The 51,905-nt window shown below is 37.4% G+C and overlaps 3 protein-coding genes and 1 long non-coding RNA gene across 5 annotated transcripts; 2 read left to right on the forward strand and 2 right to left on the reverse strand.

Annotated features, from left to right (window-relative positions):
• Window positions 1–6,581: 6,581 nt before the first annotated feature.
• Window positions 6,582–10,796, forward strand: LOC113665382 (proproteinase E). The gene is made up of 5 exons (XM_027181053.2): window positions 6,582–6,683; window positions 7,621–7,707; window positions 8,314–8,415; window positions 8,785–9,207; window positions 9,718–10,796. Exons 2-5 carry the CDS (start codon window positions 7,662–7,664, stop codon window positions 10,110–10,112), a joined length of 966 nt encoding a protein of 321 aa, XP_027036854.2. The 5' UTR covers window positions 6,582–6,683; window positions 7,621–7,661; the 3' UTR covers window positions 10,113–10,796.
• Window positions 10,797–11,161: 365 nt separating this feature from the next.
• Window positions 11,162–15,081, reverse strand: LOC113665388 (diphosphoinositol polyphosphate phosphohydrolase 1). Its single transcript, XM_027181059.2, has 5 exons — window positions 14,655–15,081; window positions 12,934–13,044; window positions 12,684–12,728; window positions 12,179–12,260; window positions 11,162–11,728 (listed from the first exon to the last, which is right to left on the reverse strand). Exons 1-5 carry the CDS (start codon window positions 14,778–14,780, stop codon window positions 11,529–11,531), a joined length of 564 nt encoding a protein of 187 aa, XP_027036860.2. The 5' UTR covers window positions 14,781–15,081; the 3' UTR covers window positions 11,162–11,528.
• LOC113665390 (uncharacterized) lies at window positions 14,950–17,747 on the forward strand. The gene is made up of 2 exons (XR_003445712.2): window positions 14,950–15,380; window positions 16,279–17,747. It is a non-coding gene; the product is annotated as an uncharacterized LOC113665390 (long non-coding RNA).
• LOC113665389 (ubiquitin carboxyl-terminal hydrolase 9X) lies at window positions 16,197–50,456 on the reverse strand. Of its 2 annotated transcripts, none has more exons than XM_089208643.1 (68): window positions 50,264–50,456; window positions 48,653–49,102; window positions 48,176–48,288; window positions 45,765–45,877; window positions 45,272–45,326; window positions 44,560–44,610; window positions 43,793–43,908; window positions 43,049–43,115; window positions 42,630–42,728; window positions 41,917–42,002; window positions 41,773–41,821; window positions 41,199–41,288; window positions 40,898–40,960; window positions 40,299–40,388; window positions 39,926–40,030; window positions 39,571–39,669; window positions 39,133–39,240; window positions 38,873–38,989; window positions 38,542–38,692; window positions 37,830–37,917; window positions 37,068–37,119; window positions 36,882–36,953; window positions 36,433–36,536; window positions 35,820–35,934; window positions 35,350–35,445; window positions 34,668–34,903; window positions 34,471–34,599; window positions 34,265–34,376; window positions 33,524–33,661; window positions 33,083–33,203; window positions 32,832–32,962; window positions 32,437–32,502; window positions 32,150–32,241; window positions 31,538–31,784; window positions 31,160–31,288; window positions 30,831–30,887; window positions 30,350–30,456; window positions 30,097–30,205; window positions 29,044–29,099; window positions 28,043–28,133; window positions 27,502–27,654; window positions 27,140–27,203; window positions 26,874–27,020; window positions 26,455–26,576; window positions 25,734–26,029; window positions 25,202–25,375; window positions 24,635–24,776; window positions 24,278–24,363; window positions 24,067–24,158; window positions 23,671–23,818; window positions 22,936–23,014; window positions 22,721–22,785; window positions 22,538–22,626; window positions 22,091–22,230; window positions 21,657–21,745; window positions 21,254–21,395; window positions 21,042–21,141; window positions 20,511–20,653; window positions 19,992–20,165; window positions 19,673–19,764; window positions 19,517–19,577; window positions 19,094–19,153; window positions 18,683–18,791; window positions 18,250–18,358; window positions 17,787–17,880; window positions 17,276–17,352; window positions 17,004–17,073; window positions 16,197–16,922 (listed from the first exon to the last, which is right to left on the reverse strand). In XM_089208643.1, exons 2-68 carry the CDS (start codon window positions 48,948–48,950, stop codon window positions 16,719–16,721), a joined length of 7,539 nt encoding a protein of 2,512 aa, XP_089064769.1. In that variant the 5' UTR covers window positions 48,951–49,102; window positions 50,264–50,456; the 3' UTR covers window positions 16,197–16,718. The 2 variants fall into 2 exon arrangements, with proteins under 2 accessions (XP_089064769.1, XP_027036861.2); XM_027181060.2 differs by having other exon boundaries at window positions 22,538–22,638.
• Window positions 50,457–51,905: the final 1,449 nt, after the last annotated feature.

Consider the following 51,905-nt stretch of genomic DNA (forward strand, 5'->3'; position numbering starts at 1 on the left):
AAAGGGGTCCTTGCTACCTAATAAGTCAACTTCAGGGTAAAAATGATCGGCAAAGAGCCATTATGACTAAAACAAAAACAAATATAAGTTTTTTTTTTGTTATTGGAAATGCTGAAAAGTCGCTCCTCCTCTGCTTCTGCTTCAGGAATTCGAGTCAGGATCTTAATATTTGATTGCTTAATGGTAGTGGCATTTCGCATTCACTTCCTCATTCTATACAAAAGGGTAAAATTAAAGTTCAAAATGATTTTTCCTTAAAAACCGAAAGCCATATCACGTAAAGGATGCGGATAACCAACAGAGTATTTGTCTGAAAAAGTTTCCAGGGAAACAAAATAATGTAGAATGTCTTATTCATCAAAGAATTGACATGTTGAGTAGCCTGTGCACAGTCTCAAAAAGGGTAGTACTCCTCGGTTCCGATATTACAGAAGCCAGATCACCAACTATTTTGCCCATATGTACCCTATCTCATAGCCATGATTAAGGAAATTTTGAGTGTAATGGAATTTCATGCTTTGTTAATGGTGATTTTTATCTTCTCTACCCTATTTTAAAGCTATTTCCTTATTTCTATTCACAACTAAGAAACGACAAATATGGGTGTGCAGCTTGAACTGTGAGCTGCTGTGAACTTATCTGTGTTTAATAGTGATCGAGAGTATTCCCTGTCCATCACAAATGCTCGTTCGGCTGGCTGGCTGAAAGATGTACAAAGATGGCTAAACAGATCGGGCCACTGACTCCGAAAATATCCAACCTTCCCATAGGCGAAGCAAAATCGTCCAAGAACAGAACGAGACCAGTTGCTGGGACATTTGGAATTCCATACAATTTGGGGGGCGAAGTTAGTGGCGCCAAAAGAACAGCATGCAGAACTAGCACTTGGTGAATAGTAAGGCATGGTAGGGGAGATCTCGCGTCAGCCGACTGCGAGGGAAAATCTGGCTAATCAATGAATCATAAAAATGGCTAATCACATCGGGGCACCGACCACGCGAATATCCAAACTTCCCACAGGCGAAGAAAGATCCCCCACGAACTCAGATACGTTCTTGAGCAGCTGTCGGGATACTGGGGATTCCAAGCAGTTGGGCGCGAAAGGAACAGCTACAGTAAAACTGGTTCTTTATGAATAGTATGGGACAGAAGGTGAGATCTGGCGTCGGCCGACTGCGAAGGAAACCCTAAGCTTCTCTTGAGATTGTAAGCGGCGACGTTTCGGAGAACCTCTAACTTCTGCCCGCCTCAAACGTTTATCGTTGTCATCTGCGACACTTTTACTTTCGTATTCTCTTACCACTTCCCAACAACTCCCTGCCGAGTCAGCGATAAGCTCCTCGAGGGCTTTCTCGACTTGTGTTGGTGTGGATTTCAGTAGAGAGGAAGCGGTCTCAATGTGGTCAAGGACTTGAGTGTCAACTTCAAACTGTTTCTTGTTGCCCTTTTTCTTGAATTTCTGGCACCGATGAGGCCGAGGCCTTCAATCTCTTAATGGCTGCGTTTTGGTCATCATTTCTCTCTTCAAAGTTGAAAGTCTGACTCTTGGCTACTCTTTGATATCTATTAAACTTTTTGCAAGGTTTACTTACTGACTCGGACGGACTTGCGAGCAGTTGAAAGTTTGAGAGCTGAGATGCATAAATTACAACTGTCAGACCTTAGATATACTACAACAAAAGAGTCAATTAGCGCCATACCAGCGCGCGCGTGTTCATGCAAACAGGACATTATTTCCATTCTCTGCCACTGCCCCCTAAAGCCTCGATCCACTGAATGTAAAAACATGTACATTTTGGGGATAGTTTTCATTTCTGAATGTTACACTTATTAACACGGTTATAGAGCTATTTTAAACCTACTTTTGTTATAGCGGGGTATCATTTCGGACGTGTCAGATCACCTAACTATTTTTCTTTCTGATAAAATAAGTTATGATAGTATAATTTCCTGGACCACTTATCGTGGGGAAACCACCTTAAATATATGGAGAGATTTAGAAGTAACATATCATAAATGAGGAAAAGTGTTCCATCAGGGTTTCTCAACGCAAGGAAACTGATGATGATTGGTTTTTAAGTGTTAGGAGACCCTGAGGAAACACGAAGCCCGAATTTTATGAAATAGCTTCTCAAAAGGGTCTAATTTATTAAAAATTTACCCCAAAAACAAAAACAAAAGTCACGCATATATTTAGTTTTTTTCTTTCTTTTGTTTCATCAATACAAGTACGTATTTGCTAGTCATTGTGATGAATGGTGTCTTTGTGTTTTTTTTTTAACAACTTTGTGTTTTTGATTAGAGGCAATCACACTTTGCATTGGTCTCCACAGTTGCAATTCTGATGAATGAAGAAAGAAGCTAAGGACAAGTCTTCCAGTTTCGACCGCCAAACAGTTTCCAAGAGGATGATTCTTTGTTCGAACATTCGAAGCCTTGAAGTACACAATACAAAGTTAAGTGGGCTGTTGATATTTTCCGAAATTGGCGAGCTGCGCGCCAGAAAATATTCCTTTACTTGAACTGAGGAATGTGTTTAAGGATGATTATGTTCACCTTGTGCAACGTCTTGAAGATAAAGTGTATGGTAAGTTTATGTAAATGTTTACAGCAGCTTATGGCAATTTTTTCAGATAAACTGAAAAAGCAGGAAGAAAGAAAGTTGTCTTGAGGAGACTTAAGAAGTCCTGGTTAAAAATAGGCCTCTTAAAATCTTTTTAGATAAATAATGGGTTAGAAAAACGATCCTATCCTTACCTTTTGCTTCTTACAAATGTCAATAGAAATCATTCTGAAACAAACTGAATCATTTACTTAGAATAGAAAAACGTGATTACTACGTCCATAAACTTACTGCTTGCAAATCTAACGCTTTAGACACGTGGAGAATCCTCAATGAGGTAATAAACCGACGTCTTAAATAGAATAGTTTACCTCTACATTTAAGGTTACTAATTATGAAATTAGCGATCTTGTTGAAATAACAAATGGTTTTGATGGTTTTTTCCTTGCCTTGCACTTACTTCAGCAGAAAAAAATCCAAATTCCATCAGGTCTAAATAGCAGTTAATGCAGTGTTTTACCCACTTACCGCCAAGAAATTATTAAGATCTGTGCTAGTCTACGCCTAGGCACAGCTACTGGGTTAAACGATTTTATCATGGATGTCGTAAGACAATACATAGATATAATTTCTAATCCTTCAGCTCATATTGTCAATTTATCCATAGCCTCAGGAGTTGTGCCCAAAGAGCTTAAGATAGCTCGTGTTATATATTTACTCACTACAGACCCATGTCAGTCTTAACAGTCTTTTCGACATTTCCCTGTAAAATCGTCAAATTTCCAACTCGTGGAAACAATTTCCTGGATCAAATTCTCACAAATACGAGGGTTTTACTTGGTGCAGAAAGACTCTTATGGGATAGAATTAATTATAAACAAATTATTCCGAAAAAAAGTGATACTTTTCTTTCCAAAAGAGCCGAGTGAAGTCTGTTATTTATTTTTTTCAGACTTTCTAAAAGTTTTTGGTAGGACACAATGAATTGCCAAATCAGTCTCTCTTAGCTGGGTTTTCGAATCATACATTTGCTTCAGAACAGCATATTCCTAACCCTCCTCAGAGTAAAGAGAATGTTCCTATAAAGGTCACTTTATGTCACTGTTTTAAGTTATAATTTTAATTTCAGTATGATCAGCTCACAGACATCTCAAGTAAGACTTTATGCAGAAAAAAAAAAAAAGAAGATTAGGAGAGGAGCAAGGGATTTGAATAAAAAAAGAGGAAAGCCAAAAGAATACACAAAGTCAATTGGCAAATGGCTGAAATCAAGACAGTCTCTCTAAGAAAATGAGGATATTTACGCCCGAAGTTATGTCGCCTGAACCTAGAGTTTGAGCTTAGACGATATATAAGGCTTGTTTGGTCTCGTTATGGCCTTTCTGGATCGACTGTGTCCCGCCGAAATACGTGAGCCATGGCACCGAAGCAAACCGCCGGTGGTCCATGATAAGTGCGGTTTGATTCATACCTATTGAGGAACTAAAAGCATTTTGGACTATTGCAAGAAAAAATTAAACCGTTTTTTTTTTTATTTCTACATGTTATTCCTCCGATCCTTAAGTCGTCGACTTTGGGTGGAGAAACTCTTTCTATAATTTGTGATTTTCGTTAAGTTGAAGTGATCTGTGACAAGTATGGCAGGTAGACATAAGAGAAAATGAAATGGTCCTGGCTTCACACTATTCCCGTCCCCCTACTCTCGTACTTCCAAAACCTGTTGATAATCCTTGAGGAAATACTCAACGGGAATGTTTCCCACCCTGTTCACCTTGCTAATTTGTGGTAAGTTTTTAATATTGTTTAATCCTTTACTAGTCCTCTCCAAAGATTATAAGGGAGGATTGTATGGGGTTTTATAACAACTTATTTCTTTAAGTAATCCAGATATAACTCGTGTTAATCATCCGAGTGACATTAAATGTCCAACGGCACAATTTACCTGAAAAGAGCAAGAGAAAAGGAAATCTCCAATTCTGTATGCTAGACGTGGCTTCACTTGTGTCCCGTGCTTGTTTGCTTCAGCTTGTGAATCAGTAGGACATATTACTGACCAGGGGAGTTGGATGTGATAAACTCTACAGTCGTAAAATATCATCCGGAGCCTTTTGTTTTTCAAACTCAAAACTTCTGATGAAGAGATCTTAAATTTAAAGTACCACTGACAGATAAAAGGAAGAAAAACTCGGCATCTTTCATAACCATCATCCTTCCCTATTTTTACTAATTTACATAATTTTGACCTTAGTTCATTAGTTCTTACACGTCCGCAGCGTTTCCGTATTTCGTAAAAACCGATAAAAGGGGGTCTGTTGTTTATTTCCGAGTTAAGGACTCAATAGTGCATGCCAAATTTGTCTAACTTTGAATTTAGTGTAATATTAAAGTTTTAAAAAGGCTCAGTTGTTTACCTCTTTTAAGGCACTAAGAGACTTAGCTGACTGGAAAGATCGATACTTACAATCGATATTCACGTTAATTTTTCTATTTATCCCAAGCCCGCTCAATAAATAATCGCTGCACGTATTTTACCGAGAATCTTCAAATACGGACCATGTCGTCTGCATTTTCCTGTTTTCATGTTTACGGCGTCAGTCGTCAATGCGGCAGCACTTAGGTTAAAAGATTTTCAGTCTGATATCGACCAGCTATTTCCTCTGTATTTGATGTAAGCTCGCTAAACTTCTCTTTATGCGAAGACCTATATTAGGAAAATGAAACCCGAACTCACTTTAACCGTCATTTGTTGATCATTGAACGAATTTTGCATATTAAAGCAGTTTTTTGTGAAACACCTGCCGTAGAAACTGAAACAGGATTTAATTTTTCCCTTGTTATTTCACTTCTCAGTTACTTCGATACGATTTTTCTATGTCCATTTTCATATTATTCACATTAACTATTGATGGAAATATAAAGCGTGATCTGAAATTTAGCCACAACGTTTTCGCAACTGAAATGAAAAAGCCCCTGAGGAAGTGGTAGTTTTCCGCCACCTGTTTTCATTTTTGCAGAAAAGCGACTCTCTTATAACGAATTGATTGGCTGACCATTAATTCATAAGCTTGATTCTGCTGGGGGCCAAGAGCAGTTCATGGGAAAGCCATCAAAGCCAAGAGAGTTTATGTTTCGTCCTTGTGTTTTTTCATAGAATACCCAGAATGATAAACATTTATAATATCGCTGTGGTTATTGTGGTTTTACTGCCTTCAAACCAAGGTATGGTAGCTACTGTTTATCATTAACATCGAGTTACTTCACGCTCGACTTGACATTTACTAAACTTGTGTCTGTGCTCTTCACGAGAAGGCAGCTCAAAACATGATTTGAGTCCACTGTTTTCATTTTAGAAAAAAGCGAAACTCTAGTGTTAAAGTTATCCTTTAATCTGTTGTATTTCGTCCACGTTTTGATTATTTTCTCGCGATATTTAAATATTGTATATACAAAAACAGTGTTTCACTTGTTCGACTCTATGAATGTAATTTATTTCCAATTCTAACCATCGCGCATTCATAACAAGTTTATAATGAAGATGCGTCATCTAAAATATAACCCGCAGGCCTATATTTCGATATCTAGACCATTTTATTAACTTCGTGTCGTTTTGAGAAAAGAAGTCGACTTTCATGATTCTGTTGATCACCTGCAATGGTAATTTCTGATCTATCAGCAATCACATCAAAACAGTAGTCGTGCAGCTTTATGTTGTGAACTTCTACGTCACATTTTGTTTTACTAAAAGAATATATATATTTTGTATGAATCTGGAAGCAGAGTTATTCTTTTTATTCAGATACCACTTTCTTAAACGGAGAATCACGATCAAAGTCTTGTTTGTGTGCTTTTTATTTATTTTAAAAACGTGAAGGGCTGTAATGATTTTTCACTTTCTACTATTGTATGTGAATTAAGTGAGTTGGAAGCGAACTGTTACAATCAAGCGAAGAGGAGATAAGATTCATCAGCAGCTAATATAGCGTTATTTTGTTTTTTCTCTTGTTGTTTTTGTGACCAGGTCGGCATCACATAATTAGCCGTGGACATCTGAAGCCTCCTCTGGAGGAACCGGCCTTCTTTACAACGGATATAGAACCAGATGAACTTGATTTGAAGCAGTGTAAGTCGTGTTGGAGAGAAGTGCACGAGATGTCTGATCGTTACTTCTGTCGTCTTTATACCAAGGATGTTTTGTTTCCATTGAGTCGGATCTGTTAAATATGGCTACAATGGATATGAAATGCACTCGCAGCAAGATTCACCTTTGCTTATTGAAAATCGACTATTTTTAATTACTGATTTTAACAACCAGAAATCCTGAATACCAGTGTTAATCGGTACGGAAAATTTTGTGCTTTTTTATAGAACCCCTGTTCCCTAGAGTAACATCTGACCACACTGTCTCATATTGACCAAGATAACGTGTTCTCATTATTTGGGAACAAATTGAACTACGTTAAAAACCATGCTTAGAGCAAGACCAGTTTTGTGTAATAACTTAAATTAATTCAAGGCATAAGCCTTAGAAGCCTAAACTGAGAGATTTTTAAGGTTTTTCGAGACATTCAAACCCGGAAGCCGTGGCGTCAACAAGAACTCAGCGTTGTTTACCAACTGACCCATGAGGCAACACAGAGCTAATGACACCTTACACCTTTGATTCATTCTTAACGGTGGCCACTTTACGTTATCAACTCATGTGATAATACCATATTTCTTTGTTATACTCTCCCACCGACGCAGCACCACAGTTTCTTAGAAACTTTTAATGACACCTTAGCTGTAGTCATAAAGGCGAACTTCCAATCTCCACAAACATTGTCGTAGCGCGCTAACGTCAATCATGTGTATGTTAAAACATGATACATTTGCGCAGTAGAAAGAACATGGATTTGGGAAAACGTTCGTATGTTATTGAAACTTAACACGAAGGAGCCATCAAGCCCTGCATGAAACCTATCACTGACCTTATTCCGTTCAGTAGACAAGCTCAAAGGTATTGCGAGGTCAAAAGTTCACATCGGCTCTTTCATTAATTTATTTACTCTCTCTTTCAGAGCAACAACGAAGACTCAAGGGAGGAACAAATAGTCATAAGATGCCACCTCCTGTTGGTCCTATCAGGGACCTTCACCTAGAGCAAGGTGGATGGAAACCGACGGTCATGCATACCTTCCAGTTATTAACGTTGAAATTAGTAAATCGGGTTTGAGCTCTCCCTTTGTCCTTGTAACAATTGGAAAAGGCAAACTAAATGCTCCAGAAAAATTGGATTAACCCTCTTTACCCTAACATCAGCATGCTTATTCTCCATGCTGTTCTCTATATATTTCATAAGGGGCTGACAAGGAGAATTTGTTTAACAATCAATAGCTTCTTCAGTCGGTGATCATTTCTTCCTTCTCGTGACTTTACTGTGTGATTCAAGAGTGATATTGTAGGGGAAAATAAGATGTTAGACAACCTTATTGGTCAAAGGGTTAGAATCGAAACTTAGCATTTTCAACGACTTCTCGCCACGAGCTTTACCCAGTTCTACACCGAAACGTTCACGGCCTTTAAGTAAGTAATTCCATTCAATCAAAGAAAGAATCGCCTCTTCGTCTCTACGTTCTTACATTATATGTTGACATCATAGGCATCACAAGGTGGCTGATTAGCATAGAGAATCTTTGTTTGTAAACCGGCCTCTCTAAAGCTCAACACAACTCTGAAAAAATAACCTGAGCAGATGTATTTCTTTCTTACAGAGCAAAAACGAGGAGACAGTGGAGGACAAAAGACCTTTAAGATGCCACCTCCTCATGGTCCTATCCGAGAAATCAATCCACACGCACCATACTTCGACGAAGGTGAAACGTCACGCTATTTTCTCTCAAACTGTGCATAAGTAACGACTCGAATCCGAAGGAAGTTTTGGGATGAATAACTTCTTACCCTAAAACGAATGTCCTTTCAGTACAATATAAATTGTTGTGTCTTAAAACGACTACGTCGTGCTTTCTGTATGAAGCATGATTTTTTTCAAGTGTGTTTTACCTTAATCCTTGACTAACCTCTTCATTTATTTCGTACTTTTCTGAAGTGTAAGTTTTATTTCAAAATACCATCAAAAATTAGACATTTTTTACATTGGACAAAAAAAAACTTCCTCGTAAAATATCATGATGTACTTGATTATTCTTAAGTACAAACCTTCCATTGTTGTTATTCACATGTAGGTCGTGACAGTTGTGGCCGCAATTCAGGTTCTTCTTCACGAGTCATCACTGGCGATGACGCTACTCTTGGAGAATGGCCATGGCAGGCCCGCTTGGAATTCAACCATCACCATATATGTGGAGGGTCACTGATTATGGCAGAGTGGGTTATGACCGCTGCTCATTGCGTACTTAATGATGATCCCAGCAAGTTTAAGGTGATCCTTGGGGATATCGATCGTAAGAAGAATGAAGGCTCAGAACAAGAATTTGAGGTGAAACGTATCATCAAACATCGTCTATTCTCACACCCAGTTCCATACGAGAACGATATCGCCCTCTTTCAGCTTTCGCACCAAGCTTCTCGCGGCGACTTAGTGAATACAGCTTGTTTACCAGAATTTCTTGAAGAAGTGCCGCTTGGGAAGGAATGTTACATAACAGGTATAATCTAATAGTTACCTTTGATTTTCTAACACAGGTTTAATCTTCGTCTCAACAAAGCTATAATATATATTCAAACCTTTTTCCGTGTTCGAAAAATTATAACAAGGAGAAGCTTCCTTCTCGTCGGCACGTTTGAAATAAGGGGGGAAAAGTTTCTGAAGAAACTGTGGTGCTGCGTCGGCCCGAGTGGGGAAGTATAGCAAGATGATTTTGGTATCAACATCTGAGTTGATAATGTGGATTAGCCACCGTGAAGAGTTTCAAAGCTTAGCTTTGAAACTCTTCACGGTGGCTAATTTGCCTTATCAACTCAGTTAATAAAACCAAAATTACATTTGAAATAAGTTCACTAATGTTATCAACTTAAAGGAATGAGGTCCTATTCCAATTTCCAAACTTTCGAAAGTTGCTCGATTGCTTTCTCTCATGGACTCTGCTGGGGGATTAATTATATTGTGGCTCTTATCTTGTCTAATTAGTTAAACGCTTGAACTGTTATGTCTGTAGGTTGGGGACAGATGTTTGGTAAAGGCGATTCAGCTACGATCCTACAACAGGCGCGAATGCCTGTTGTCTCTAACGGAGCATGTGCAGCAAAACTGGATACCTCACCGAATGGTGGGCTTCATACTGATAACCGAACCTGGATAGTGACAAGCAAAATGATCTGCGCTGGAGATGCAGGGCACACTAAGACAAGCGGCTGCTTTGGGGACAGCGGTGGGCCATTGCAATGCAAGAATACCGCTGGCCAGTGGGTAGTGCAGGGTATTGTGAGCTGGGGTGACCCGGATTGTTCATCGAGTAACCATTACACGGTGTTCACTCGGGTCAGCGTGTTTCGCAAGTGGATCGAGGATATGTTGAAAGACACAGTTAACAAATCTGATAAAGACAGTTAGGCACATCTAAGCAACCACGTATGAGCAGGAAAATTTCGTGTTTTTATAAATAACAGTTAAGTTTTGAAAAGTCAGTTAAGTTACCTTTTTAGTATTTAACTATCAGAGGAAATGCCGCTTAAGAGAAAAAAGATTGTAAATTAACTTAAACAAATTATTACGGGAAAGCTATAAAGATTGTAAATTAACCTAAACAGGTTTAAAGTAACGGAAAAGTAAAGGTTACTTAGGATAGATCTCACCTATTACATTTCTGAGCTTGAAATGACAGACTACTGTACGTTTCTACACAGTAACTTTTACAGTACACTATTTCCCATCAGTTTATGCTCACTTTCCACTGTCGCTGTGGACTGTTCTGTGAGAAAACGGGCTAAAGCGACTCCGACATATCACGAACTTTCCTCGCCCTGAGCAAAAGCCAAGCTTAGTCAAGTTGGTCATTCTAAATCATACGTTGTGCTGTGCAATTGAACACCACCCTAGAATATTTTTACAGTTAGCAGTGATTAACGATCTTTAGAATAACATCGAAGGCATTTTCTTCTCCCAGATCCTACTCATCAGCACCGGCTATGGGCCGTGAGAAGTCTAGTTACAACAATTAAAAAAGTTGATAGAGGAAACTGCATGCACAATCAAAATACATGTTTGAGTTTCTAAAGAAATGCCGTTTTCAGCTTCCTTGTATTCAGTATGTTTGATGCGTTTGCGCGACCAAGCTTACGAGCCTCGGAACCCGACTATTCTCTACCACTAGTTGTCATTTGCAGCCTAAATCTGCTTCTTCCTCCCTGAAGGTGATCAGTTGTTTGTCATTTAGTTATCCCCACAATCCGTATCCAACGGAGTTTGAAAAGGATATCTGCTTGACTTAGCGCCTAAAATTAATCGATTCAGTGCGCATGTACGTTGCTAAATTAGTTCCTAAATCTGAGGTATGTTTAATATTTCCATCTTTGAAGAAAACACTAGTGATCTTGGACTATTCGGATGTTTTCGGAAGGAACCTTTTATTTTTAAAACGAGTGAATAACAAGCAAACAAAGTGAAGATTCCTGAAGTTCATTAAGGAATGTAACGGCTTATGCACAAAATTCTTCCGCCTTTGCCTTCAATCGTTATACCCGACAATAATTTATGATTGATTCAGAGTAATTTAGGATGTGTTCAGAGTATTGATGAAACAAACTATATACAATAATTTCTCGACCACTTGTGAGTAAAATCACACCCAAATTAGTGTAAGACCTCCCAGCGATCCTCACTAAATGATGAAAGTATTCACAATTCTTTCGCAACCGTTCGCGACTAAATTACATCCAGTCCAGTGATTGATTCCAAATAACTCTTGTCACGCCTAGGACAGTGATGATCATTACCAAAAGAATATTTTTAAAGGTTTTACTTTACATGCTACGGCGAAACTTCAGCGTTTGATTGGTTGTTTCGTGATTCGTTAATGACGAGTGGCGTAGAGAACCGGATCGGTGAGTCATAGAGCCACTGATTTTGTTCATCGATCTTCATAACATCACGCAGGTACAACTGTTGACAAGGTCTGTGAGAGAGTAGTTCCCATGCCTTGCGTATTGAGAACCAACCTCTCCTTCGCCCTGAAATACGCGAAAAACAAAGCATAATTAATTTCAGACAACAGGTTGAACAATACAGCTAAGCACCACGCATATAGAGGACGCATACTAACAGTATTCAGTCGAAACGTCGCGTCCACATCCAAAGCATCTCGCATCGTGAGACAATCGATTACATTTCTCTTTTGAAAGGGTTATCTACCACGATGACTAACCAAAGCCTATTTTCTGATATAGGTTGCTTTTTAATGCCTCGACGTAACTCACTTATTGACAAGTACTTTTCATTCTGATTAAGAAGAAACTTTACCAGATTGAAAATCAAACTAGATAAGATATTCTTCTCAGAAAGATCTCAAATTTTTTGGGCATTTGAGGTTTCGTGATGTGTCATTGGTAAATGGCTCTTCCCCATAGTTTTCCTATACGGCACGTTTCCAGCAGATCACGTCAGAACGTAACAAGAGATACCTTTTGCGGCGTCATCCCAGTAATCACACTCTTCTGTTACATGCAGAACATACATCTTTGTTCTTGTCTTGCTTGTTTCATTCTAGTGTCAGGATATAGAAATTTGCACTAAATCAGACAGTTTAGAACAACAATTTTTGGTGGACGATGAGCACAAAATAGCAATGCTTAAAAGTGGTATGTTTTCGTGACAAAATCTGATTTCCCATTTCCGCGACGAAGTGAAAACGTGCGCATCCCATCGGATGATTGAGGGAATTAGCACGTCATGCTTGATTCTATCATGTCAAACTGACATCTGGCAAAGATTTGTCTCGTTACCTTTTGCAGCAAAGAACAGCCATTTAACCTTTGCACTGTTTAGTGACAGATTTCATAAAACAAGAGTGACATACTAAGTGCCACTTTTCTTTTCTAACCTAATTTGGAAAGAGGGTATCACGGAAACTAACTTAAAGAGAATATAACCTGTAAAGAGTCTACAGAAGTCGCACATTTCAAATACCTGAAACATTCCAAGACACTGCATAATATTTCCACGCACTCCAGCCTGAAATTAAAAGTAAGTTACACTGCCCGTTTAGGGAATAAAGAAAGAGTACTATTTATGCTACATGTAATAATAAATGATAATTTATCTGATCCCTATGGAGAAGGTCTCTTCGAACCAAACGCCAGGCGAACGATAAGTGCGCACAGCAGCAAAAAAAATTCCTGGATCGGTTAATAGTGGACCATTAACACAATCGACTCACTTCCTCAAAAACCTCTCGAACAGCTGCATCTTGGAATCTTTCTCCAGCTTCTACTCCTCCCGCTGGCACTATCCACTTATCTGGATACCTGTTGCTTGTTACCAACAGAATCTGTTCAAAACAAAACGTGCACGTCAGGTCAATGGTTAATGACAAAGATGAAGGCGTGTGCACAGAACGATGCCTAAGAGCGAACATTCAAACCCCATTGAGGAGGAACTGATCAAACGCAGTAATTCTTAGTACTACATAAAGTCTATGGTTTATGTATCTTGTGAAATTATTTTTTTTTTCAGCAACTTTTTATAGGCCTAATTAAGCCAGAACTATTCTAGTTCCAATCAAAAGCAATCTCCTAAATCTCTAACGACCTTCCTTCCTTCTTTACGGTTGGATTTGTTTTTCAATTATTTTTACTAAACTACGATTTTGTGGTGAAGATAATTTTTACAGGCCATATGGGGAGTCTGGGGACCGTGCTGATTTCCATAAATAACACTGGGAAAAAACTGAGATCCGTAATTTCATCAGTAAGGACAGAGACGGTAGAGTAACCAAGAAACCCATTTAACTTCTACTGTACGTCTTTAGGTTTCGGAGAACGAGCTTTTTAGCCACGTGGAAGGCTTCAAATGACTGACACAACGAAAAATTCGACGTTGAGAATCGCACTGTCGTCTGCACGCTCAGCACAGAAGTTAGGATAGACAAAAGATCTCAAAGTGCCTTCTATCAATGAAGAATAAGAACAATCTTGGCAACAAAAACAGCTTTACACTATCTATTCGTAAATTGACCAATCATTGTAGTGGGTACTGAGAGATAAGACAAAGCCTGCCCTCTTCCACAGGTCCATTGGAAACATTAAGAGTGGCAGGGAGAAAGTAGCAATACACGTGACTAAGACTGTCATGTAATCGCCAAAAGTTCAACTATTCAAGTCAAAAACTTTGACCCCCCCCCCCCCCAAAGAAAAAAACAAAAACCGAGAGAGCAAATTCGATTAGTAAAAATTAATCTTTAATGTTGTAGAGCCTGTATACAATGAAGCTGCCCTTTAACAAAACTGTGACTGTGCTCAGCAGAGCAAGATTAGGAAGCTACACGCTTCAGCATGGCATCTGTCAAACGAAGGATTGCTATTTCAACCCGATCATATTGAAGAACATTGTTATCATCATCAGAACATATTATTTCGATTCGTTTGCGCTGATTTTTGTGATGAAAGAACTTGTTTGCCTTAAGTTAAGCAGACCATCGAGCACCGCTTTGAGTTAGTTATCAAAGTTGATTAAAATAGTTGAAAACAAACATTTTGCTGGCTGCAAACAAATATATTGGGCATGATCGAATGTTCTAACAATGCCCTACGTACAGAGTTGAACGTAATACAAAGGAAGAGATTGCTTCCAACGCTCAATTCCGATCATCTTGCTCACAATCCATGAACAGCAAGAATGGTTTTACAGCATTTGCACTCTACAAGATGTCGCAATAACTCTAGGAAAATTAACATGTCAATGATGTGTTCTCCATCTCTAGCGGTTTTACCCTTTTGGGCCTTTCAACTCCATTTAAGGAGAGAATGACCTCTGTTCCGAAGAATGTAGAGCTGTTGTCAAGATCATGATGTTTTTAGATACATCCACTTTATTTCGCATCAGTAGGATGAGGTACCACTAATTGAGTTAGTGAAGAAGTTGTAATACAAAATCACTTACTTCCTTTGCATGGTTTGTTCTGAAGCATATGCAGCCGGCCCGCTTTATGTAGCCGTCCGTATCATAATTCCGAAGCTTGTTCGCTGATCCAACTCGCTCTTTCATTCTGATTGCATGCTCCAACATCCTTCAGCGAAGGTTGATAAATTATGATTTAAAGCTAAGACAATCGCTTTGTGTATGTCCTATCCAGCAACAGTACAAGTACGTGACTCGACTCAGGCTTCAAAACACGGCGTCACTTCCGTGTAAACATTCTGGCACGTTTTCTGAAGTGTCATACGGGCGGCTCGAGGCATGAAGTTTCTCATCGTGCGATGTTGCAATTAAAATAAAGAAGCACACAAACTATACAAGGGAAGGAAGTCAGCTGATCGACACGACCACAAATTTCGCTGTACTGAATTCCCAACTGACCTTTGTTCTCTAATATGGAAATTAAAGCTCTTTAACACTTAATCTCTTTAGGATTGGGACAGCTAATACATAAAAACATGGGGCTTATTCTTTGTATTGTTTACGTGGTGCTGATCAGTCCACCGAGATCGATGTTTTCTGGTTGTAAAGTAGACGTCGTACCCGATCCTGAGCTGCGTTACGGAGAGGGTGCAAATTTCCTCCGTAGAACACGTGCTGAGATCTCGAATAGCAAAGACATTTCAGGGTGCGTTGTAGATATTCGGCCGAAGCTGAGATTCCTCTGCACCCTCTTCTAGAGACTTTTGGGTAAGTTAACATTTCTGAAATCTGCGACATAGGGTTTAAAGCTTGCTGTTTTCGGAAAACCACACTCGAGAACTAATCAAGTTTGAGAACCAGATTGTATCATTTGCCAAAAAAATTCTTGATCAAAATTGAAAAAAAAAAGAACGAGAATGAAGCGAAAATCCCACGAAGTTTAATGTTACGAGCTCACCAGACCATCCATGCACCCATCTTGCGCAACATATCTTGCACAAGACACCATGCACAAACCTTATCATGCCTAACAATGAGAAGCGTAAATTTCAGTCTCATCAAAAGTGTGCATATGACATATGTGATGTCCACCAGGTGTAAAAAAATCATAATAGACTGCTTTCTATTAAACCTTTACCTCCCTATTGTCGTGGATCTAGCTAGTAAAGATCGCATTTTGCATGCAAGTACTTTTATGTACTCTGTAGGTTTAACAAACACGACTCTTAACGAGAATCTGGAGGACACGGACGGCGAGAAAAGTAATAGAACACGGAAACAAACAACCAAAAAAAACACATGCAAGGCATTTTCCATTAAAGTCCATTGGAGGAGCTATTCCCTGGGTGCTGAATGGAACCGAGACACCTGTTTAGTTACGTCACTGTTCGCTATCTGGTGAGGTTCGAGTGTTTAAAAAAGCTGAGAGCCTTCAAAATTAAAAGGGCATTAGTTTTGGTACCCAACCGCAAATCGCCACCACGGTGGGAACTGGAGCTCCTTCAGTCAAAATACAACCTACCAAAACCTTTCCCATCTACCTACTTCGCTATTCCTCTCACTCAAGAAATAGACCACAAGAAATGAACAGGTGACAATACTTCTATTTGGTACTTTTTATAGGCTCTAGAATTATTCCATTTTTTTTCTCTTAAAATTTTTACAGAACACAGAGAATTCTTGACAAATGGATGCTGATCGGGCTTGTGATTATTCTATCCCCGTCAGACTGAAAGAGAGAGGGCTACACAAAGACAACGGATTGAAACTACACCACAATCGAGCATCGCATATAAACACCATCTGAAAATACTACAAAACTGAGTCGTTATGTCAAAGTAAACGGCCCTCTACATTAAATAAAAAAATAAATTAGCATTTTCCACTTCGACTCCAAGGTATTGTAACAATCAAAGTAAATACGTCCAAGTACGGACGCGGTGTCTCTTGTCCGTGATAGGATTGGGTCAGAGTGTGACAAATGCCACTGTATCCACGCAATCGTGGCTTGCTAGTTGCCATGGAGATACCAACCGGTAGACAACAGTCCAGTGATGGCTACTGCAGTTCACAGAAATATCCATTAGGCTCTACCACACTTAGTGCTCAGTCGGACTCCTCATTTAGCAGCTTGGTCGTGGATTCATTATCAACAGTATCACTATTGTCTAAGGGTGGAATCTGTTCAGTGATCGGAGAAGACTGGTCTTCAGAATTCCGTCGGGGACTCGAGCGCTCAGCATTTGGGGAAGCCTCGTCTGCAGAGGTCCCATTTTCCCCTTCTACATCCCCCTCGGGCTCTTCTTGGTCCTGAGAAAGTACAGAGACAATAAGGGTGAATATTCTGATGTTGTGTTCAAAGATATAAAATAAACAAACAGAACACTTTACCTCTTCTGGACACAGTTCGCAGGCCTTGGCGAGTGTGAGTCGTGCACTGTGTGATCGTTCAAGGAAGTACCTGGATTAATTTTTTTTCAAAAATTAATAATATAAAAAAACAATTAATTTCAAACAAAAAGCACGTAATTTTGGAAAATTGTATAGAAACGCAAATTTCCTATATTTCTTGCAGTTTCATTCAAACTCTTGAACTGACTTATGCTCAACTTGGCAATGTCTTATAAAGTAAATAAAAACAAAGAAGGCAGGCGGCGACGTACCCATTGGAAGTCTCATTGGACTGCGCCGGTGGTGACCAGTTGTTGTACGTGTAAGACGTGCCTCCGGTGTACGGTCTCTGGAAAGTAATTAAAATACAACGACGGGTCAGAATTCAATGTTGTCTGCGCAGCAATCGCGAGCATTGACAGTTTTGTAGCAAGTTTTATTGTACAAACAACAGCTAGAAATGTCCGGATGAAACAAAGTAATAAAGAAATAGTAATTGTTATGATTAAAATCATAGCATGAACAATAATTCGAAAAATGCAGCCGATACACGGAGCAGTTTTCAATAAACAATTGGTAGCTAAAATGATAGAGAAGCTACGAGCGAAACGTTTTCCTAAGTAAAATTACGTTTTCTCGAAATATGAAAGAATGTCTCGTGAAAGACTCGTCTGGAATGTAGAAACTAAAATGTAGTCCTAAAATGGAATTAAATACTTCAGTAATAAATATTTCATTATGATACAACGTAAAAGAAGGAAACCAATGTGGGAGAGAACTAACCCTCTCCAGTTCGTCATTAAGCCACTCTACTGCCCATGTCCACTTCCGGCGGAGGTCCTGAGCCGTCATGAGAATCTGGTGCGCGAGGGGACAGCTGAGGAAACAAATACAAAGGAAGCGATTAAAAGCTTTGTATCTTATCAACCCTTTACACCCTAACATCAGTGTACATTTTCTCCATAATTTTTTCCATACATTTCCTATGGTACTAACAAGGAGTATTTGGTTTAAAACCAAGAACCCCTTAGTGGATGATCAATGTTTGTTTTACGGGTGATGCTGATGGGAGATATTAGTTACTAATCACTCTCAAGGGTTAATAACATACAAGGGTGTTTGCCCCACAATAGTGGACAGAATCAGAGCCCGAAGGAACTGTTGCAACGGCCGTGGCCAATTTTTTTGGGTTTCTTTCTTGGTAACCAGATGTTTGAATGTTATGTTCCAACAATTACTTACTGACCTGCAAAAGAGTGTGACCATGAACTTGATGCATTGATACGCTCTCTTCTGATAATGATTCTTCGAGCGCTGAATTGTGTCAAATAAACCTTCTTTGTCGTCTGGAATTCCTGGACAAACAAATATATCAGCATTCAAATCCAAAAGAAGAGGGAATCCGTTTCACTAAGAAAACTTGTTGTGTTTAAAATGTTTTGTTCGTCTGAGCCGTTACTACTTTCCTTTCTAAATCTGAAAAGCACTCATTTGACACTGAACTTCGAGATGACGTTCTCGGGAAAGACGGAATCGGCGATTTAAAAAAAGTTCACACGAACAAATGTTACTATGGGGGTTCTCGCATGAATGTAGAAGTTAATCTGGTAATGCACCGAAATTACGAAATGGCTTTGTTAAACAAAGAACAACATGTGTAAATCAACCACTGTTGTTACCTTTAAGAGTGTTATGAATTCTGTGACTCTGCCAGGAGTCTGTTATAAGCATCATTTGCAGAAGCAAGTCTAGGTATGGTCGCAGCTCATATGTGTACGAAAATGCCACCTTAGAACAAGGGATAAGTAAAAAGATAGTACAAAGATGAGTAAAAAGATGAAAAGATTGGGCGGATAGCGCTTCTTAATGGAATAGAAGCTACACTTTGTTAGCTGTTTTGTTCAGGTTCTGGCATCGTTCAGCGTCTTTTTTCCTATTTTTCTTTTAACCTCAATTGATGATAGAAATTTATCCGTAACACCAAGAAACTAATTAAAGAAAAAAATTCAAAAAGAGGACAAAAGCAAAAGGGTTAACTTACGACAAAAAATATAAGTATATCAACGAATACACAAGGATACCACACTTACCTGCCAGAGAAGTTCGCTCAGTACTATCCGTGAGAACTGTGGATTTTCCCAACAGCAAAACTGAAAATAATCACAGGTGCTGGATTAGATAACAAAGGTTTTGATGGTTAAGAATATATGAAAGTCATATATTTGATGCAGGTTTTGATGCAGGCCTGGATGCAATTCTCTCCGGTAACTACACTTAAGTAAAGCACTTATGTAAAGAGTTTCAAAGCTGATGTTACAAGCGTTAGCCCTTTATCTTTCGATCTAACGAAGGGCAAACGCTCGAAACGTCAACTTTAAAACTCTTTACAGTGGCCAATTTACATTAACAACTCAGTTGATAAAATCCAAATTATCTTGTTGACCAAATAGTTGAAGTCTGTTTAAAGAGCTATAAGTTATCAAAACAAGTAGGGAAGGCTGTCATGTACTTACTCTTAACAGTTTCAGAGTGTCTTCTGAAGTTGTGCTGTCTTCAATCACTTTCTTTAAGTATCTGTGGGTCAATTAAAAAAGTCGTGATAAAAAGAGAGAGAAAAATAAAAACAACAACAACAATAATAGCAGTAATAACATCAACAACACACTAACGTGGCCTTGGTGAACAGAATGTCTGCCACAACAGGCTGAATCTCCATTACTGGATGCCCTTCATCAAACGGATTCGCTCTTGGCTGCGTGTTCTGAAAATACCAACGACAACTTCAGTGTTAGCGATAAGATTCCAACGACAAAAATTCTTGGAAATCCTCATCTGCCGCTGCATAAAACACTTTTATTTTCGCTCGTTGTTGCCTTTTTTATTTCAAGGCTGAATTACAAACTTTTTTTACATTCGGTCATTCAGTAGCACATATGATGCGAGGAGAATCCTAATTATACAATTCTTGCAAGTTACAGGATTCCTCACCGGTACAGAAGAGCGCATTCTGGCCGAAACGTCACAGCAGCGAACTAACTGAGACACAACCGAGTAAAGTTTTCCCAGTTCAGCATACTGGTAACGAATGGGAGGGCCTGGACCCTCGTCCAATGCCACCAACATGAAAGTTGCCGGAACACCAAGTTGTAAGAGTTGAAGTCTCTGTCAAGAAGAAAGAAAATAAAAGTTACTTGTGAATACGAAGACAGGATAATTAAAATGCTAAAAATTAATGATTATAATAATAATGATAATGATAACAATGATAACAACAAAATTAAAACTTGGTCTGCTAAAATAGTCTGTTTAAGTCAGCATAAGAGTTATTTTAAGCTTTGCACATTCGTACTAGTATCGCTCACAGAAATAGCCCAAAATCATTATTACCACAAAGCAGACATTCTCTGGATTAGCAGAACAATGAAAACTTCTTGCTTGATGTATTTTGCTAGATGGGACCACTTTTGATCTAATTCATAGCACGACATCTATGATACTGTTTCATACCTCGGGTGGGCCAATAGTGGAGTACATGAGAAAGAAGTGAAAGTATTGTTGTAAGTGACGGCCGTGCTCCGGAACCTCTTTCTTCAGTAATCCAAGAACAGCACTTAGGATATGGTCACTCAAGGTCGCTTTGTTGTCAAGATCTACAGAACGGCACGACAACGAAAAAAAGCATTTTACATGTATCTTTACGCAAATCCATTGAATTTTTTTGAAGAGCTAACGCCTTTCAACGGAGCGACAGTTGGTAGCGAATACACTAAATAAACTCAAAACATCACTAAACGTTCGTTGTGGCGCAATATTGCATAAAACAGTTATCGCACGATATAAGCGAATTTGCAGCAAATCGCTTATGAGGATTACGGTGTGATGAGAATAGGCACTGCAGTAGTTATCACCATTTATCGAAAAACCCAACCTCAAGCAGCCTCAAGCATGCGTATTGTGTTGTAATATAAAAATAAAACATAACATCACATTTCCACTATTAACCATGTGACTCAAACACGGTTTTTGTAATTAACAAACCTGATTCCTGTTTATTGTCGTCCGGGTACGGATAGCACGGACCGTCCTGACGAGAGAAGTGAGCTAAAAACACCAAAATCTTTGCAAAGGCACTTCGTACCTACAAAACACAAAGAAATGGACACCGGAACAATGAAACACGAACATTCTGTCCCCGTGCACGAAATGAAATAAATCAAACCAAATTGTATAGAAGGAAAATAATATCTTACCTCTCCACTGGGGCACTCCAATAAATATTCTGAAAAGCGATCAGGGTGAGAGAACAACACAAACTTGGCGAACCACTCCCGGACAGCCTTACTCTGTCTGAGTAAGACACACACAGCATCGTACCATTCCCCCGCTGGACCCCTGCGACAGGTTCAAACGAACAACAATTAACTCCTCATTCCATTCAGTAAATCATATCATTAAAGATTGCGTTCATTCAGTCAGAGCAGGTTTCATACACAGTAAGCGTTATTGAGTTGCGCCACTCGTTGTGTCAAAGTGTTTAATATCTATGTTATCGTGATATCGAGTATTCACTACAGAGGTAAAGATACACAATGAAAACGACGCTAAAAGTGAAGGAAACCAGGTGGTATATAATGTTGACAATTCAGCAATGACCTGATGGTTTTCTTGGTTCGGAAGCCAGTGGTGAAAAGGAACTTGGAAACCAACTGAATGCTGGTCATTGCTAAAGGCTCCATTTCCGCCTATAGAACGAAAAAGTACATATATTACAAAGTTTTTCTTTCTTGTGACTATTTCCCAGCAGGGAACTTGTCGCGGCGGTAACCTGGGTTTTTCATTTATCTAATCTTTTTATTTTCATTTTTTTTCAGCCTTCAGCGTCCTAAAGTTCGGCTCTTGTTACTAAATTACACGCTTCATTTAATTTAACAACCGCTAGTTGAATCGTTGAGTTCTATTTTCACAAGTACGAGACTTGTACAGGTTTGAACGTGTAACAGTAGTATTGTGTAGAGTTATCGCCTAGTGTAACACTTTCGTTAGCTAGTGCTGAGGCAAGATACAATGCTGACGTTCAACGTACTCACCGAATTTTCCAGAGCAGCATTAGCGGTTACCAGCTTCTTCATGAACTGGAAATATTCACTGCTGTACTGGATTCGGTTGTGAAGGAAGTGCACGTTCTGTTTACGAACTGCTCTCTTTATTGCTGGTGGCATCCAACAATCTAAGACACAGAGCAATTAAGTGAAATAATCAAACAAACACGTCTCTTTTTAAAATATGAAAGTTCTTGGGTATGCTGTTTCATTTCAACATACCACGATAAAGGACAAGGACGCTTATAGCAACATATCAACAGATACGCACGGAATGAAAACAAAGGTAAAATTATGTCACGGGAGATTTCCTTGAAGTGTTGCGTACCTTGCACAAGAGAGGATTTCGGGTGACAATCATATTCTAACTGAAGAAGATCACGTCCCAAAGCTAATGTATATATCGTTTTCAGTTTTTATGAAATCAGTACTCACTTCTGTCAACATCGACAGTTCTGCTTATATCCATGACATCAAGGCGTTCATAAAACAAGATGTATGCATTCCACCATCTCTTTTGCCTTCTGTATGACATCCTAGCAAACAAAATGAGTAAGTGACTTTGACTGAACCGTAACAATAATAACACGAGTGTAAGAACCCAGCGATTTTGCGCACCTTTTTAACATGTGATCAAACACTTCACCCATGTAATCACCTCCAAAGCACTGAGTCTTCAGTTCCTATCAGTTAAAAAACATGTATCATTCAGTTTCATTATTTGAATTTGAAATGTTCGCGAAAGTCACATTGATGATTGCTCGCACATGTACGAGCCACACCTTTATCCTATTCACCAAAATATTATTTCACAAAGTAACGAGAGCCTGCACCTCCTCATCATCCATTTTGCATTCTGAGACCTCGCCATCGTCAAACTTGTACCATTTCGGAACGTTATCTGGAGAAACTCTGGAAACAAAAAAGCAACTACAGAATTAGCCGATGCTAGAAACAAACAGGATTTTTCTAGATCTAACCAAACACACACTTAACATTGAGATGTACCTGCCAAATAATCGCACAATATTTCAATATTGGTATTTTACCAAGAACGAAAAAAAAAACAGAGACCTCAAACATAATGGAGAAATTCTTTTCGCCAACTGCTGATTCTAGTACATAGCGCATGTCACATATGAAGCTAGTAATAGCTTGGCTCACCACAGAGTTCTCGAGAGCTTAGTGGTCGGAGTACTGATTCTAAAAGTCTGGTTTTCGATTTCGTGTAGGGGACTCAGATTCTTTTCCTTTGTCCTAGGCTCTTAACTATCAATGAAATCTTACTTTACGTTCAAGAAGTCTTCAGCATTTTCGGTAATTTCAACGCAAAAGCCATTGGAAAACTTCTCTATATACAGAAAGTACAATGACTATACACGCTTAAGGAGACCTTAATCACGCAGCAAAGCCTTCTAATTTCATCGTTCTGTATCACTTGCTGGTATTTCACTCTAGTCTGTTTTACAAATCCTGATTAAATCGTGTACCTAAAAACTTCTCTAGCAGCAAAAAAGACGAAAGCAACTGAAAGCTTAACAGCATACAGGTTGTAAAATGAGTTCTACCTCTGCAAGACATAAGAGTAATAATGTCCACCACTAGCTTGTCCACTGTGGACCAAGATTCCCACCAGCCGGTACTTCGTGCTGCGTGTTGTTTCACTCTTTATTTCTTCCTCTGCTTCACCTTCAGTTGAGTTTTCAGCGATCTCACCTGAAGCAAACATTCCGTTGAACTAAGTTTACCAATCACACAAGAGAACGAAAGTAAAGTATTCCCTTCACAAGGTATATCAAATAGTTATGGTAAGTGCGAGTCTTCCATCGTATCCGGCATTAGTGAGTGTGTTTGAAAACCAAATCAGAAGAAACGATTTTTCTCAAAAACACTCAAAAGGCTGGTGAAAGACTTCCAAGTAACAAGGATTTATAAGGGTTCTTTAACCTGATGTGTGAACATACCTTGAAGCTTTGCAAGACCAAGCTCTGTGAAAGGCTCCATGTCCATGTCACGTGGAAACTCGAAGTAATCATTGAATTTAACAGCACACTCTCTGGGGAGGGAGAAAGGGAGAGGGAGCGAGAGGAACAAATAAATCACTGCTTAAGATAAGAGTCAATAAAAGTCATGAAGAATAAAACAAGTGGAGCTGTGTAAAGGACTCTAAGTTACCTTTCCCAGTCATAGTCAAAGCGCTTCAGCTGAATTGCCAGTACTCGAGGAAGCTTTTTGATGCACATTCGTTTGACTGTGTCAACCTAAATTTAACAGGACAGTAAATAACATTCATTACTCACGCAAACTAGTCAACACATTAACCTTGCAAGTAAATCCGGACACTTTCTGCTCTTATTCCTCGAACCACACGCATCAATCGACTTCACCAGTACAACTGTTGATGTCACCCTGTTTGGTTAATATTTTTTCCACAACATATGCGTTAAAATCGTAATGTATCCGACCATAAAGGAACTGTGAAATACACGAGTATCAAACTAAGGTTAAAAGAACAGCAGAAATAATTATGACCTTTTTATCACACTTTTCACAGTGGTAAGCATTGGCACCCTCCAACAAATCTCCCTTAACAAACTGTTCCAAAGAATCCACTAAACTCTGATGATTACGAATGTCCACATTCAGAGCAATGAATGGTGCTTCACGGGAATACCTGAAGTAAAACGAATCACATGACTAAATTACAATTAAAAAACCATGACGTCTGAGAATACAGTTGGTGGCAGAGAGGATTGTAGAAAGGATAATATAACATGCAACAGAACCCAATGTACATCAAGGAAAGGTAGAGGACACAATGGAATTTATGGCGATACAAATAAACTATAATGCAACAGTGTTGTCACGTTTTGTCCAGAGTAACGTTAGTAAGATAATTCGCAGTGTTTTAGTTCTACAAAAATGGGCTGATATGTGTGTACTGCCTCATACTATTTACCTCTGCTGTACAAAGGCCGAAGTGAACTTAACGCTAAATTCATACAAAGTGGATGTAGAAATACAAGTCAAATGCCAATTGATCAGAGGATACTTAGCACGTTGAATTTTTTCGTTGGAAGGAATGATGTCCATACGCACCTATGAGGACATCCTTTACAAATCTTTTGATCAGCAAAGCTACCGCCCAGTATGTTGGAAAACAGCGGGTCGCCACTCAGCGCTTTTAGACCTTCATCCAAGTTATCGACCAAATTATTGAAAAACTCCAGAGCATCATGCTGTTCGCGTAAATTTACTGGTTCACCCCACAACCTGCAAAGTAGCGATATAAGAGTCAAACTCTACCAGCAGGAACATCATTTACTAAAGTAACATCATTTACGCCAAACAAAGTTGACTGACATTAAAGAAATCCACATTCATACAGAAAACCAGCTTTGAATGGAAAACGTTCATCACTGGTTCTGATGAAAACGTATCTGGATGAAATCTATTTCATAGTTCGTGGTTCATTCATTTCCTGCATTCACTGATCCTTGTAATATCAAAAGGCTTCACTGTGCAAAAAGTTTTTATGTAAGATAGACCAGTCACCAAACAATGGCAGCGTCTTGGACTGACAAGGCTTCAGTTAGTAAAAAAAATTTAAGAAAAAGCAAGATGGACTCACTTGAACGTTTTCCAGAATCCTTGAGGTACATGGAACTGCAGCTGACTCTGTGCCAGATGTCCAAAGATGAACTGAATCTGATTAAGCACACTGATTTGATATCTCTTTATCTCCAGTTCTTTATCGTTAGTGTCAGTATCCTTATCATTGTCTTTGTTGTCTTCAGACTGATATCCAGTGTCTGTGGTGTTCTCACTCTCAGATTTCTCCTCCACGTCCACACCATCCTCTTCTTCTTTCTGTGCAGCTCCTTCCACTTTCAGAACACCCTCACGTAGTTCAGGAATCATAAAAAGCTGAAAAAAGCCATGCTAACGTGTTAGCCGCAGTCATACATAACACAAAGATAACACAAACATTCCTATATTTCACAGCACTTTGAAAAATGAAATTAGCGATTGTAATCTGAAAAACCATAGAATATTAATTATTTTTATTTCGTATATCATGTAAATAGGGTGCACTAAAGAAAAAACTGCAACTAGGGTTTGGTGGGAACATCAACTTTACACGCAGATGTCATTAGCTTTCACTACGTCACTTAAAATTTAAAATTTAACCTGCTTTAGACAACCACTTAAACCCCTAAAAAAACTCACCAAAGAAGTCAACAACTAACGTGTAAACTTTCACTCCACTGGGAACTGAGGGCTCTCTTTCATGGAAAGTTACAACAGGCAGACAAATTGAAAAATACTTAGACAATAAACATTATACGTACTTGCTGAATTACAGAATTCATGTAACATGTAGCCCCTGCATTTTTGAGCCCCACATAACCTTTGGATGGGCGTGGCCCAATCGGGGGTAAATGTTCCCATTCTGTCAAAGGAGGGTCCTCACCTGCACAAGAGACATTTCAAATTATAAAAACGCATTATGCGAAAGTTGGAGAAAACTGATGAGACTTGCTTAGTTTCTCACGAAAAACCTTAAAGGAATTAAATTAAAAGACAAAATAATTTAAGTTCTGTTCGTAACCGAAAGGATGGTTACATTAGAAGCACACTTAAATGTGAAGACAGATGGACGGGGAGGGGCAAATGTCCTTGCAAAGAGTCCGTGCAACAGAAATTACTTGTGGCAAAGACACAAACAAACAAAAAACGACTGTGGTAAAAAAAAATAGTAAGTTCTTACCAGAGTAGTAGAAATCAGTGAGGATGTCAGCTAAGACTTTAAGATTTTGAACACAGCCTCGGCAAAGAGCAACCAAGAGATCAAAAGCAGCTACCATCGTGGTCTGGGTAGAGCAGATTGCTGTGACTCTTTTGTTCCAGACGTCATCTAGCAAAAGAAACTACATGGTTACAATACTGGTATGGCAGATTCTAACCAAAGCCAGTTTCTATCAACAGGTAATTGGCTCTGAAAAGCAAAACATGGAACAAAACTAAATTCCTTACCATTACCATTCCTAGCATCGATGATAAGCTTGGATGCAGGGAATATGAAATCCTCCACAAGATCCTAGAAGGAAACAATTTTCAACTTATTCAAATACAAAACGACAAACTTAATGACCTACTAAAGTGTAGTAAGTGTGGGCTAGATTATCTGCTTCACATGCAGGTTTTTCATTACGTGTTTGTTGAATTAACAATAAAATAGACTTATTACTCTACAAAAATGGCCACAGAAGCAAAAAAGTTCAAGACCAAAAGTCGACACTGAACAATTCTGTTTCATTCATATACAATGGGCAGCTGTATTTCAAGATACCTAAAGTATTGTAAAATTTTCTAAAATGTCTATTTGATATCTATACCTTAATAAGGTTAGGCCCATCCTTTTGTGAGCCAATTGCAAATTTCTTCTGAGCTGACTGAAAAAGTAACAATTCTCTTGTAACTCCAAGGTGACCTTCTAACAGGGAGTCATCCACTGCAGAGCTACCTTCCTCAGATGATAGCACTAAATCCTGAAATAATCAACAGAAATGAATCAGCCATTAGTAAAACTCGTACTGTGATAGCCTGAGAACAGGCTCTTGTTAGCGCTGCGGAGTGAACAGCGAGACGCCTGTGAAGAGTCTGCGGTTCATTTTCGTGCCAGGCCCCTTGTGGACCTCGCTTATCGGAAATTGGAGACTACTCATAAGTTAGTATCGTGACAGCTTTACGGCATTTGTTTTTTATTTCACAATGAAAATGAGACCTTAATTCGAGTTAATATCGTAAAAGAAGAAGGTACTTTAAGTAGTAAATCGTCGATTCAAAGATAATCATCCGGCACGAATCAAGTACGATCACTTATGGAATAAAAATTTGGCAATAGATTTTAAGTGAGTCATATTCCTAGTAACTAACCTTTGCTTTTTTGAGCCATGTTATTTCAGTGTTCAGCATCATCTCAGCCGTGGGCAGGGGACAATGGGTCAAGAAGGCATGGGCAAGTAATCTATGAATTTAAACCAAGAATGTAATTTGATTAAAAGTGCAAGCTAATCCAATGCACATTCTATAACACACTGGTCATGGAACTAAACCTGTAAGGTACAAAATACTATCCAGCCTGAAAGAAACACTTCCCGTTTTCGTTGAAAGACACTAATGCATGGATAGTTTGCTCAAAGTTTAAGATGCATGTAAGATTTGTATAGGTGTGTGCAAATATTAACTCAACCAATCGAACTTTTAGTTGAAGTTTCACGATTTCTTTGTTTATGAAGGGAGAAAGGGTAATTAAATCTAATCATCCAAATGACATCTCACTATGGTTTCAATTCATTATCCCTGTTGAAAAGTATAACTCGTTACCACTATTGTCCTTTATCATATCGCTGGCAGTGCCCGTTGGCAATATGAAGCGAATCCTGTGTTCTGATTGGCTATCCAGCCCATCTTGTCCGCTCAAGATTGCTCACTTTGATCCCGCGCGAGAAAGAAAATTGCTCGAGGTGAACTTACAAAAAGGTTCGTATTTTTTTGACAGTGTGTGCGATAAGGTCGCTAAAAGCATTAAAAATAGTCAAATTGAGAAAGCATAACGGCTCTCGTGGGTTTATTATGCTACATAGACAGTTAGCTTTCCCTCCCGTCTCTTGAAATAAACAAGTAATTCTTGACTCTTAACAACGCAAAATCTTTTTGTTATATAATAAATCCTTCACTGACCAACCTTGTTCGGTGAAGATTGCTGGATATTAGCCTCGTCTTCTTTTCCGTTTTCACGACCTCGACTTTGTCTTAGTCCATAAGAACGCAAAAAAAATGACCTCAACCAATATCCAACCATCTTGACCTCACGCTTGGTCGATAACGCTTATTTATTAACCACTATGACTAACCACGCTCCTATTGCTACTCACTTGCAAAACAAGCTAAAGTATTCATATGAGGAGCCAGCATGATCCTTAATGGAGTTCTGCAAGCGAAAGTCAAAGCTAACAAGTCAACAAAGTAATAACGGCAATCACAAATACAACTCGTGGTGCAGAACACTATCTAGTAATAACAAAAGAGTTTGTTTCCCTAACATGTCTAAGAGTGAGGTACAAAACAGTAACGCTTAGTTCACATCAACCAAAAAGTGAAACACCACAATTTGTTCTCAAGCAGAAGTCAATCTGGTTGAAGTAACTTAGGATCCTGTTCCTGTTGTAATAACTGATATCTTGAGTAGCACGACCTCGTCGTTAAGGTCATATTTTACTGAAGTAGGTCACTAGAGTATGACCTAAACGGTAAACTTTTTGCATCATACAAAGAAAAAAATTGTCAAATACTTGTCAAAAATACTTCGTTGCTGGTATGGTACACCGTTTCGTCTCAGCCAAAAGACTAATTACATTACCGCTCACGTATACGTTAACCGAAAAACGCGAATTAAACGCGCCAAAAATCGCATGCAATTGCGAATAAAAAAATTGTGCGCGTCAAAAAATCGCATGTGCGCGCACGACTTTGAGACATCAACCTCATTGGTATGTATGAGGTGGTCCTTTTGTTTTACTATTGTTGGCGGTTTATTGTTTTAAAGAATAGGCTACAATTCAAGAGCACTAAAATACTACACGGCTACCAACGACAAGCAAACTTGTTCATTGCAATAAACCGACCTTGCCAAAATGCTATTGCCAATGCTACCTAGACCTGGAATTTTCAAGCAAACTCGTTAAGATTCGCGCTCAAAGCACTGTTCGTGAATTCAAGATGTTAGCAGTCTGGTCCTCTAACGGAGAGGGATTCCTAATCGCATGTTCACGAGTTACTATATCGCCATTATTACCACAATTTGAAATTAAGTATAAGCTAGTCACTGGTTTAAAGCCAAGTTATGACCTTAAAATTAAACTAAATCCACCTTGGTTAAACAAAGAGTGAGTACCATGTCTACAGACAATGTATCTCTAAACACTCACCACAAGCACGGTAAAAAGAAGTGTAATGAAAAAGATAAGTGGTCTGTGACCGTGGGAACATCGTGTGGCAATGAGAAAGAACTGTTCTGCTGTGCTACATCGGATGGCTCTACACAGAATGAAACAGAAAAAAGATCAGATACACACTGCCAGAGTCTGTCATATACAAACAGGCTATGATTTTCCTTTAAAGCACTATTTCAAGGAATGTGGTACATTACATGAAAAAACAAAAATATATAAATTAGAATACCTGCTTTGACACATGATAAGGAGATCAATGATAAAACATTGCCAGGATTTGTCCTTTGTGAGAGTTTCAAGGAGACTTGGACATAAGGCTAAACACACACTTAACACCTATAATGGAAAAGGAATTACACAAAGAGCTTAGACCATACATTGCATATATACTTGTTACTCGCTCCTATTAATAGTTCATACAGCTTTAGTATGTTATTTAATTCAGCGTACATGAAACCAGGAGATGTTTCTCATTCTGTACAAGTCTCCAGGTCAGACTCAAAGAAGTTACTGTTAATAACTCATGTTGTGCTCTAAATCTTTTGTCAGCCTCTACTTCAAACAGGTAATTGATCCCAAGATAATAAAATACAGTAGAACTCTTTAAAGAGCAGTAAAGGGAGTCTCCTTTTTTGTTTGATTCGTTAAAAACTACTGCTTTTGAGAATTAAATACAGCAATAAAGTATAATTAGGAATGGAATAACTTACTTCAAGTGCTTCTCTTGCCACTTGAATGTCATCATTATCAAGACTTTTTGTACTTGTCTGCAAACAAGAAAAAACAGTATTTGTCCGCATTCAACCACATGAATGTAGGTGAGGAGATATTTACACCAAAATAAACAGAGTGAGCTCACCAAGGCTGTCACTGAGTTTCTTTACACAACTTCAAAACTTTGTTTAAGAGTAAAAAGTACCCGGTGTCGTGTGCAGTTTAAAAATTGTGTTTTGTTTGCCAAACAGCTATTTCCCTCATTTTCTTTTCATAAATTTAATAGGAAAAGGAAACTGTTAAGAGAAAAAATGTAAAATCTCACCTTTGAATCATAGGCTTTATGTATTTCTTCATTTGTTGACTGTATAAGATGTAGCATGCCCACACCTGCAGCCCAAGATAACCGCTGCACAGACTTGACTGCATTTAGATCGGGTAACGGCTCTGTAACCTACAGAAGTTCAGTGTGTATCAAGATATTGATAAGCAGAATATAAATTATTTCTAGCCTCACATAAAGAGAGGCAAAAAGAGGTGTGAGTTTCTACATGTCACAATCTAGTGCTGACAGCAAGGAATTTTTTTAATTATAGCCACACCAAATTTTTCCCTTTTTTTTCATTTTCTTGTACTCAAAACTAAATTGCAACAATATTTTGTCACCCACATCGTGAGTGTGTTATTTTCTGTACCTACTTACCTGGCTACTCAAGTGAGTGGCAAGTCTAACAGCCATGTTCCGTAACATGCACTCTGTGCCAGGGTTAGGAATATACTGCAAGGCTTGCTGTAATATGACTGCCGCATTATGAGCACTAGCAGAGATTGGAGGAGGGGAACAGGATGGGTCTGAGGGTTGAATAGCTTCTGCTACCACTGTTACTTGAGCGTAACCCACTACTGTCAGCAACAACTTGGCCATTTTAAGGAGTGTGTAGAATGCAGCTCTGTAAGTGAGAGGACAAGAAGGGAAATATTGTAAGTAAATGTTGATAGAAAACAGATCATAAATCTAGCTTCATGTAAATTTTAACCATCAAAACATAAGGTTGCATGCTTAAGAGTAACTGGTGAAAGTATGTTTCACTCTACTCATATAAAAAGGTACTGAAAATGCCACCAACCTAATGTGACAAAACAGCTACACACAGGTAACAATTAAGGAGACAACAATGTTTCTAACAATGCAACCCACATATTTTGTCCAACTCAAGTTTATTATCAATTTTGTCTTTCTGTCAAACAACGACAGACTACCCTCAATAAGAATTGGTGCCTCACTTCATTGCTCAGTGTCTATTCTATTGTGTACCTTTTGGTGATTACATCAGCATGTTGAAGGAATTCTGTACTTGTCAGCATATTAAGAATGCATTGAATGCCTCCACATTTCAAAAAGTTGACCTTCAAATTCACACAATTAAATTAATACAATATGCTACGATTAATATGATTACCATTAATTTTGATGGAAGTTCAGTCTGATTTACTGCATACTGAGATTGAGATTTTGGAATAAGAAGGCTAAGCTGCATAAGTGCCCCACAAGCCTTAATGTTTCTTCATTTAAGACATACATCCTACACATACAGTACGCACCTGGAATTCTAAAGTTTGGTGATCTTGACTGGGTAATGCAGCCGGCATTAGAAGGGAATAAACAATCTTAAAGAAAATAAGGAATAAAGGTGACATCCATGTCAAGGAACAGCTACAGAATATTACCATACCTCCATTACCATAAAGTAATGCTCAAGATAAATTTTTGTTGGGAAATCAAGGGTGAAGCAGCACTTCACGTACTATTCATACATGTATTTTGTTTACAATCATTATTAGCGCCTCAATAGTTTAATTCCATATTTGGGTAGAGATGCATGCATGCCATTGACTGATCAGCTTACAGACTCCATCTTGTTTTTTAATATCATACCACTTAAAGTTTATATGCATCTCACTGTATCTATTTATTTGGCAAACATCATGTACTATACCTCTAGGTTATAAAGAACTTGTGTTGAAGAGGGTATAAAGAACATGTTGTCAAGTAAAGGAGAAGATGTTTTAGAACTGTTTTCTGAAGATGCTCGACAAACATTCTTGATATTTCCGACTGTCTCTGTGTCTAGAAGAAAATCATTCACATGTTGTTTTAAAATGTAGAGGACTGAAAATGTAATTCAAGCCAATATTGACATTTAATAAAACTGTTGGAAATTAATTGTTGCATATAAACACAACTCACCTGATGGTATGAGATTAAGGAGTTGTTGAACTCTCTCCCTTAGATCTGGAATGTTATGAGCTATACCTTGATCAGATAGATCGATTAGGTATTGCATAAAGCTGTGCCGTTTGGACAACATCTAAAGATAACAATTAATGGGTATCATACATCAGGTGCTGAACATGACTGTACCTTAACAAGGTAGTTGTTCTCTTCGATGACACAGTACGCTTATTACAAAATGTAAGGCAACAGTAGTGTAACCTTTCTAAAAGTACAGGTGTTCTGGTATCATTTAATCAGGAAAACATTTGAAATTTGTTAATCAAAGTAAGTCAGTTCACTGTTATATGCTTCATAAAAGATACAACCACGAACATACACCTGTACACAAAACCAAAATTTGCAACTGCGGTTAATGATTTGTTAACCAAAAATTCATCTTTTAATCTTCCTTACCACTCCTGGAAGGCAGTTCTCAGCATCTAAGTTTGGACCATCCAGAGCAGCTGGTGTAGACCCCCCTGATGAGTCTGATGATGAATCAGGTGATGATGGCATGGAGCTATTCATTGTTCCAATCTTGGCTGTTATTAACTGTTAATAGAAATTTGATCCTTAATTCAATTCATGAAAACAACATGGGGGTACAAGAGGAAAAATTTGGTGAATTTTCAACAGTTTTTGGAATAAGATATCTCATGACAGATTTGTTGCAATGCCTTGAAATTTTGCCACAAGTATCATCATTCAAAACAAAACTTTTCCTGCTTGTATTTCAAATAAAGGCACATTATCCTATCATCGTATTCTGCAAATAGGCTAGATTTAAACAAAAATCTTTCATATGTGAGAAAATAAAAGCAATCCGAAAAGGTCAGGTTAACCCCTGGTACCACCTTAAAACTGATATCATCATTTAAAAAAACATTTGTGAGAACAATAACAAGTCCAACAAAATAACTATCTATGATGGGATAAATTCATACAAAATATTTAATCTTTAAAAATTCTTTGATCTGAATATTATTCCTCTTAGCAATTATGGCATAAGATTTAAACGATGTCCCTTTCCACAGGAAAAAAAATTAGTTTCTAATGATGTGAGATAAGGATCAATTCAAAAAAACCAAAACAACAACAACAACACAACTGTCAAATGCAAATTCATTATAAATGAAATACAAGTCTAACACTTACTGTCCTGTCTCTCAATGGCACTTGTGAAATTAGTCTCTTGTCATCAGAAGGACAGAGGATCTCTCCATTGACATACAGATCAAGCCTGGCTGTCTGTAAAGAGTTCTTCAACCTGTTGTAACAAACAGACAAGCAATAATTTAGCAATATTAACGAAAACACCACAAGTGTTACTATCTTTCATATTCCAAAAATAAACAAAAAACCTGCTCATGACTTGTCGTCTAACGGACGCGATAGACTCATTTGTGTGTGACCAAATCTCAAAGTCTTCTCCCTGGCGGCCATGGGATGGGAATCTGACAATAAGTGAAACATGTCGGCCACGGCATGACCTGCAGAGCAGAGAAACATTCAGTCACCTAGTGCATCATTTAGAAGATAATTTGAACACAGTATCTACCTTCCATGAGGTAGGATTGCTCGTTCCTCTGCATGTTCATCATCACACTCAGCAACATATTCTTTAAGAACTGTCAGACATCTCACTGTTTTCTTTGCTTCTTGCTGAAGCTTTTCCTTTGGAATTGGAGACTTGTCTTCAATACGTGTGATCTCTGTACCCTTATTAGAAAATACATCTGCTGATTGGCGAATCTGGTTTGTACAATTCAGGATGAACTTCTCATGAATGTCAACCTGTAGAAGTATCAATATTACATAGCAACTTCATATAGGTAATTAAAAAATAAAATATAATTTTTCAGGCAAGAAGTTTTGATCTACCAGATTATCAATTTTCCACATTCTTAGAAGGAATATTTCACTGAAATAATAAATATTTGTCTTTTAGTGTATGAAATGACAATCAAACTAATTCCTAGCTTATTTAGGGTATCACTGCATTGTACATCTGTACATACTACTATGATGACAGTCTAATCTAAAGTCTACATGGGAAGAACAAAGCTATTAAATACTTCCACTCATCTCTTCTTCTCAATAGCCATTCAAGTTCTAAAATATGCAAATTTGCAGAGTAATGACATCAGAAACTCAACCAAATTTTTGATCAAAAATGAAGAAAAGATATACATTTATTGGTCAATTTGACTTATCCTCTGAATGTCAATTTTTCAAAATACCTGTGTAGCCCTCAGTTTAGGTCCCAGAGAGGTGAAAGTCTCCTTAAGCAGTTCAATGGCACGACCAGCAATGTCATCTGAACCTTGAAGTACCACCTGAAAATCATGGCAGATGACACTGGTTAGAAAAATTCTTAACCATTGAAAAACTGTAAACTGCAATGATAATAGCTATGCATGTGTATTTGCAACTTATGTAAAACCAGAGAAGTAGACGATTTTCCTTGATCAAAATGACTCTCTGTTTTGTTTGATTTTGAAGTCCACACCACTTTCTATAAGCTTTAGTATTGAGAATAACATTAAAATCGTGAAGACTCTTTTCAGAAGTGATGCAGTGATGTAACAAACCACTTTCAGTATGAACAAAAATATTCAACCCTGTTTGACAAATACTGAGATGCAAAGGAGCATTCAGATAATACATCTAAGAACTATATGTAGTTTCAGCATGAACAATGAGTAATTACCTGCCATAAGTAATCCACTCCTATCAAATCCAAATCCTCCATTAAGTACGCTCTTCTCTTAGCTACTAGTTTACCTTCTTTGACATTGACTCCTCTAAAGAATCTTTCAAAACACCTGATATGAAAAAGGAAAAAAATATTGGATTTGCAAGTTTTGTTCATTGAAAATTATTTTGAGGTTTAATGCAGCTTTCCTCTTTGGATGTGAAAATACAAGTGGTTAAAGACCAAAAAATGTTCTTGTGTTCCATAAGTTTGTAAGTTTCTTTCATTTGTGATAAACAAAAAAACCTTCAACACCTCCACACTGATTGAAAGTAGCATGTTTTGAAGGAATGCACCTTACAGGTTTGGTTATGAAACATCTCTGTTAATGATTGGGAGGAGCAAAGTTTCCCTATGATTTTTGACTCATTAACATTCACAGCAAATAAAGTGCCTCTAATTCTTGGAAATATCACAAAAATAAAGTTTGGATGGAATTTTGATCAAAAAGCCCTGTGCAGCTAGAAAATTTGGCAATTGTTCATTACTTTTACACAGTACTGTGTGCTAAAAGGATGGTGCAAAATGGTGCAATGTGCACCCTACTAAAACTTTTTTTATCACAAACCTTATGCCATTTTCTGTTAACAGAGAAGGATCTAACTTGAGGACATTTCCTTCAAAGAATGATCTGCAGATTTCAGGATCTACGTCTGGTTCATCCCCCATCAACTACAGAAAAAAAAAGGTAAAATAATGCATCCATGCCATAGCCGACAATTGAGGAGTTGGGTAGAACCTCTGCTAATGTTCACCTTGATTAAGGACATTACAGAAATCCATTTCCTTTTAAATCATATCAATTATTGCAACATGAATGCTGTACTTTACATGTGTATATTATTAGTCTTCTTATACCTTTGTCCTTGCAAATGTTTTGCATCCCAAAAGTTTTGAATTTGTGAACTGACTAGTGTTTCAAAATGAACACCAAATAAATTACTAAATATTAGGCCTCATAAAATCATACAAAACTGTACATGTGTTATTATTAGGGTAGACCACAACTTTTATTACTTTTGAAAACCACTTGAAGCAACTCTCCCTATCTGATGATAAAACAGCTTTTTCTGCAAGACACTGCCAGATCTGTAACAAAATGAAGTTGATAACTCAGTCACAAAACCACTCAGCCCCTAATTAACCAATTCACTGACTGATAATTGAAAAGTTAGTAACTGACAGATATCAATGTTGACTTGCCAATTTGGCTTGGTGTTCACATAGCCATAACTGTCCATCTTTGAGAAGAAACCTAGAAAAAAGAAGTATATGAAACAGATTAGCTAACAGACAGTTGTTTACTTACTGTTCAAGTGCAGAGATTCAATCAAGTATTTGGTCTGTTTGGGTGCTACATAGTGCTTTGTCTTTGTTAGCAAAATAAACATTTCTTTGTTTGAATTACCACTAGTAAAGTACAAGTATACTTCATAACTAAAGGAAGGTAAGATGCCTGTTTCACCATATTACTGCTTTACTGGCCTTACAGCAGTCTCAAATGTTACTTTGTGATGATAAGTCTTTCTTCTGAGAATCATCAAATTTTGCCTAAGACAACCCTGCCACCACTTTCCAGGAAAAAATTCAGTCTGCATTGTGTTAGGTATCAATTTTCACTGGATGTACAAAAAATGATTTTTTAACTGGCACTTAAAAATATGAATAGCATGTAGTTGTTTCTTGAGGCTTGGTGGGGTCAGTTAAAGGCTATCAATAAAGTATTACCCCTTTAATGTGCAGAAAAGTCTTGACAAGTTTTTGTTGAAACACTACACTATCTATCTCTTTCTCTTTTCAGGAAGTCTAGTTCACTTGTTGTCAACACTGACAAAGAGGAGAAAAGGGGAAATGTTTTGACATGTGTAATAAGGCTTCTTGTCTTTAAAAATTTGTGTATGAGCTGTGTATATACACTGTACAACTCTCTGGTCCTTTCATGTCTGTTTCACATACACTCAGTACCTGAGAAAGTTAAGTCTCTCCTGTACTTGGGTCACATGATTGTACCTTCCATCAATTTTTATATCACTTGGGACTACATCTGGTTTGCCTAAGACACATATTACAGTCAGTTATTATCTTGATTATCCTCAAAAAACACAGTTTGGCTTAAAGGTTACTAAAATTTTTTTTCTGTTTGAAACACATGCCATAAATTGTAGTGCACTTATTGAAACATAATTGTGTATAAATGTTTTGTTTATTTACTATGCTGGACTAGTTTTTACTCTGTTGAAGGGCTCACGTTAACTCTCTAAATGGCCAATTAATATCATCAACTCAGTTGATACAACCAAATTATCTCAGCTCACTAGATGACAACCATGGTATCCTTAGGCAAATTCTTAACTGAGAAAGTATTAGTATCACTTCTTCCACCTTTCATGTTCTTTCATCTACATGTAGGTATAAATAATGCTCTAAATTTTTATATATATTGCAGTTTTATTTGTTTGTGTTTGCTGGTTTGTTTATGTTATTTTGAATTTCTTATTCAAGTCACTAATCACAGCCATGACTTGCAATCATTTGGAGATATTTTGCAACATTTTGTTGTGCTTTTGGGTATATTAGCCAATCTGAGCTGCGAATAGCAGAACATTTACAAATTATTCACAACAGTGATTCATCTTTGAAATAATTACCAGTTACAAAGGAAAATCAAAGATCCTACCTTCCATCAGAGTGTGCACTTTCTGCATGTAGGTTGCAAGATTATCAGCAACTAATTTTACCAAGGAGTGAGTTTGTTGCAGCTGATTTATAACTTCATGTCGATAATATACATGAGGGTTACGCTGAGTGTGAGAGTAGTTTTGTGGAGCCTTACAAGGTAAAGAGTACAAACAAAAATGATTATACAGTGGTAAAACAACATGATGTGCTGAGCAGCACTACACTAGGACCATGCAAACTGTCCAAAATGTGGAGCAAAATAATATCAAAAGACTACATTGACAGTGATCACCAGGGTAAAAATGCAACACCCTAACTAAAAAATATACCTCATAAAAAAGGGAACATATTTCTTTGATTTGCTTGAGTGCAGGTAAAACCCAAGTGTCACTACGTAGCTCTTCTATACAACGACCAATCCACTCTGTTTTTTGAGAATCACGGTCCTGCAACACAATTTCATGCAAGAACTGGATTATATCAATGTACCATCAACAAATTAACAGGCCCCAGTTGCAAAGACATTAATGGGGGCTCACAAGCAAGTATAATTCAATTGAATATAGTGCCACTACATCCACTAAGTCACCTGTGAGCAACTGTAGTCCAAAATCTTGATATGTGCACTTAAAGCTAAGTCCATGATGTCTGTTGGGACATCTTCACTGTGAGCAAGGTTCCACAATAAACCCAACACCTACATAAACACAACAACAGGGTAAGAAAATTCAGGTTTTTGCATAACAACAAGCAAATGGCTTACATGTATCATAGCCCGGATCCTTAGCCCTTGTTAAAGAAGAAGTACATACATGTGTTTGTACATGTATGCCTCTGCAACCTCTCCTCCTATCTCTACTAATACTAGTAAGAGGTTTCTACAAAAATTAATCACCTATTGCAATATGATACTCCAAAGAGTTTTACAACCTTATTGACTTCAAGTGGGCTGAAGATCTGATTACCAATTCTGCCAATTTGACCATACATGTATGTAATGTAGAAATAAACTCTGTGCTCCATTCACCTTGTGTGCCATGATTCCTTCTTTGTCATCTTCCGCTAAACGTCTTATTAACTCCAACAGTTTTTCCCTCTGCTTTTTACTAGCATTTGTCCAGCTTTCCTATAAAAACCAAAAGAAAACAAAACATTCCTAATTTATCCAAAAAAGGTTTAAGCAGCTTTCATCTCTATGAGTTTGACAACAATTCAAATTCTTGATCAATATACAAAATAAAACAAAAAAGGGTTTGAAGATGACTATTCCCATCCTAAATTAGACCTTTGGAGTGAAATTTGTTCTTTGACAAATTCCAAATCAGAAAAAACTGCTTTTATGCAAATTTGGAAGAAGAGACCACAGAAGTAATTTTTTTTACCTGGAAACAAGAAAACAGATGATCTAGCTGTTCAGCAGAAAAATCCCATGCTAATTTGGCCAAAAGGTCGTGGATATTCTTTACAATTGCATCATGTTTTCCAGCCTGCAAGAAACATTTGAAAAAAAGATCAGTGTAACAAGAATGATGAAACCTAACTTGAAAACCAGGGTCCAGTTGTATAAAGGGCGGATAATGCTATCCAATGGATAAATCACTATCCAGCAGATAAGTGATAGCAAAACATAATTATAGCTTTATCCACCTTATAAAGATTTATCCAGTGGATAGTGTTATCCAACCTTTAAACAACCGGGGCCAGCACCATACAGTACATGTACATGTATAGTAAGGGTCAACTTTATATACAAACCTGAGCAGCCCAAATGTTGTCCAAATCTTCTAAAGACAAAGCCTTTTCCTTTATAACAAACCGCAAAATTTTCTCCAATTTTTCAACATACTAGAATAAACAAATATAAACATGTCACTCCATATACTGTGCATTTTATGCACATTATTGAGAGCATCATTGCTAGATAAGTATTTAGCAACTACATGTATGCTTGTTCTATTTCAAAATTATCCTAATATTTTAATCACCATCTCAATTCTTATTTATATTTATATATGAAGTAAAGGAAAGTAAAAAGTGAACATGGAAAAACCTAGCGCACAACAAACATATACATAACTGAGCAATGTATGCAGCAACTCTTTAAGGTTTTATTGTCTTTACACACACATTGTAGGCTTTGCATCAATTGCAAAATATATGATTAAAACAGTAAATATAACATGGCAGTGCCACAACAGAGCTGAGGTGCAATGGCTGACAAAATGTTGTCACCAAGCAGTCTCTATAACTCTGCTCTATGAAAGTTTCTTTAAGACACCAGGGTTACCAATGACAAATACATCAAAACCCTTCTAATAGTTCAGCTTTGTGTAATCATTTCTACAATCAGTAACCTGAGGTTGATGAAGATTGTCTTTTAACACTATTGAAAGGACTCCATTTTTCTGGATCCACTCCTGTAAGGTAAGTAAAATACAGTAGTGAAAGGTACTGTAATTACACTGTAGTAGAGGCTAACTTAATACATGTACAGTGTAGGTATATACATACATGGGTAATTAGAATTGTTTGTTAACCATTTGGATTTTGTTGAATGTGTAAGTGTCAGTATTGTATAGTAGCTCTTTAAAATCTGTCCCTGGTATACATTTTATTTTTATGAAGATATGCGAGTATGATGTGTTTAATACTCACAGCCATCCTCTCTGCTGTTAGCCACTCCTCCTCTTCTGCTACCGTGTGTCTGTGAGTGAAGTATGATACACCTGTGATAACTTTGTTTATCTGAAAAAGAAAAAGAAAAAAATATATATATACATATATTTATATAAATCAATATCAGTACAATTGTGTTTTGCACATAAACACAGCTGGAACCAAATATCCTTTAATTAGTGTCTTCCTTTAAAAAGTCACCCCTTCAACATGTATTTGTAAAAATTTGGAATAAGTGCCCCCATCTCGCACACCCTCACTTACATACAAATTCACTGAACTTCATATTTTTTTATTGATTCTTTTTTAGTTTATGAATGGCCAAAGAGTAAAGTACAGTACAGTTAAGCAGCTGATGCTGTTCTTAACATACAAATGCTGTACAACAAACATGATCATATTAAGTCACAAATTTGATAAAGCACTCATTGGCTTATCCAAATTTTAAAGAAGACCCATAAGGGCTATACATTACTTGAATTAGGGGAGTGTACTAATCTCCAGTTACTGCACATGCAAATGTATCGTACAGAACAAAGCCTCACTGTATTACCTCATTTAGTGCATTCATTTTCCCATTAAATGAAGAAATTTGAAGTAATCTATTGAAAGAAGTACATGTAAAAAGGTAAATAATAAACAACAGCCCCTGAAGCCACACTGAGAATTTTCATTATATTTTTTATCTTTAACCAACCTGAGTATCATTTTCAGTTTAAATGTTTCCAATTGTTTGGCAATGTCTTCTCGAGATGTCAGTCTAACTGCCAGGTTTTTAAGAGCCTAAAAACAACAGAAGTCTCAATTGAAAGTAAAGTTGCAAAGTTTCATGCACTCAACATTATTGAGAGGAAATACATGTACTTTAAACACACAAACTTATATAAATGTAGGTTTACAAATACTTCAATCACAGTCTGGGAGAATTTGTTGAAACAAGAAAATCCATTCCTTCTCTTTTCCTAGTGTAAAGATGGTAACCGTAATCTACAAAAGATTTATTTTGATAATCTAAACAAACACTGCAGGGTGCTCATTCTCCTTTCCTCCCATCCAGTCTCTACAGTATTCTTAATTGCAACCTCATTTGTCACCATGATGAGTACGAAAAAAAATTTGGCAACTAAATTTGTAGTGAAATATGACAGCCTACAGCACATGTATGTTCAGCAGTTCTGTAGGAGTCTGTATTCACTGTCATTCCCCAATACTTATGATGTCAAATGGTACATTAGCATTAAAAAAATAGTAATCCTCTTCTACTCTTTTTTTTTTACTTTGTTTCTTCTTTATGTTCTTGACTAATTCTTATGTTCTTTTAGGTCACCAGGTAGCCATATGAAAAAAAGTCAAACTGGGAGTGAGGCTCTTTACAAAGAATTCAGCACTTAAACTTTTTTTAAAAAATACCTTGATAATAGATGAGAGAGCATCATTCTTTGCTTCATTCTTGGCCTCTTTTTTAAGCTCATCATCAGTTAAGTTCTCAAGAAATGTTGGAACAAAATCCTGCAGAATTTAGAAAAATTTGCTTATACACACTGTTGTAGAGGTTATGATGGAGATTATCCCCATCTGTAAGTAAAGCCTGATAATTACAGCTTCTACTTTTTTGCTAGAAAGCTACCTGGCAATTCAATGAAAGTTTCAGCATTAGTGAAGTGACGCTGAATGATTTTTCCTTTTACAATGTGATTTCATTTCCTATTAATTTCCCCACATGATGGGTATGGGGTTTGAATATGGACTAAGCGATTCAGCTTTTTTCGATTTTTTCTTTCTCCTTTCCTATGGAAGACATTGCTCTTTTCAGAAACTAAATTACTCACTATAACAGGTAAAAAGTATTTTTCTACGGTGCTAGTTGTCAGAACCTCTGCACAGGATCCAAATGGTCTAAAATAAAAACACATTGCTGTTGTTAGTTGGGTATTGCATGTTTATGTCATGAAATTATTCTATGTTTTCTTTTATTCTTTTTTATCTATCAGTGTACACTGCATGCATTAAGTAATGATGAAGGTGCAAAGACACGACACCATATCTTTCTTTTAATTAAGCATTGTATTGTTAACTTTGTATACCACTAATGTTGCTTATGCATATCAATAAATATACAGCACTATGAATGATTTACTACTATGAGTATCAAATACAATCACACTGCATAATAAACAATGACTTGCTCACTCAAGCAAAGCAGAGAGAGCACCTCAAGATTTTGCACAAAAGTTTGCTCTGTAATAAACAACAACTTGCAACTGAATTTCAGTGCTATTGATAAAAAATGACTTACTAACTCAAGCAAAGCAGAGAGAGCACCTCAAGATTTGCATAAAAGTTTGCTCTGTAATAAACAACAACTTGCAACTGCTCTTCAGTGCTACTGATAAAAAAATGGCTTACAGCCATCATTTACATGAATCCTCAAAGATTTGGCTCTGCATGTACATTTACACCACCTGAAATAGGGGTAAAAATTGAGACCAAAGCCACCCCTGACACAAATAGATTCCAATATGGTTGGATTTGCATGTTCAATGTAAGGTATAAAAATTTACAGCACGACAAACCTAAGGAGAGCTGCTAAGAGTGGGACACTAAGATTACTGCCATCACATATTCTTTCCTGTAAAGTGCTAAAACCTTCCAAGACACCAAACTTGTTCACTAGATCCACAAGCCATCCCTACAAAGATAAAATTTAATTGAGCCATTGGTTACAATAAAAAGAGGAATATAAATTACTCTCAGTTACATGCATATGTATGTGGATATTAAGACAAAATTATTGTATTCCCAGCTGTGACTGTTTTAGTCATCATAGTATCTAGAATAAAATTTCACAAACAAAATTTGGGTATGTTTTCATGTATGGAACAGTCATGGCTTACTGCTACATGTAGCTCCAAATACAAGTGGTGTGGTCAGCTGTTTTGAATATCCTGTAATATTGCTGAGAGTGTCTTTTTCGGTGACCAAATTTTATTCTGCTAACCATTTCATTGTTCTGCCAAATGGCAGAAAGGTTGAGCTTGAAGCTGTAAATCACAATTCTTATCCCACTTGACATATCTTTTACACTTGGCTGTAGGTTGTTGAAAGCAATTGGATCCTCAGCTAAACCTGACTAAACAAGTAGAGTCTCACTAATTCTTTTATTTTCTTTGGAACTGTGAAATGGTAACCCTTTCCATTCAAATGCAATATTTAACTCCTCCCTGATGGCAAAAAAAAAAATCTCTCACAAAGCATGCTACTCATGATCTGTGGAGAGAGTCACTTCATTCAAACTGTGTTACACCTACATGTAAGTTTATCAATTAAAACAAATATGTACCTTTGGTGACCTGGCATCAGGAGGTCTGGCATAAATTAAATTTTCAGCCACCTAGAGAAATAACATAAAACAATATTGAGTAATTTTCTCTTTGTATAACATATGTTAACAAAACTGATTATTTCTGTAAGAGTAGATTTCTGATAATTTACTGCAATCATTCAATGTCAGAGATGAGAGGTGACAAATTTTAGAAGCTTATCAACCTGCCAGTATTCAAACCTACAGTCACACAATATTTAATTGTAACTTTTGAAACCCATCAGAAAATGGCAAACAACAACCAGGTGACTGGATGAAAGAATAAGAATATTTTTGATCAGCTATGTTGCATACAAGTATGGCTGAAAAATTAACGTGCTTCATGAAGGAGAAGAGCAATTAAATGTTCTGAGCTATGAGAAATCCAAACCAGGAAGTTCCATGCTCAAGTAAGTAGCAGCACATGTATATACTTTGTCTACAGTGTACAAGATACATTGTATATATTGGCAAAAAGTTTGCCTCCTGCTAATTCAGATGTTTAAATTTGTTAAAAGAGCACTGCTTTGAGTCAATAACACTTTTCCTTTTTGTTTTTTACTAATACATTAATTTTTGGTTTGTGCAGTGAACATAAAGAACCTCTATACATTTATTTAATGGAAGTTAAAAATAATAATGATGGTGATGATAAATACATTTAAACAAGTACAATGTTTTACCAACTGACCTGAGCTCCCTGTGGAACTGTCTCTGAAGGCCTAGCACCATTGTAGATATTAAATCTGACAAGTTAAATACATGTAACTCTAAGTACCTTAGGTCAGCACATTTTTACTTCAAAAGATAAAAAGCAGAAACACACAGTGACACATACCCTTTACAGGAATAATACACAGGTAAATGTAGTAAAATGAGAATGGTTAAAACAGTCAGTTACCAAATTATATTTCGAACAAATCTCAATTGAACAGTGTAGAGGCTAGATGTCTGCTGCAATACTTTAAATATACTTAATAGGTAAATAAAAAAATCATTTTGAAATGATATCAAGTGAAACATAATTATATTAGTGTTCCTGAGGTAGAAAAAAATAACTCTAGTTGTAAATTGTCACAGTTAAGGGACCAGGGATGATGAAGGACAATGAACATTAATTTCAAAATAGAAAAACTGCAAAAATGAATTGACAATTGCTACTAAGACCAAACAGTTGTACATACCTGGACATAGGATTAAATACTAAAGATAGAAGATCAAGAAGAGGAAACCAATCCTGATTCAGTTTTGTAACACACAACTCTACAAGCTTCTCTGTGTTCTTTAAAATAGCTTTCTGAATGGATAAAAATGGAAATTGAAAACACACTTCAATTTATAAAAACAAACTGATGACAACATTCTGACCAAAACTTTCCATCTGCTCATTAGCCATTATATTTTAAGGTTCCATAAAAGAGGCCTTTAAGTTTGTTGTGGTGCACCATTAACTTAAAGACTATGTCTAAAACTCATAGATATGGCTCCCCAAGCAAACCATACACTATTCAGATGTGGCTGTGTCATTATCATAAAAAGTATCTCAAGATAATTCTGAAAAACACATAACAAACTAAGACAAATTACTGTTGAGAATTGCTCTAAAACAGCTTTTAATATGAAATAACAATAAATTAATCAGGAGAGAACATTTCCCAAAACATAAGCTTAAAAAGGAGAGGTACAGCTTGATATACAAGTGTACATGGAAAACAGACAGAAGACTAGAAACCTGGGAGTCCAAGGGTTTCATTTAAAGAAATGTAATGGGGAGGTTGCAGAGATTCATTGCAACCATTAATTGCAGGCATGAAAGGTATCTCAGTACCCAGTAACAGTGAAATATAATCTAGGACTGATTAACTGGGACAGAAGAAAAAAAACCAATAAAAGATGAAACTATAAAGTGCTAGGTACAGTATTGTGCAAAAGAATGCAAACACCTGTCTATGAAATTCAATAAAATTCCTAGCTTTTTGATGAATTTTTGACCGAAACGAAACTTCTACGACATTTCGGCAAATTTTCAAGGCATGTATTGTTTTGAACAACTCGAACTTTTGGCGACATATTCCTTGATGGTGTTAATGCGACTCAAAATTTCAAGCGAAAAATTCATTCTATGTGGCAAATATTTGGGACGAAAATTTGTTGCTATTGTTCATTCTTCTCAAAAAGATTTGGTTGAATTTGTGGTTTGCTACTGCTCTACGTAAAACTCCCATGGAATTTCCCACTACGATTTAAGTCTCTGCGCGACCTGTGTTGTTTGCAACCATGGCAACACTCAGTGTATCAATTGTGTTGATGCGTTTGGGATCATTTACGTACTCTACTTTTGGTAGTCATCATGGCAAAAGTTTCAAATTATTCTACAAAAAAAAATCAAGATCCTCCACAACAAGGCCTCCACCCAGCTGAAATACTGAAGGCATTGAAATGCAAAGGGTTACTGGTGAGCTTTTCCAGTACTACAAGCATCTTTAGAAAGTTGCGTCTCACTCTCACTGGTTCTGTGGCAAATCTACCTTGATCAGGAAGACCTCAAAAGCTGTCTATGGAAATGAACAGTGTATGTGGGAACAGTGCAAAATAAGTATTGGCAGAAGATGCCAGAATTTACGCAAAAATAGGGCAACGTGACCAAAATACTAGTTGTTTCAGCTGTCATTTATTAATATTCAGTGCTGTTGCAAAATGTAAAGTATTTCACACCCTTTGTTTCACACAACTATTCCAATCATTTGAGAGTTTATTTCCACCAAATACATGTCTCTTAGTCACAATTGCTATTCATCCCGATTTAATTTTGTTGTTGTAAATTGATCAAACACTGAACTGGATATGATGGTTTAGACTTGATTAAACATCAGGAAACTGAAGTTGATGTGCATAATATCTGGATTCATCTGGGAGATAATTTCAGCCAAGTACATGTATCATAGTCAGAATTACTGTAAGACGCTTAGGAAAATTTACTCAATTTTTGTTGTCATCCACAGATTGAGCCCAGAATTGGACATGATGACTTTTTGGTGTTTAGTCCATTAGTCTACTGTGTTTAGTCACAAATATTAAGTGTGTCTGTCATGGTGACTGAAAAAGGCTGGAAATATGTTTGAAAATATTTCGTGTTGCTTACATGAACACAAAACAAACTTGATCACTTGCAGAAGGCTATTGTCAGTTTGAAGTGAAATTTCGAACACTTATGATTGAAGAGACACTTTCCACCATGAATTTTTGCTTCATGGCAAAAATTCAACGAAAAAGTGTCCTTTGTTCAAACGAAATGTCGCTTAACATGTCTTAAACTTTAAATTGGATTTTTCTTCAAACTTTTGATGAAAGATTGCTAGAACAAATAACGAAATTTGCCAAATTCTGTTTGCGTTACTTCTGCACAATACTGTACATGTAGATGACAACCACTGTTGACCAACATAATGGTCTGTGATTATTTAGAACAATAAAAAGCCTTGCAAGTCTTGAACAATCAAGGAAAGTAGCAGTCATCCACAGGCATAATAGCTTGGGCTAAACTCATTCTAACTTTGGATCCACACAATCAAAAACCGAAAAACATGTGACTTACATGAATGTCATACTTCCACCCATTAACTGCTTCATCATTAAGAATTTTATGAAATGATGTGGTCAAGCCATCCCGAAAGAACCGCTGGCACTCTTCACTCTTGGTGTCTAGCTCTGTCAATTTTAAAACATTATTAAGTTTAAAGAAGATACATGTTTATTCATCCAGATCTCACAGACTCTGTGTACATTTTAGGATTACTTAACATGTATGCATAACATGTATGCATACAAAATAAACTTAGTTTTGTTCAAACCACAACTTTTTGTTGTCTGGTATAAACTGTGTATGACTATTGCATATCTCATCCGGTCCATGATTCCTGCTAATGAATCACACTAAATTTAACAATAAATATTCCTGGTCAGAACTACATGAATATGCTCCTATTTGTTTTCCACAAGCTACAAAGAGGAAACCCTAGCCCCATAAAACTCTTATCTCTCTCTGGACAAAAGCATATACATGAACTCATACCTGCTCTACAAAGTTTGATAGATGCCTCTAGGAGAACCTCCAGTTCACCCTTGGGAAGGACAGGTACCACCCAACGTGGCCTGTTAATCATCTCATCCAATTTGGACAATTCAGTAAGAGGAAATGCCACTTCTCCATTAGGTAACAATAGACTAGCACTATCATCATTTTGTATAACTGAGTTCTCATTGTCCTGCTGTTGACCAGAGTCATTTGATTGGCCACCTTGTTGTACAGGTGCGGTACTGTTGGGAGGAGCAGAGTCCCCACCAGTCCCTCCACGCACAGAAACAGTCATTTTGCAATAATAAAATATCAAGTGTCACGTAACAACCATTTATGTGTGCAAACATCAATGTAGTTTATGAAAAAATATTGCTGCTCTTGCTCTTCTACACAGTTTAAAAATGCATGTCCACTATACCCAGACTTAAAGTAACAGCTGTTGATCTGAAAAAAGGAAAAGATACAGCATTCTTAATGAACTGTCAGAGTGGTGAGTAACAATAACTTCTTTCCTGTATTGAAAAAGGTTCATTTATCTCAGGCGTGTGGTTGGTAATTAATTTCAAGAACACCATTAACTAATCTATATCCAAGAGAACACATGCAGATATCTCTTAGTGGTATGACAACATAATACCCTGAAATGAGAATGAAACCATCTCTAAATTATAAGTAGGGAGAGTATAACCTACAATTGACAATATCTGTGAAGAAAATAAATGATGAAGGGTAAAATAATATTTTTTAGTCTATAAACTTGATCATTTCTCAAAGAGATGTCTCTGGAATTCATTCTCTGTTCATATAGATGTACAACAAGGTGACAGCAATTTCACACACCAGCACTTGATGCAAATTACTTTAAGACTTGCTCTATAGTCATGCAGCAAAAACAAAAATGACCACAGTTTTAAATTTGTAGCTTCTACTTAAGTGTTATTTGTAAATACACATATACAAAATACTGCAAATCATTTATCAAATCCCACTGTCATGAAATAACACAAAGTAATCACAGGTCCACGATGTTTCCCAATGACGTGAGTGAATATAAATGATAGACAACATATAAAGGCTAAAATTTTAAAATTTCTCTTTCTCAAGCGAAAGATCAAAATGGAAGCTAGACAAACATAATAATCGATGAATGGATTTACCACAAAGCTCATTGTTTGTTATCCTGTTAACAATAAACTGGGAAGGTTTCAGGCATTGGAAATTTACCATTCCAAATATTCACGTGTTCACTTGAACAAAATTCTTATTGTTTTTTTTTTATCGTCACTAGTTGAGGATACGCCATGTCTAAATGCACATACATAAATGATACTAAAACAAAAAACGAAGGCAGCCATTAGGTCATCTACGACCGAGAAACATCAATGTACAATGCATGTCGGACAAAAAATTATTTCCTAAAGTTCAGACTAAAAAGTTCAAGCTGTCAACATGAAATAAGTAGAAATATTCCCTGATAATTATGTCTCGATTTTATACCTTTCCCTTTTTTCCGTCAAAACTGACAGGAAATGCAAGGGTAAGCAGGGTTCAAAGTGGTTTCGACATCGAGACAAAATTGTTCGTATATAAAGGTTTGAACCTTACCTCCTTGTGCTGAAAGAATTTCACATAACAGCTTATTCATAAAATAACACAAAATACAGGCTGGAAAGGCTGAATTCAATTTTCTAGCCCTGATATTTTGGACAAAATCACTGTTTTGCATGTGGAGCAGAATCCTCCTTGACGGATCACACATGCGTAGTTACTTCCTGTGGTCACGTGCTGCTCGGTAACTCATTCCCAGGGATCCCTAACTTCACAAGGAAGCACTGGAACATCTAAATGCTTCATGTCAATATGCCATGGAGTCTCTCGACTGCGAAGTCTTACCTTTGACCAAAAGACATCATTTGCTTTCGTCATTCGAACTGTTGCGTACTCAACACGGTTTAGTTTCACTGAGTACTGATGAACAATCCCATTTTTTTCTCCAAGTATGCCTGTGCCATTCACTGAATAAAGTATTCCTTCAAATTGAAATTTACCGTCTTAATTTTCATCATCATTTACATCACGATATCGGCATTTATATCCTCGCACTGTTTGTATCCGGGAAGTTTGTCACCATGGCCTTGGTAAATGGCCCCCTTGCCATGATTCTCCTATAATTCAATGGTAGAACGTCTCGAGTACTTATCGGGAATTCTTTTGGGAGCAATTGTATTTTTTTCCTCGAGGAGCGGGCACGTGTTATCTACTGAATAGCATCGTCCTTCACTTAAACCAGCTTGTCGCAGAAAGTCGACTCTCTACCTTGGAATGGTCAGCCTCGTTCCCAAGAGTTTACTGAGATCGAGCGTATTTTAAAGGCCGGTAGAGGAAAATAAAGGAATAAAATTTTGACAACAGAAGTTGAGGAAACCTCCATTCAGCCTTACCAAGACTAACATTAATTTATCGGTACTAGACTCCGTGACATCGTCGTAGCCAAAAAGTAGGTTTATTTTTAACGTCTGAAAAAAACATCAATCCGTTTTTAAAAAGCTGGGCATTGTTTCTCCTGTTGAGTCAGCGTTTGGTGGTTGTCTCTCCTGTTCTTGCTCTGAGTGCGTAGATGCGATTTCAAGCTGGTCCATCACTGTGCTGTATCCATCAGCTGGCTCTGCTTTTGCTCTCCTGATTTGGCAATGATTATGGCGAACTGGTCCAATTGCTGTTTTGACCACGCAGGACCTTGGTGTGGGCTTTTCTACTACCTCCCCATGGATCCATGGCTGATACCTGTTTGTGGGGCGGGGTTTAGGGTACACTTTTCCCCTTCTGTGAACTCTCTAAGCGGGGTTAGTGCCTTCATGTCTTACTGCACCTTTGACCTATTTCTCTTTCTGCAATGTTGTAGTTTTGGGACGAGCTGACTAGTAGCTATAGGGATAATGTCCCGAAGTTTTCGGGACATCTAGCGCTTAGCAGGAGAATAGTTGTATCCATGTTGGGGTGTGTTTCGGTACGCTAAGAGAGCTAAGTACGGGTCCTCGTTACGTGATTTCTTCAAGATATTCTTGACAATCTTGACTGCCGATTCTGCCTTTCCATTTCCTTGACTATGGTAGGGTGACGATTTTGTACTGGTAAACCCGTACTCGCAAGCGAGACGCGAGTACTCATGGCTGACAAACTGTGGGCCGTTATTAGTTATACATTCCTCTGGAATTCTGTATCGGGCCGAATTTCTTTTCATGGCGTA

The sequence above is a fragment of the Pocillopora damicornis genome, chromosome 6 (genome assembly GCF_964200805.1).
Source record: "Pocillopora damicornis chromosome 6, jaPocDami1.2, whole genome shotgun sequence".
Lineage (NCBI taxonomy): Eukaryota > Metazoa > Cnidaria > Anthozoa > Scleractinia > Pocilloporidae > Pocillopora > Pocillopora damicornis.

What these genes read in the sequence shown, in the direction of transcription:
- LOC113665382 (XM_027181053.2), top strand. Translation starts at nt 7,662, where the DNA reads ATGCCACCTCCTGTTGGTCCTATCAGGGACCTTCACCTAGAGCAAG. An exon ending in GGACCTTCACCTAGAGCAAG is followed by an intron (nt 7,708 to 8,313) that starts GTGGATGGAAAC and finishes TCTTTCTTACAG; the next exon opens with AGCAAAAACGAGGAGACAGT. An exon ending in CGCACCATACTTCGACGAAG is followed by an intron (nt 8,416 to 8,784) that starts GTGAAACGTCAC and finishes ATTCACATGTAG; the next exon opens with GTCGTGACAGTTGTGGCCGC.
- LOC113665388 (XM_027181059.2), bottom strand. Translation starts at nt 14,780, where the DNA reads ATGTTGGAGCATGCAATCAGAATGAAAGAGCGAGTTGGATCAGCGAAC. An exon ending in TTCGAGAGGTTTTTGAGGAA is followed by an intron (nt 12,729 to 12,933) that starts GTGAGTCGATTG and finishes TTTTAATTTCAG; the next exon opens with GCTGGAGTGCGTGGAAATAT. An exon ending in AGTGTCTTGGAATGTTTCAG is followed by an intron (nt 12,261 to 12,683) that starts GTATTTGAAATG and finishes TCCTGACACTAG; the next exon opens with AATGAAACAAGCAAGACAAG.
- LOC113665389 (XM_027181060.2), bottom strand. Translation starts at nt 48,950, where the DNA reads ATGACTGTTTCTGTGCGTGGAGGGACTGGTGGGGACTCTGCTCCTCCC. An exon ending in TTTGATCACATGTTAAAAAG is followed by an intron (nt 22,639 to 22,720) that starts GTGCGCAAAATC and finishes TTTGTTTGCTAG; the next exon opens with GATGTCATACAGAAGGCAAA. An exon ending in GCGAACTGTGTCCAGAAGAG is followed by an intron (nt 16,923 to 17,003) that starts GTAAAGTGTTCT and finishes GTACTTTCTCAG; the next exon opens with GACCAAGAAGAGCCCGAGGG.